This window comes from Mustela erminea, chromosome 1 (genome assembly GCF_009829155.1).
Source record: "Mustela erminea isolate mMusErm1 chromosome 1, mMusErm1.Pri, whole genome shotgun sequence".
Lineage (NCBI taxonomy): Eukaryota > Metazoa > Chordata > Mammalia > Carnivora > Mustelidae > Mustela > Mustela erminea.
Genome location: NC_045614.1, coordinates 172,050,723 through 172,105,273, shown reverse-complemented (window position 1 = coordinate 172,105,273; position 54,551 = coordinate 172,050,723). Strand labels below are relative to the sequence as shown.

At 37.5% G+C, this 54,551-nt stretch overlaps 1 protein-coding gene across 1 annotated transcript; it reads right to left on the bottom strand.

The window, feature by feature from the left end:
- Positions 1–8,260: 8,260 nt before the first annotated feature.
- Positions 8,261–41,042, bottom strand: TOMM70 (translocase of outer mitochondrial membrane 70). Its single transcript, XM_032350940.1, has 12 exons — positions 40,436–41,042; positions 29,560–29,733; positions 27,217–27,343; positions 25,518–25,627; positions 21,098–21,246; positions 19,145–19,352; positions 16,833–16,967; positions 15,794–15,901; positions 14,798–14,914; positions 11,623–11,720; positions 10,955–11,077; positions 8,261–8,711 (listed from the first exon to the last, which is right to left on the bottom strand). The coding sequence occupies exons 1-12, from the start codon at positions 40,760–40,762 to the stop codon at positions 8,558–8,560; spliced, it is 1,830 nt and encodes a 609-aa protein (XP_032206831.1). The 5' UTR covers positions 40,763–41,042; the 3' UTR covers positions 8,261–8,557.
- Between the last annotated feature and the right edge of the window lie 13,509 nt (positions 41,043–54,551).

The window sequence follows — 54,551 nt, the reverse complement described above, 5'->3', positions numbered from 1 at the left end:
AAAACATGTACAGATAGGTAGTCATTTCTTGGTGAGTCTCTAAGTTTCTGTCTTGTGAACAGAGGCATTGATAGCTTTTCTTCCAGAGTGTCCTTTCAAAAAAGTTTGTATAGTGAATGGTTTAGGAAGGTAGAGAATGTCTCTTTCTGGAGAATAGGACAGGTTTGTTCGTAAACCAGTGTAAGAAAAATGTTTCCCCCAAAGTCAGACATATTTGCTTGCAGTCAGCTCATTAAGATTCTTTCTTAAGCTCTGAGTTTTTCATCTGTGACACTATCCCACTGCCTGTGCAGCATCCATCTAGATTACTTCAGGTCATCTCCATAGTATTTGGGGTACAAGGGAAGCAAAGCAAACATGAAGCTCATGTTGCTTGCCATTCTTAAGTAATTAAGTCCATTGTCTCTGACCTAGGATCTCAAGTCTTTTGCCATCATTCGTGAAACTAATTTATAAGAATGGCAAATTGTTTGCAAGAATGGTAAAATCTTAGATCCTTCACAGTTCTTGATATAAAGCAGACATGCTGAAATAAAATTGGGTACAAGATGTTTAATGTAGCAGTTCATTTATAATTTCGATGATGGGGATATCTCTGCGGAGAACTCATCTGTTCTCTCTAGTCCCCTTTGCTTTAAACTTTCCATCCTCCAAAATGATGCCCAGGAGTACATTTTAGTCATGGTCTTCTTCCTCCACATTTGCTCCATGAGCTTTCTCTGCTGAGCCCTCCCATGGCCTCTAGGACAACCCTTGCACAGAGTCCTGTTTTCTTCTAGTGCCAACAAAAGAACTGGAAAAATTAAGCTGTCTGAGCTCTCAAAGGCAGTAGTCATGTTGTTCCTTAACCTATTCCCACTTTTAACTCCCTCCCTTCCTTTTGTTGGGGCTAGGCACCACGATTTCTGTCCCAGTGATCAGCAGGATCTTGAATGAACTCTAGCATGAAGACCATCTAGAATGGTCTAAGAATAATAGCTTTCAATGCCCCTCCCCAATAGAATTTGTGCACTGTCACCTTAAAATAAACCAGAACATAGTTATTTTCATATCACCTGTTTTTTTTTAATACTTTTTAAAATGTTTGGAAATAGTGTCTTCCTTTTGATGTTTCTTCTATGTACTGGCAGTGACATCTCAACTTTTTCTTTACTATTATATTAGTTTCAGATGTGCAATATAGTGATTCAACAGTTTTTTTAAAAAACTTATTTATTTATTTGACAGACAGAAATCACAAGCAGGCAGAGAGGCAGGCAGAGAGAGGAGGAAGCAGGCTTCCTGCTGGGCAGAGAGCCCGATGCGGGGCTTTATCCCAGGACCCCGAGATCATAACCTGAGCCGAAGGCAGAGGCTTAACCCACTAAGCCACCCAGGCATCCCGTGATTCAACAATTTTATACATTTGTCAGACCTCATCAAGCTAAGTGTAGTCTTAATCCCTTTTATTTCACTCATCCAATACCCAGCTCCCCTCTGGAAATCATTAATTTTTGTTTTGTTTTGTTTAACTCTTATCTCTTTTCCTTAAATTCCACATATGAGAAATCATGCTATTTGTGTTTCTAATTTCACGTAGGCTTGTATCCTCTAGGTCTATTCATATTGTTGCAAATAGCAAGATCTCATTTTTTATGGCTGAGTAATATTCCATTCTGTGGAATTACATATATACATGTACATACACATATATATACTGCATCTTTTTAAAAAAAATCTTTTAGTTTCAGTATCAGCATACAGTGTTACTTTCAGGTGTAAATATAGTGATTCAACAATTCTGTACATTATTCAGTGCTCATCATGGTAAGTGTACTCTTAATCCTCTTCATCTATTTTACCCATCTCTTCCCACCCCCCAGTTCCCACCTTCCCTTTGGTAACTATTTCTCTATAGTTAGGGTCAGCTTTTGGGTCTCTTTTTTCTTTGTTGTTTCTTAAATTCTTAATGAGTGCAACCTTACGGTATTTGTCCTTTTCTAACTTCTTTCATTTAGCATTATAGCCTCTAGATGTATCCATGTTGTTACAAAAGGTATGCTTTCATTTTTTATAGCTCAGTAATATTCCACTATATATATACACATTTTCTTTATTCATTTATCTTGAATAAATTATGCTTCCATAATTTGGCTATTATAAATAATGCTTCAATAAGCATAGAGATGTATATATTTTTTCAAATTAGTTTTTGTATTCTTTGGTAAATATCCAGGAGTGGAATTACTGGATCATATGGTAATTCTAATTTTTTGAGAAAACTCCATACTGTTTTCCACAGTGGCTACACCCAGTTTCCCAACAGGGCAGGATGACTTTTTCCCCCCAACATCTTTGCCAAAACTTTTTATTTCCTTTTTTTGATTTTAGCCATTCTGACAAGTACGAGGTGTGGTTTTGACTTGCATTTTCCTGATTAGTAAGGTTGAGCATCTTTTCACGAGTCTGTTGGCTATCTGTATGTTGTCTTTGGAAAAATGTCTGTTTGGGTCCTTTGAGTATTTTTATTATTTTTTTTTTAATTTTTTATTTTTTATAAACATATATTTTTATCCCCAGGGGTACAGGTCTGTGAATCGCCAGGTTTGCACACTTCACAGCACTCACCAAAGCACATACCCTCCCCTATGTCCATAATCCCACCCCTCTTCTCCCAACCCCCCTCCCCCCAGCAACCCTCAGTTTGTTTTGTGAGATTAAGAGTCACTTATGGTTTGTCTCCCTCCTAATTCCATCTTGTTTCATTTATTCTTCTCCTACCCACTTAAGCCCCCATGTTGCATCTCCACTTCCTCATATCAGGGAGATCATATGATAGTTGTCTTTCTCCGCTTGACTTATTTTGCTAAGCATGATACGCTCTAGTTCCATCCACGTTGTCGCAAATGGAAAGATTTCATTTCTTTTGATGGCTGCATAGTATTCCATTGTATATATATACCACATCTTCTTGATCCATTCATCTGTTGATGGACATCTAGGTTCTTTCCATAGTTTGGCTGTTGTGGACATTGCTGCTATAAACATTTGGGTGCACGTGCCCCTTCGGATCACTACGTTTGTATCTTTAGGGTAAATACCCAGTAGTGCAATTGCTGGGTCATAGGGCAGTTCTATTTTCAACATTTTGAGGAACCTCCATGCTGTTTTCCAGAGCGGTTGTACCAGCTTGCATTCCCACCAACAGTGTAGGAGGGTTCCCCTTTCTCCGCATCCTCGCCAGCATCTGTCATTTCCTGACTTGTTGATTTTAACCATTCTGACTGGTGTGAGGTGATATCTCATTGTGGTTTTGATTTGTATTTCCCTGATGCCGAGTGATATGGAGCACTTTTTCATGTGTCTGTTGACCATCTGGATGTCTTTGCAGAAATGTCTGTTCATGTCCTCTGCCCATTTCTTTTTTTTTTAAGATTTTATTTATTTGACAGAAATCACAAGTAGACGGAGAGGCAGTCAGAGAGAGAGAGAGAGAGGGAAACAGGCTCCCTGCTGAGCAGAGAGCCTGATGCGGGACTCGATCCCAGGACCCTGAGATCATGACCTGAGCCGAAGGCAGCGGCTTAACCCACTGAGCCACCCAGGCGCCCCATCCTCTGCCCATTTCTTGATTGGATTATTTGTTCTTTGGGTGTTGAGTTTGCTAAGTTCTTTATAGATTTTGGACACTAGTCCTTTATCTGATATGTCATTTGCAAATATCTTCTCCCATTCTGTCAGTTGTCTTTTGGTTTTATTAACTGTTTCCTCTGCTGTGCAAAAGCTTTTGATCTTGATAAAATCCCAATAGTTCATTTTTGCCCTTGCTTCCCTTGCCTTTGGCGATGTTCCTAGGAAGATGTTGCTGCAGTGAAAAAGCTTATTTTGATGTAGTCCCAATAGTTTAATTTTGCCTTGGTCTCCCTTGACTGAAGAGACAGATCTGGAAAAATGTGATAGCTGATGTCCAATAAATTACTGCCTGTTTTCTTCTGTGAGTTCTTTGGTTTCAGGTCTCATCTTTAATCCATTTTGAGTTTCTTTTTGTGTATGGTATTAGAAAGTGGCCTAGTTTCATTCTTTTGCATGTAGATGTCCAGTTTCCTCAGCACCATTTATTGAAGAGACTGTTTTTCCCATGTTGTATGCTCTTGACTCCATTGTAACTGAAATGGCTGTGTAAGGGTGAATTTGGTTCTGGTTTCTGGTTTCTAGTCTGTTCCATTGATCTATTTGACTTTTTGTGCCAGTACTGTCTTGTTTTAATGACTGCAGCTGTATAGTATAATTTGAAGTCTGGGATTGTGATACATCTCCAATTTTGTTATGATTGCTGTAGCTGTTCAGTCTTTTTGGGTTCTATACAAATTTTACAATTATTCTACTTTTGTGAAAAACGTTGGTATTTTGATAGGCATTGCATTTAATCTGTAGATTGCCCTGGGTAGTATGCACATTTTAACAAGATTGGTTCTTCCATTCCATGAGGATGGAATATTTGTGCCATTTTGTTTCCTTCATCGTTTTATAGTTTTCAGAGCAGATGTCTCTCACCTGCTTGGTTAAGGTTAATCCTATTTTATTCTCTTTGATCCAACTGTAAATGAGGTTGTTTTTTAATTTATCTTTCTGCTACTTAATTTAGTGTATACAACATTTCTGTATGTTGACTCTGTATCCCAGTTTTATCAAATTCATTTATCAGTTCTAGTCATTTTTCAGAGGAGTCTGGGTGGGGTTTTTTGTATATAGGATTGTGCCATCCACAAAAAGTCTAAATTTTACTTTTCAATTTGGATGTTTCTTCTTTTTCTTATTGCTGTGGCTAGGCCTCCTATAACGTGCTGGACACACAAGAGTGTTGAGTGGATATCCTTGTCTTGTTTATCTTAGAGGAAAAGCTATGAATTCTTCATCATTTGAGTATGTTAGCTGTAGTTTTTTTTTTCTTTTTTAAGATTTTATTTATTTGACAGAGAGTGATCACAAGTAGACAGGCAGGCAGAGAGAGAGAGAGGGAAGCAGGCTCCCCGCTGAGCAGAGAGCCCGATGCGGGCCTTGATCCCAGGACCCTGAGATCATGACCTGAGCCGAAGGCAGCGGCTTAACCCACTGAGCCACCCAGGCGCCCTGTAGTTTTTTTTTTCATAAATTGCTTTTATTATGTTGAGGTATGCTCCATCTAAACTTGTTGTTGAGAATTTTTGTCATGAATGGATGTTGTACTTTGTCACATACTTCTTCTGCATCTATTGAGATGATATCATTTTTATCTTTCCTCTTATTAATGTGATATATTGATTTGCAAATTTTGGGCCACCCTGTCTCCACAGAATAAATCCTGATTGGGGTGGATGATTTTTTAAAATGTATTATATGATTTGGTGTTAATATTTTGTTAAGGAATTTTGTATCTATATTCATCAGAAATATTGGCGTGTCAACTTTTGCCACATACGTGAAAAGCAGCCTTTTGGTCTGGTTGAGTATACCATGATCACTTTTACATCACAAATGCCCCAACACTGTAGCCTAGGTATACATTCATTGCCTAAATCACTTTTAGTCAAAATTTAAGAGCCCGGGAAGACATGCTGTATGTACTTTGAGATACTCAGAAGAATTCCTTTTTTTTTTTTTTTTTAAGATTTTATTTATTTGACACAGAGAGAGCACAAGCAGGCAGAGAGGCAGGCAGAGAGAAGGAAGCAGGCTCCCCGCTGAGCAGAGAGACTGATGCGGGGCTCAATCCCAGGACCCTGGGATCATGACCTGAGCCGAAGGCAAAGGCTTTAACCCTCTGAGCCACCCAGGTGCCTCATAACTTAAATAATTTTATACTCAAAAGTTTCCCGGTTTTGTTAACTATATGGTTTTCCTGCCTGTAAATAGCCTTAAGATGATGACAGCTGAGATATACCGGGACAGTTTAAACTACAATTTTGAGTTTCCAGAGGACTGGTATTCTATCTGAATTGTTTTAAAACCAAAACAGCTGCTTGTTGTTTTGAAACATAGCCTTTATTTAGACCTCAATTAATAAAGGGTAGATAACTTAAGGCATCCCTTCTGAAAGACTACAGAGTGGTTGCAAGCTGTGCTCAAAACTCAATGGTGAAAACAGTTTGAAGATCACTTTAGTCACAAGGCTCAGGTCTGGTTCACAAACTTCTGGGCTGCCATGCCAAGTATAGGTAGGAATAAAGGAAGCTGGCTCTGCTAGCTTTTTTTTTTTCCCCCCTGTGACATGTTGAGATTTTTAAAAAAATTAACATATAATTTATTATTTGCCCCAGGTTTATAGGTCTGTTGCACACTTCACAGCACTCACCACAGCACATACCCTCCCCAATGTCCATAACCCAGTCACCCTATCCCTCCCCTCCCAGCCCCCAGCAACCCTCAGTTTGTATCTCAAGTAAGAGTCTCTGATGGTTTGTCTCCCTCCCCATCTGCTAGCTCTCAGCAGCTCTCTTTGTTTCACCTAAGGAAAAATGTTCTCTAATCATACCAAAAACTTACTTTGCTTCATATACTAACACCTATTTTCAGTTAGTTTGAGCCCACAGAGAATGATTATGGTTTTATTCTATACTATGATAAATGAATAAACTACCTTTTATTTAAAGAACAGATAGAAAAGCTTGAATGTAATATTTATTTGGTGAATTTACATGTGAGGTCATTTACAAAAGAAAAGATACAGACAGATGTAGCTTTCAGTGCAGTTTCAAATATTTTTCAGAACGAGCAATAGTCCATGAGGATTTGGAATGATAGTATTGAATGGCACATGCTTCAGTTTCCTTCGTGTGTTTTTCTTCTACCCCACCCCAAAGGGTAGGAAGGGAGAACAGTTGAAGAAAATACCAGTGTTAATGTAAATACAGCCATGCAAATAAAAACTTTCAAGTCAGAGGTTATTCGGAGATGTAGAACATTTCTGTATCCAGGAGTTGTGATAGCTGGTACATAATTTAAGAACTAAAATACAGAGTTCTCAAACTCTTCTGTTATCCAAGCCATCTTAAATTATGTTAAATTGTCCCCACTAGGGGCCTCCAAACTCTGACTCTGGAAGGGGTAATTTTATAGTTTCTAAGAAGATAGCATTTATAGACAAAATCTTTTTGACTTCACTGGGATATAGTACCCTCTTACAGAGGGGTAAAATGCTCCTTTACTCCCAAAAATGTAAACTTTAATTAGATTTCATTTCCTGAAATGTTAACTGAAGGCGTGCTTGCTCTTTTACTATACTCAAACTTACCTAAATAAACCTCTTCCAACCCCAAATAATCTCAAAACAAGAGAGATCTTAAGAACACAACCTTTTTCCCACCAGAAAAATCCCGCATATAAACAAAAGGATGGTCTATAAGTGACAACTTGAAAAACAAACAAAACCCAAAGTGATTTCTAAGTAAAAAGGTAAAGTAAGAAAAAAAAAATCTGTCAGTATTCCTAAGTAAAGATCTGGACATGGGCAGTCAGGCCCTAGAGATCAAGGTTAGCTTAAACTGTAAAGCATTCCACACTTCCTCAGCACCTTTGAAAATACTGGTTTAATATTCTTTAAGGACATGTAGCCATAGTTAAAGCACTAAACTTATTACCTCAGGAATACTATGCTTCTGGCTCCATGACTTACATCCTTGTGGAACCTTTAATCACATTTTCTTCACTATAAATTTTAAGCTAATATACACTCTCACACATCACACTTCATCTTTATACACACAACCAACCTGAATTTTCTTTCAAAAATACACTATTAAATAGTGTACTTAATACAGAAAATAGCCACAGGCAGTTTACAAACCCATTCCTGTTTCAGCTTACCTCTTGTCTGGGTCACTCTCCTATTAATTTTCAGTCTTCCAGCATATATACCAGAGTATATTGCTTCTGTGTGATTTACTATTTGAAAGCCAGCTACTTTAAGAACAATGTGCATTATCCATTGGAGTTGCATGGGTTCAAAAGGATTAAGTTGCCACTGATTCTAACCTTTTGTAGAATCAGACATTGTGCATGCTGACAGTGGTTTAAACGGTCTGCTTTGCTGCCTTCAAAATAAAAATCCCCATTTAAGTTTTGTTTTCTAAAAGAAAAACTAAAAAGGATTAATTGAAACCAAAAGAAAACTATTTTACAGCACTTACTTTGTTAATTTAAAAACCAACATGCTGTAAAATACACACACACACACACACACACACACACACACAATCATCCAGAACATAACCCCCAACCTCCAAAAAAAAAAAAAAAAGTCACATCAACAAATCAAAGTTTTTATTTGCATGGCCAATTATCATCTGTACTCTTTGCAACTTTAATATCCCTTTAACATGTTCTAAGCTTTTGTTGTACAGGGAATAAAGCTGCAACACTGCAAACTTCCTTCCACAGCCACTCCCACAACACCTAAACATGAAACATGTAACAAATGACAATAGCACAAACAGAAATACTAAGTTCCACCATTCAACACAGTTCATGACAGTGTCTTTAGGGTTCAGTTGAAAAGGGAGTAAACTTCTAAAAAGAGGGTCATTCTCCTTTCCCCCTGATTTTATAACGTTGGTGGTTTTAATCCGTATTTCTTTGCAACTTCTGTCTGGGCATGGGCAGCATCACAGAGTGAGTACAGATGAGCCATCTCCATTTCTGATTTGGCCAGGTTAATAGCTTTGTTGAACATATCAATGGCTTTCTCCATGTTTCCTCTAAAAGAACAATTTTAAATGTTTCACATCCAACAAGCATTTCACAGAATACAATGAAGTTTCTGACCACCCAGTTTCATGATTCTAAAAAAATGGTTCTGTGTAAGAAACAAAATAGTGCCTAGCACATAGGAAGCAATGAATATCAGCTACTATTACAAATACTATGTACTTATATTATACCTTTTGTATTTATATTATACCTTTTGTAGTATTTGTTTACAGATAAGAACAGTGAGACTAGAGAAATTAACTTATTTGAAATTACGATTTTGTCTGGTTCCTAAATTCTATGTTTCTATACTATACAGGCTCCTTTAGAAAGCAGTGACGTAACTTCAGAGAACATTAATGGTATTCAGGGGCCTTCACTCTGTGAACTCCTCTTCTTTCCCCGCATCTTTTACCACCAGACTCCCACCTATGCACCTCCACTCCAGTTACACAGGATCCCCCCAGGCCCCTGGCTCTCCTACCTACACATAATACTGAGATGATTTACAGCATCTCTGCCTGACTCTAATCAAATCCTCACTGTTCTAAGGCCCAGTTCGAATACAATATCCTTATGAAAAATATCCTCCCCTTCCGTCCCGTCTTCCCATAGACATACTATCATTCTGTGCAAGTCAGATGAATACATATTCATATTCTTAACTACATCCTTAATAGGCACTTCTCAATTTTCCAGAACCCATTACAATGCCTGGTAATTAGTATCTGTTTTTTGAGTAAATGGATGAATATGCTTGGTCAAAAAAAATGTAATTTACCTCCTACAGTCTAGATGTGATTAGGCTTTACATACTTGCCAAGAATCAAGAACTATTTTAATTTGTCTTACCCATGTATATGTGAATATATGCTTTTAATCTTACAATAAATAAACTCTTAAGAAATACAACAGACTTCGGGAGTGACTGTAGTTAACCTCCTACCACAACATCTGCCTATATTAAAGACTTGTTTTTTAAAATAGAACTTTCAGAGTTCATGTTTGCTTATTAGGTAGACAGTAGACTGGCTAAATCCTAGTTTAATGGGCAATCTGATTCATTTATTTACATTCATTTACTTACCTGTAAGGTAGGATTTAGAATGGATTCCTTAAAGTATAATTAATATACCAAGAAAACCCATCAAAATGTGTATCAGGGGGTCTTAACCCAGGCTCTACAAATAACTCTATAGCCTTCCTCAAAAAAGATTAAGAACCAGTATCCCATCCTTTCCTAGTGCAAGAATATTCACGTTAACAAACTGGCAAATAAATAATATTTACATCTAATTTTCACAAATTTCACCAGCCTATATCTATTCTGCCCACTAAAAAGAGAGGACCCAGGAGGGGCTGAATGACAGGGAGTTAAGATAATCCCTGTCAATTCCTATGAGATCAGTTAATTTGATATTAGTGATATATAGGAGCTAATATCCTATCCATACTACTGGATCATTATGTAACCCTGTTAACCAGTTTGGGCGTCAGTTTCTACACTCTTTAGTTAAAATGAAGATCATACACTCCCTACCTTTATAAGGACTGGGATAAAGATCATCTGAAATAAAATTTGGAAAAACATCCAAGCAAGCTTCAGTACCTGGCCTAGAGTGGATACTCAAATGGACAGCAATGCCACTATTCAGGTGTATATGACACTAAATTCTATGGCATAAACAGCTGTCACCTGTTAATGGTGGTCCCCAAATGCAACGCTGGAAAAATATTTTCACAAAACAAGAAGTTATGAACAGTAAGAGTTGCAAAAAGTCTTATCTAGCTCCCTGATTTTTAAGAAAACTCATGGGCTCAGGGATGATGTATTAACATGTCCAGTTACTTGGCTGGTTGCTTATTTGAGGCAGGATCTAGATCTTCCTGTATTCTGGGAGGAACCCTTATGCTGCACTGCACTGCCTAAGCACACTCAGGTATTTTTTCCTCCAACAGAAATAATATAGGTGAAAAGAGGGAAGAACACGTAAGAGATATTAAAGAAAGATCAAATTTTCCTTTCTAATGCATATGCTTGACTTAACAAAACTTTTTAAGTGTAACTTTTACAGGAAAAGAATGAAAGAAGGCAAATCAAAGTTACATAGTTTAGAGGGACGCTTCCTTCAAAAGTCATGACATTAAGAATTTAATGGATATTGATAATAACCTATTTGTAATGAGAAGAATAAAGATAAATATCTATGGAGCTGACTTAAATTTCTTTACAACAAGGTACAGAAGTTACCTTTGCACTTCAATAGTTCCCATGGTTTCATATGCAAAATCACATTTATTGTCAATTTCAATAGCCTTGCTGATAAGCTCCAAACCTCTATCCAGATCTTGCTTCCACTGAAGCTGAAGTAAACTGCAAATGCAACAAGGCAGTCAGATGTATAGGAATATAAGCACGTGGCTCCATTTCTGCCTTCAATGAATTTACAAGGAAAAACAATCTAAAACAGTATATAATCAGCATTAATTTTTCCCCTCAATTTTATATTGGTTTTATAGTCCAAATTCCTTATTATAAAAAAAAGTGTCCAAAGGTCTAGACTCTTATTACTAACTTACCTTGCAAAGCTGCTTTACTTTTTCTACAGTTTTTTAAAATGATAAGTACATAAGTACTGGAAAAATTTATTTTGATATAGGTAACATTTGACAGGATGTTCAGAACTGAAATCTTTAGAGTGAAAACAGTGTATTTACCAACTGCTATGTAAGAATGAAACATAAAATTTTAAAAATTAACAATGAAGCATCTATATATAGCATTAAGAAATTTGTCAGTTAACTCACTGATACTATCAGTCCCCCCACTTCCCTTCTTAATGACCAGAAGATATCCATATTACATGCAGGATACACAGTTTCTTACAGAAACAAAGAGGTCTACAAAAACATACATACCCTTTATGAACATATGTTGTGGCATTATCTGGCTCCAAATCAATACATTTATCATACATATCATCAGCTTTACCAAACTGCTGTTGATCTGTTAATGCCTATGTGAGGAGATAACTTAAGTTATATTAAGGTAACCGTCAGCCAAAGCAATTAAAAGTATATTGTTCACTAATTAAAATTTACTTAACTTATCCATTCATTACCCACTTAAATGTTACATCTTTATTTAACAAAGCACTGTTGTAAATATGAACTCTTACCTGTTCTTTCTTTTTGTCAAGTGGGTATATACAACAGCAGATAATCTCGTACAGTGAATACCAGAGAAAGTCCCACTTTTAGTGCCAATTCCAGTTCTAATATCAGTTTCCCACAGGTACACTCAAGTCACTTATTCATAATTTAAGGACTTATTTTTAAAGACAGTCCTCAGTTGGAAGAATAAATTCAGTTATGTGGTAACTATTATCAGTCATTCCTTATGTTAATAAAAAGAGGTGCATGGGTGACTCAGTCATGAAGCACCTGCCTTTGGCTCAGGTCATGATTCCAGTGGCGTGGGAGAGCCCCATTTCCGGGCTCCCTGCTCAGTTGGGGAACCTGCCTCTCCTTTTTCAGCTTCCCTGTGCTTGTGTTCCCTTTCTTGCTATCTCTATCAGAAATAAATTAAATCTTTAAAAAACAAAAAGTTGCTAAAAGAAAAAAAAAAGCAGCTACAGTCAACTACTTTAGGGCAAATCCCATGGTAGAAATGAAACGCTTGCTTTTAGGGATACCAGTTCACACTGAACCTAACTTTGAGACTTGGCCTGCATCTAAGCTCAAACTTGAGAGTTAAAAAAAGGTTACATTATATCTAACTGTTTATATATAATGTAACATATATGTTATTTCATGAAGTAAAAATCACAAGGGGAAAGGACAGAAATTTTAGACTAGTAACATTAGTGCTGATAAGAAGATAGCTCAATAAGCCATAGCTATTCTGAAGGCAACATAGTGACAGGGAAAAATGCAATTAGAAAAGCTCCCAGGGCGCCTGCGTGGCTCAGTCATTAAGCGTCTGCCTTCGGCTCAGGTCATGATCCCAGAGTCCTGGAATCCAGTCCCGCATCAAGTTCCTTGCTCAGCAGGAAGCCAGCCTGCTTCTCCCTCTCACTCCCCTTACTTGTGTTCCCTCTCTGTCAAAAAAATAAAATCTTGGGGCGCCTGGATGGCTCAGTGGGTTAAGCCGCTGCTTTTGGCTCAGGTCATGATCTCAGGGTCCTGGGATCGAGCCCCGCATCGGGCTCTCTGCTCAGCGGGAAGCCTGCTTCCCTCTCTCTCTCTCTGCCTGCCTCTCCATCTACTTGTGATTTCTCTCTGTCAAGTGAATAAATAAAATCTTTAAAAAATAAATAAATAAAATAAATTAAAAAAGAAATAAAATCTTAAAAAAAATGCATATAAGAAATTAAAAACAACTTTCAGAAAGGTTTAGAGGTAGGAATCTATCACAGACGGTCATTTTTATTTTATTTTATTTTTTTTTTTAAAGATTTTATTTATTTATTTGACAGACAGAGATTACAAGTAGGCAGAGAGGCAAGCAGAGAGAGAGAGAGAGAGAGGGAAGCAGGCTTCCTGCGGAGCAGGGAGCCCGATGCGGGGCTCGATCCCAGGACCCTGAGATCATGACCCGAGCCGAAGGCAGCAGCCCAAACCACTGAGCCACCCAGGCACCCCATTATTTTATTTTTAATTAAAAAAATTTTTTAAAAGATTTTGTCAGAAAGAGAGAGTAGGAGTGGCAGGCAGAAGGAGAAGCAGGCTCCCCACAGAGCAAGAAGCCCAATGCAGGACTTGATCCCAGGACCCTGAGATTATGACCTGAACTGAAGGCAGATGCTTAACCAACTGAGCCACCCGGGTGTCCCATGGTCATTTTAAGATTTTATTTATTTATTTGACAGATCACAAGTAGGCAGAGAGGCAGGCAGAGAGAGAGGAGGAAGCAGGCTCCCCACTGAGCAGAGCCCAATGCGGGGCTCGATCCCAGGACTCTGAGATCATGACCTGAGCTGAAGGCAGAGGCTTTAACCCACTGAGCCACCCAGGCGCCCCTCCCATGGTCATTTTTAAACGTTTCCTATTTCTGTGATGTTTGGGGTAGCAGAAAAACACTTCTTTGGAATAAAAAAGTGTAAGAGAAGATATTACACAGCATACTGAGATATCTGGTTTATGAATATATCAAAAGCAACTTCCAACGTAAAGACTAAGAGAAAACATTCTGAGATGATTTACTTACAGAAGAAAGTCTAACTGCGGCTATAAGAAGCTAAACATTTTCATTCAAATGGATGACTTAAAATTAGTAAGTTTTCAAAGACTTCAGACTACAATTAAAAGGTGAAAATAACTTAAGTGTACATTCTCCTTTCCATACCTTCAATCTTAAAGCAATGAAAGGTTTCAGATTTGGCAAACTACAGAGGAATTAAAATGAGCTGTTCAGCCTATCTAGCCATTTAAAAGGACAGTGATCTAAATAAGAAGAAAAGCCTTTTCATCACATTCTTCCTACCAACTGCACAGAGTAAATTTTCCTCAGGTAATTAACTTTTGCTAATCCAATCCAAATGAACACTTGAGGGAAATACTCAACTTGAGCTTCCCCATGTTGAGTTTAGGGCCAGGGTTCTCAAACTGGAGTCACTCTAAGATGATTCAAGACTGTTTTGGAGCCAGGAGAATCATAACAGGAACAAAGCCATTCATGTTCACAGAGGCTGCAACCAGGGAAGAACTGTTTTCTAATTTCCATACTGAAATTCAGCATATAAATGCAGTTCTTTAAAAAGACTGGAAACTGGGAGCTCCGCTGGCTCATTCAGTGAAGCACACAACTCTTGAATTTTGGGTTTTGAGTTCGAGCCCCATGTTGGGTACAGAGATTACCTCAAAATGAAATCTTTAAGGGGCACCTGCATGGCTCAGATGGCTAAGCTTCACTCTTGACTTTAGCTCTGGGTTGTGAGATCAAGCCCTGAATCAGGCTCTTCTGGGCATACAGCCTGCTTGAGATGCTCTCCCCTGCCTTCTCCCTCTGCTCCTCCCCCACCTCTAAAAAATTAAATTTTGGAAACAAACAAAAAAAGCCAACTGAAAAAAAAATAGGAAAAATCACATTTACCTGAGCATATAGTGCATAGCCTTCAGCACACCTTGGAAATTTCTTTATGACCTCTTCGAAACCTTTCATAGCTGCTTGGATTTGTGAAGAATTGTTTCCCGTATATGCCTGGCGATACTGTTTAAAACAATCAAAACAGGCCTGTCAAATCAAGAACTCAAAAACGTGTGGAATTTAACATATTACGAAAGTCACACAAAATCACATAAATATTTCCAGAAAAGCAGGTGATTTGCTAACCTAATTTGCTGCATCTAAAAGGGTTCCAAGGAAATATCTCCGGAGCAGGGATCCATAGGCTATGTACAACTATGACTTCATTGCCATTATACAATTTCAAGATGTTCAATAATCTAGAAGAAGGCATACTAACTTGTAAGAAGTTAACTTTGCATATAAATGGGGGAGTTTTAAATCTAATATAATTTATTACACCTTACCAAAGTTACTATTAAGCTTCATCTAATAACATTTTTCATCCACAATTTAAATGTGCTTGTGACCAATTTCTTTAAAAAGTCTTTTAGGATTCAGGCTATAGGGTTAACTGGAATATCTCATTTCACTAAAAATGAACTTATTTTAGTTGATTTTCAGCTTTGTGTTTCTAAATATTAACAATGTGAGATAGAGAGCAGTTATTTGGTACGATTTAAGAGTATTTCCTCAAATGCTTTTGGTTTTTTTTTGTGCTAGCTTATGGAAAAACAAAAAACAAAAAACAAACAAACCAGGAAGAACAGTGCTGTTTAGGGGAGCATGAAATCAGGGAGAAACATCTTATCAAGATGAACTCAAATAAAACATCCAGAGGAATACAGGAGCAATACCTCAATTAGCAAATACACTTCTATTTCCCAAAACACATTTTTCCCTTGTAGTCATCCTCTGGGGGGAAAAAGAGATGATGGTTTTGTGGACAGTGAGATACTTTTTTTGTTAACAATGGGAAATAAAAATGATGTTTAGGAAAATACAATATAAAGTAGAACCTACCAATGCAAAACATTTCTGAGCTTGTGCCAGAGCTGACTCAGGTCTTAATCTAATACATTCATCAAAATCTGCGACTGCTTCTTCAACTTGATCAAGCAGTATTTTCAGCTAAGAAAAACAAAACACACACACACACACACAACAAATATACACAATGCAAAATAATAGGCACACCAGTTGAGTACGGTGTCTCTTAATCATGGTTTAGCATCATGCTATGCATGTAGTAGTTATTCAGTGTAGAATTACTTTCTAGAAACAGTGAACTAGAAAATCCTATCATTTATTTATAAAAAAGATTTTATTTATTTATCTGACAGAGAAGAGAGATGGTGAGAGAGGGAATACAAGCAGGGGGAGTGGGAGAGGGAGAAGCAGCCTTCCTGCTAAGCAGGAAACCCGATGTGGGGCTTGATCCCAGGACCCTGGGATCACGACCTGAGTCAAAGGCAGCTGCTTTTCTGTTATTATATGGATAGCCTATACATTCCACCCTAATACATTTCAAGAAACCATCCATGTTAAACAGGTAATAAAGCCATGTGTTTCCCAGGTGAGGCTGAAACTGAGAATGGTTTTCATTACTACATATCCTTACTAAAAATCAAATATGCATATTATAAAACTCCATTCAGAAGAGATTTTTTGGTACTATTGGTATAGTCCAGGACAAAATCTCCTTACAGCAAGAAGCCCACAGAAATTCCCTGTTGATTCTAGCATTAACTCAAATGTTCAGTAAATTTTTCAGTGTCACTGAAAACCTAAGAGCCAGAAATACCTGAAAACCAAACTTGAACTGGCAGGCCAATATCTGTAGGCTTCTCTCTCTCTCTCTCTTTTTTTAAATAAGCAAATACCAAAATTCAAAGGACAAATATTTAAGATAGGACTAAATAAATGCCAACCCAAACTATAACACTATACTTTGTTCACAGCAATCAGAAACGATACAAGGAAACTTGTGACAACATTCTCAAAAATGGTATCGTATTCCTCAATCCAAAGGTCAGAACTCCTGATAAGAAAATTAATTTACCTGTCCTCGGTGGTGATAAACATCTGCATTTTGAGGATCAATGTCAGCAGCCATGTTAAAATCCTGAGTAGACAGCAAAGGCTGCTGCTGTTGCATGTACATGCTGCCTCTTTTGATAAGAGCATTTGCTCGAAGCTACATAACCAAAATGAGAGGTTTGTCATTACTAGAATTTAGTCTTTTAAAAACAGCCTTTTTTGAAGTCTAATTCACACATCAAAAGCTCATCCTTTAAAAGCGTACAAGTGTCATTTTTAATATATTCACAGAGCTGTGTAGCCATCAGACTAATTCCAAACATTTCCATCACCCCCAAAAGAACCTCATACACATTAGCAGTCATTCCCCCCCATTTCCTTCCTAATCTTCAGCCCCTGGAAACCAATCTACTTCCTATTTCTACAGATTTGTATGTTCTGAACATTCACATAATAAATGGAATTGTACATTATGTGGCCTTTCTGTGTCTAGCTTCCTTCATTTAACATAAGGTTTTCAAGGTTCATCTATGTTATAGCGTGTGTCAATACGTCATTTTTCTCTATGGCTGAGTAATATTCCACTGTAAAGACAGACCACAATTTATCTGTTCATTGGCTGATGAACATCTGAGTTGCTTCCACCTTTTGGCTATTACGAATAATACTGCTATGAACATTTATGTACAAGTTTTTGTGTTGATATATATATTCATCTCACTTGGGTATATACTTTAGAGGGGGAACTGCTGGGTCATATGGTAACTCAATATATTTAAATTTCTGAGGCACTCCCAAACTGATTTCCAGAGGGACTTTACCATTTTACATTTCTACCAGCAATGTGTAAGAGTTCCAATTTTTCCATATCCTCACTAATACTCTTTTAACTGTCCATCTTTATGATTATAGCCATCTTGGTGGGTATAAAGTGATACCTCATTGCAATTTTGGTTTTCATTTCCCTATGGCAAGTGATCCTGAACAGCTTTTCATATTCTTATTGACCATTTATATATTCTTTGGAGAAAGTCTGTTCAGATCTTTGACCTATTTTTAAATTGGGTTCTACTGTTGAGTTCTGTATATATCCTGGATAAAAGCACCTTACTGGATATATGATTTGGGAATATCATCTCCCATTCTGTGGAGTATGTTTTCTCTTCGTTCATGGTGTCTTTTGAATTACAAATGTTTTTAGTTTTGATGATTTTTGTATTGTTCCTATATCTAAGGAATCATTTCCTAATCCAAGGTAAGGAAGATTTCCTCCTAAGTTTTCTTCCAAGAGTTTTATAGTTTGAACTCTTACATTTAGGTCTCTCATCCATTTTGAGTTAATTTTTGTACAGGGCATATGATAGTTATCATTACTACTTGCCATTAAAACAATTAAGTCATGGTCATGAAGGCAAAAAATAGGTTTCTTCTCCAAAAAAATGTTTTGAGACAAAGTAAATTTTCTTTCAATGAAACAAATAAGAATACCCCCATAATTATAACAAAACCAGAAGATATTTGTAATCACTAGGAAATAAAATGCAAAGTCATATTACTAAGGTATCTTCAACTTGAAAACCTCAATTTGAAAGGAACTTCTAACAAATACTTAGTTGTAATGCCTTTTGTTTATAAGAGGTTAAGATAGTTTATTAAATACTTAGGCCTTGAAAACAACTTTTACAATCCACAACATACATGAATGATTCATTTTGAGGTGAAAACAAACAACAGAGATGTTAACAAACTAGTAAGTGAATTTAGTTAACTGGTAGCTGAGCTCTGTCTTATTAAAACACTGAGTAGAAGGCTCATATAATTCAACAGATCCCCTTAAATCTTAATTATGAATATAATTATATACACATAAAAAGCTGTTCCAACCACACAACTATAGAAATTTTTGATCTACTTTAGTATATCTCTCTGTATCATATTTTTAGAACCCATTTTTAAATTCCTGTAACATAAAACCTTTCAGATTAAATGTGCTTTGTTAAATGCATTTTACAATCTTGTATGGCCTATAACATTAATATATCACCCTTACTCCTATCTAAATATAGTCTAATACAGTAGGCAGTGGTTATAAAAGGAAGCTGAGTTACCAGATGCCATAGAAAAAAGAAAAAAATTCCTTTTCTGGTTAAAGATAACTATCACTGATATTTACATTTCAGTTTCACTGTATCAAATCATCATTAGGTGTAGCTGCTTCCAAAATAAAAACAGCCTTTTGGGGAATGGCAACGTCAATGTGAAAAATTTAGCAGTACATGCTAAAGCCACGCTTTTTAGTTAATTCTTTTCACACACACACATTTTAAAAGGTACCTTCACATTAGCTTCTTTCAAACTGATGACTTTATCTAAATCTGGTTTGGCTGCATTGGCATTGCCAATAAGCAGGTAGAAGGTAGCTCGTAGTAATAATGCTTCTGCCATGTATTTGCCTTGAGCATCTATTTCTTTTGAGCATTCACTTATTATTTTATCATAGTTTTCTTCTTCCATATACTGTTTGGCCCTTAAATATCCAGAACTGGAAAAAAAAAATGAACATAGGAAATTATTTAATAAGAAAGGATCAAATGCTGAAACTTGCCACACTTAGCATTTCTAGAGTTAAGCAACTGCCCACAACCCCTTAGTCCAGTGTAGGACTGGAATGGGGCAGTGGGGAGAGGGATAACAGATCAGGCTTCCTGACAGGGACTGGGATTTTTCTTGATGTCTTGGGAAGTTTAAAAAAAGGGTTAACAGCAGAATGAATAGCAGAAACCTAGGGTTACCGCCTAGGCTTCAGCATTTATGTATGTTAAAAGATGAACTAATGACTGACTGATCTGCAACTTGCACAAGGATCTGGTCTTATTCACCTTCAAACATATGGCACACTGATGTCACTCAACAGTTATTTTATGACCAACAGAAAGACAAGAGAAATAAGAGATAATTAAGCTTAGGTCACAGAAGCCAAGCTAAGAGACATGACCCAATCTGTGCTTGGTAAAGAAAACTCTGTTGTGGAAAACGCACTGTAAAAGAGCAAGACGGGAGGCAGAGAATTATCTGAAGGGCTCTCATCCAGAAGCTGTGTTGTTTCACCTAAATAAACAGACCCAGAATGAAGAGATGGAAATATCAAAGAAGGAAATTTAAAGGAAGAGTCTTCTATTAAGTAGGACATTTAATAAACTACACACTTTCTTACTTTTTAAAATACATGATTATTCTTCTAACGTCATTATTCTTCTAAGATGATAACATTTATTGAGGATGCTTGTAGAAGGATTTTTTTTATTTTTAATGTGAAAAGGAAATTTATACTAACTAACCTCTATGGGGTCTTATAAATGTAAGGTTCCATAAGTTAAGAGTGTATTTTCTCATTTCATTTGTTATATACATCCTAAGTAGAGAAAACTGGCAAGCAATTTAAGCTTTATCAGTCAAAATCTTATAAGCTCTCTTAATTTATCTTAATTAATAATTACATTCTAATATTCCCCGCATTTTAACTTCATTGTAGTTTTTCTAGCAAGGACTATTCCCTAGCCTGAAGAGGAAATTATTGGCATTGCCTTAAACATTTACTTCTCAACTACAATTTTCTGAAAAGACTGTGTATCAACTAACTAAAGTTTGAATATCTTGGTACAATTATGCATAGTATCTTTCCTTAAAAGGTGGCCAACAATGGTTGAAAATTAGGAGACAAAAATCAAAAGCAATGTTTCCTCAAACTTTCCAATATGCTATAGATGTAGAACTCTGTTTTGCTACGGAACAATATTCCCATTTTTCTAGAACTCATTAAAAACTGCCATATTAGTAGTAATATTGTACCTTCTCTTAGAAAGGAGAGCCACAGCTTTACCACCAAAACACAATACTGATAAATATAAATGGACAAGCATACTGATAAATATAAATGGACAAGCAGACTATGTGACTTACATACCACATCACATCACTTGACCTCCAGTTGTAAACACAGCATCTTGTACTTTGGTTTCTATTCTCTATAGAAGCAAACCCAAGAAGCCCAAAGAATGGCTAGGCAAGCAGAAAACAAAGAAAAAACTCTGAAGGAAGTCACTCTTCAGGGCACTCCTAAGCTCCTCATAGTTTATAATATCCCCTGCACTAAAGCATCTGGATTCTGAGCTACATGACAATTTTCAAGTTAGTGCCCTTGTTCCAATACAGTCAACCACTTGACTCACTGGGGATCCTCTTGAGAATATCATGTAGGAATATAGATACAATGCTTGATATACTTACTTTTCTTTAACTTCTGAGGCCTCTCCTTCTTTGTCTTTATCTTCATCAGACTTCTCTCCTTTAAGCATGGGCTGAGAAATAATATCATCTGTGAAGGAACTGAAGTAAGATTTGATAAACTGTGGAGATGGCATCAGAGGCTCACGATTCTGAAATAAAATCATGTTTAAATATATTAAAATGAGAAAACACTGACCATAGAAGCAGGTACATTTGTGCAACACTGAAAATGACTGCTGTAAAAACTGGAATCTCATTCTCAGGTAACTGAAGAATATTAGGGTCCAAACCACAGGACAAGAGACAGTGGAATAGGAAAAGTTACCCATCCCAAGCAGATTTGAAACGATATCCCTCTGGGACTCTTGGGTGGTGCAGTTGGCTAGGCATTCAACTTTTGTTTTCGGCTCAGGTTATATAATCTCAGGGTCATGAGATCGAGCCCCATGTTAGGCTCTGAGTGGAGCGTGGAGTCTGCTTAAGACTATCTCTCCTTCTCCCTCTGCCCTACACACACACACACACACACACACAGACACACACACACACACATTCTCTCTCTCTCTCTCACACACAGTCTCAAATAAATAAATATATAATGACACTTCGTCTTTTGAAAGATGTAAAGTATCAAGAACCCCCTAGGACTACTCACTAAAAGTTAAAAAGGTGAAATGTGTAACACAGGAGGCACATAACTGTTGAGTTAAAAATTACCTCCTTCTAGTGCACCTGGCTGGCTCAGTCAGTAGAGTGTGCAACTCTTGGTCTTGGGTTATAAGTTTGAGTCCCATAGTGGGTGCAGAGATTGCTTAAAAATGAAATCTTAAAATGATCTCTCTCTGGGGGCACCTGGGTGGCTCAGTGGGTTGAGGCTCTGCCTTCGGCTCAGGTCATGATCCCAGGGTCCTGGGATCGAGCCCCACATCGGGCTTTCTGCTCTGCAGGTAGCCTGCTTCCTCCTCTCTCTCTGCCTGCCTCTCTGCCTACTTGTGATCTCTGTCAGATAAATAAAGAAAAAATCTTTAAAAAAAAAAAAAATGATCTCTCTCTGGTCTCTGTCCTAGAAGATCAGCATCTTTTTTTTTTTTTTTTTTTTAAAGATTTTATTTATTTATCGGGGTGGGGGGAGAGTGAGCACAGGCAGACAGAATGGCAGGCAGAGGCAGAGGGAGAAGCAGGCTCCCCGCTGAGCAAGGAGCCCGATGTGGGACTCGATCCCAGGACGCTGGGATGATGACCTGAGTCGAAGGCAGCTGCTTAACCTACTGAGCCACCCAGGCGTCCCAAGATCAGCATCTTAATTAACCATTCAAGACCACATCTTACACAGGTGCTGTTAAGTCTATTTACCACAGGCGCTGTCCTCCAATTGTGCTGTGTCTCCATTACAGTAAATGCCATCAAAAGTCTGAATGAAATCTCATTTCTATTTTTTTTAATTTCTCTTTAAGTTGATGGCTCATTTTTAAAAATTAACATACATTATTTGTTTCAGGGGTACAGGTCTGTGAATCATCAGTCTTAAACTAATTCATAGCACTCACCATAGCACATACCCTCCCCAGTGTCCACCAGCCAGTCACCCTGTCCCTACCCCGCAACCCCGTCTAGCAACCCTCAGTTTGTTTCATGAGATTAAGAGTCTCTTATGGTTTGTCTCCCTCCCCAGTCCCATCTTGTTTCATTTTTTCCTTGCTTCCCCCCAACGACCCTCCACCCTGCCTCTCAAATTCCTCATATCAGAGAGATCATATGATAATTGTCTTTCTCTGACTGACTTATTTTGCTTAGCATAATACCCTCTTGTTTCATCCAGGTTGTTGCAAAGGGCAAGATTTGGGTTTTCTGATGGCTGCATAGTATTCCATTATGTGTGTGTGTATATATATACACACACACACACCACATCTTCTTTATCCATTCATCTGTTAATGGACATCTAGGCTCTTTCCATAGTTTGGCTACTGTGGACATTGCTGCTATAAACATTTGGGTGCACGTGCCCCTTCAGATTTCTACATTTTATCTTTAGGGAAATTTCATTTCTTACTTAAATTACCACTTTTTGGCATGACAACCTGATTCATAATTACGGAAGCATTTCACTTCTTTTAGTCTGATTAGGATAAAGTTTTAAAGAGGGTAGAGAATAACATGGACATAAAACTCTTCTCACATCTTTTGGATCTTTTAGCTTAAGAATTCAACTCAAAGATTTTTAAATTGAAACGTGACATTTTAGATCATATGCGTAACAAATACCATTTCTGTTATTTTGGTAGATTTAATACTTTTATATTTGAAAGAGGAAAAAAAAGGGAATTTGGCTTTGTAAGTAAATGACCTAATCTAGGATAGATGAGATTGGGAGGGAAGAAAACACAGGAAATCTAAGGGAAAACCCATATTTTTGTGGAAGAGATTCAATTTCTTACTCTAGGATTATACAAGTTAATATTTTAAATCAAATGGTCACCCATCAGGTGAAAAGTATGCTTAACTTCAGTATTTCCCTAAAGACTGTGCATAGGAATATACAGGGGCAATCATTTGCCACTTTGAAAAGCAGTACTAAAGACTGAGTAAATCATTTATGTCTTTAGTTTACTATTTCAGTTTGGAAAAGGCACCTCCCTGCCTTCCACAGAGAATTACAAATTTAAAATGAAAACAATGTAAGCAATGGACTTAATAAGTATCAAAGAAACAAGATACAAATTCTAGCTTTGCTACTTATTAGCCATGTGACCTGGTATATGTCATTTTCAGTTTTCTCATCTCCAGATGGCAATAAAAATACTTGCCTTATTTATCTTACAGGGTTGTTGTAAAAATAAAAACAATAATGTAAAAAGTATTTTGTGGGGTGCTTGGGTGGCTCAGCGGGCTGGGCTTCTGCTTTCGGCTCAGGTTGTGATCCCAGGGTTCTGGGATCAAGAATCATGTTGAGCTCTCTGCTCAGCAGGGAGCTTGTGTCCCCCTCTTTCTGCCTGCCTCTTTGCCTGCTTGTGATCTCTTTGTCAAATAAATTTAAAAAAAAAATCTTAAAAAAAAAAAAAAGTAGTTTGTGATTTTGTGTCACAAAGGTGGCATACAAACAGATTAGAAAGTCTAAGTGGAGGGGCACCTGGCTGGCTCAAGCTGGAAAAGCATGTGACTCTTGATCTTGGGGTTGTGAATCTGAGCCTCATGTTGGGTGCAGAGATTACTTAACAAATAAAAACTTAAAAAAAAAAATTTTTTTTTTAAGTGGAAACTGATTTGGAAACTGTGTAAATGTGGGTTATCTTATATTTTCTTACCACCCTGAAGCCCAACCAGTACAATCACTCAACAATAGCATTATATAAATACACACAAGGAAAGTAGGCTCCTTTGAGGCTGGGAGACTATTACATGGTACTCACACAGTGTTTTGAGGAACCTGTTCTAAGAAATGATCAAAGAAAAAAAGGTTTCTAGAGGTTAAAGAGACTGAGAACGACTACACCACTACAGCTACATTCCTCCTGAAGATTCACAATATATCCTAGCACATGAAAGTTGCAGTGAAGAAACCGGTTTTAACTGTTTAACTCAGTGAATATTCAGGAGTGCAAAATTAAAAAAACCCAATATACAGCTTATTGAAGTCAATTTAAAAGTTTCCTTCAAGAAAAAAGGAACAACTTGCCTTAATATTACTGAAGTTTAGCAGAAAATCTCCAATGATATTTAGTGATGCTTGTGGTAGTCCCATGGCATTCTACTTATAAACCTCCATGACACTTCATTGTATCATGCCTTTCACATTTATTAATGGTCTCTCTCACTAAATTGTAATTCTATAAGGGCAAGGACAATAGCTACCCACCCTCCTAAAATTGCTTTGTTCAATAAATATTTCTTGAATTAAGTCATCTGTTACAGATTGCCTAAAACCAGTGCCAATTTACATATTATACCTTTAAAAACTTTATTGATATAGGCAGGAGTTGGCAAATTTTTCCTCTAAAAGATGAGATAATAAGTATTTTAGGCTTTGCAGGCCATACAGTCTCTGTCACAACTACTCTACTCTGCTGTTAAAGCTTAAAAGCAGCCAAACACAATGTCGGAGTGCTGTTTCCCAGTTAAAACATTACTTATACAAACAGGGGGCAGACTGGATGTGGCCCACAGGCCTTCTTTGGTGACCCCTAATATGGATGAATTCTTTCAGTATCCTCCAGATATATACCATATTGGATATAGCCTACATTTAACATTCTTATTTTGAAAAGATAAGCCACAAAAGCCTGAGATTACAGGAAAAGAAATACAATCCAGATCTAATTTCAGATCTAATTTCATTATTATCACATCCAAGTTTAAGCAGTGTAAATTAAAAATGACCCTTCATAATATATGTTCCCTCTATTGACCATCTCAGACTTACCTTGTATTTTTCTTTGGCTTTCTCTTTTCCAAGAAGTTTAAGAACTTTATCAGCTAACAGCATGCTTTGTTGATTTTGGAACCCTTCTAGTATACATACAGCAGTGACATCTAGAAATGATGGAAAAAATGAAAGTATAAAAATATTGCAAAGATGATCAGCAGCATCAAATGGGCACCACGTTACCAGAAAAAGCCAAACCAAATTGATAGCCTGATATAGCTATCAATTTCATTTCCAATAAATTGATTCTGTTCAATACTTTAGTTTTATATACTCTATAATCAAACTCAAAGCTCATAAATTCATTTCACTTCTCTGGTTATTTGCTTTCCTCACCTGTGAAATCCAAGGGACTATACTGCATGGTTTGTGATGTTTCTCACCACTCTCACATTCTACATAGTAAATAAACAAGGAATCCAGGAAGATTCTCTTCTGGCCAGTACCTAAAGGCCAAATCAATGAAATGTGGCTCTCTCATGTCTGATTCTTTTTATAGGCCTCAGAGTTATTCCTTGTGTCCAAAGCCATCTGGCCAAGAGTTCTCAATTAAATCTGCTGCAAAATACCATTTTTATCTGGTTATGCCACAGCTCAAGTTAAAGTTGTTTCAAAGTTAAAAGATCAGTGTTTCTTAAAACTCTCACCCTTTCAAAATACTCACACACTGGCTGTTGCCACTCTTTCTGAACTCAGTTTCTTAAACTTCCAAATCCTCTAAACAAGTCAATCTGCTGTATGTCCCCCGATAACCTGGCTAAGGCCAATGCCAGTGTCTTTTTCCCATCCTCTTCTTTTATCTAAAATCCACTTCACCACCTTCCTACCAATTATTAACTGTTAGTAACTTCAAGGCCTGGCTGAAAACTCAGAATTCTCTTTTCCAAAGCAACTGTCCTTCCACCCACCACCAAAGTACATGACACCACAAAACCTAACTTCTAAAACGTTCTTTAAACAACCCTCACTTGGTAATCCAGACTTCACAATTAAATGGCTTTTTCCTTTTAAATAATGTTATTAAAAAATAGTTTTGGCAAAATCTGATTACTGATGCTTTTAAAGTAGTTTAAACTTGCAGAAATCACTTCGGTTAAGCTCCATGTCACCTACAAAAATGTACTTTAAAAGCCAGTGGCCTATATACTCTAACTGAAGTTTTGGAAGCAAATATGGGCAATTAGAGGCCGCAGAATATTTACAGCATTTACTGAGAATGGAAATTCATCTGATGCTTTGTACCAACTACATACTTTCCAATTGGGTATAAAATCATGTTTGAAAATACCAAGAGCAAAAACCAAATGTTTATTTTAAGGATTCATCTCAAAAAGTATTTCACATTTATATAGGATAATCACCAAAAATATGTAGAATCTTAGCAACACTATCACTTACTAAAACCTATTTTCTTATTTCTTATTCATGGAATTACACTGAGGCTCATTATTTGCCCAGTTAAAAATGTATGGGATGTAAACTCCAAATCTTAATACTAATTTAATTCCATAATTGAGAACAAATACTCAAGCACCAGCAATCTCAATTTAAACTAGAAAACAAATTCTCAGTTGGGGAAGAATCTAACTTTTAAATCCAAGTGATTTCTCTACTCACAAGCAGAGTTTCATATAAATTTATCAATGACTACAAAACCTTTAGTAATTTTCATATGTAAACACAAAAATACCCTCACCTTCTAAACATTCCTTCTTATTGTCTAGCTTCTCGTGGGCTTTTGCACGTCTAAAGAGAGCTTTCACATATTTGGGATTAAGTTCAACAGCCTTTGTACAATCCTGTGCCACCTCTTTCCATTTTTGCTGTAATTGAAAGTATTAAAAAAAGTCACACTAAAGGAAGCACTGTTCAAGAGAAATCAGTTTTGGAAACTTAACAGGCTGAGTATTAAGAGTCCTAGAACACACAAAAATATTCCCAATACATAAAAAGAGTTAATATCCACAATATATTACAACAGCTCATATAAATACCTGTAATAAAGAAAAGCAACCTGGTTTTCAAAAACAGGCATAAAACCTACTTAGGCCATCTTTCTACCACCAAATCTACAAACCTACCTGCATCTTTGTGCTTATTATCTCCTTCCCTGCTGTTAAAAAAGTGAGGAAGTGCCCCTCTTCATCAAAGGCCACCTCTCCACTTGTGATCCATATTGTCCCCACTCATGGACTTCACCCTGTTCACTACTTCTCCTTTGCATCTATATAATCTCTAATGAAGCATTCCCATGAGCATAAAAACACTCACTCTAGTATTTTCCATCTTTTAAAAATCCTCCTTTGATTGTGTAATTCCCTACAGCTACTACCCCACTTCTCAGCTCCTCTATATTGCCAAACCTCCAAAGAACAGCCTTTCTACTTGATTTCTGCCTACCTCAATCGGTGCTCCTTCTCAATGTCCTTTGTTAAATTCTCCCCCTCCCCTGAGCTCTACAAGTGGAACATTCACGGCCTCATCTCTCCTCTCTCTCCTAGTTGATTATATCTATTGTCCTGGCATTATATAAAATCTAAATTTAGATGGTTCTCTTCAGACCAAACCACTCTCCTTAAAATAGACATTTCTTAATTCAACTTCTACTTAGCTGTCTAACTCCTTCCGCATTCTACCATTATTAACATTCCTGCTTTTCATTATCCTTCACGACCAATACAACAACAGCAAGTCGTTGGTCTCAGCTTTCTTTCATGTTTTACCTCAGCTACTACAACAGCAACCTTACTTGGTCTCCCTGTCTCCACTCTTGTCTCCCTATAATATATTCTTGACATAATACTGAAAGCAATTTTAGAGGATGTTTCTGCCCTACTTAATATCCTTAAGTATTTCCCTTTACACTCAGAATCAAATCCAATCTCCTTACCTTTGCAAGGCTTTGTCTCATCTGCCCTCTGCTACCTCTCCAACTGGATCTCTCTATACACCAGATCCCTTACAATTCTTTAATCACATCAAACTCCTTCCTGCCTCAGAGCAATTACACATACGGTTTCCTCTACTTCTAACACTGTCTTCTCTACTGTTTTATGTTCCAACCCCATCTCCACTCATTCCTCTATTAAAGATCAGGTTAATTCTTTAAAGCATTTATGAAAATGTTGTTTAGCAGTTTGCTGTTTAGCAAAACTTGAGCTCCATGCATAAGTGTTTGCTCTTATAAACCCAGCTTGTACCGCCATAACCTTCCGTACAGGAGACGGTCCATAAAATTTGGTTGAACAAATAAATGTGCAGAATACAATTGCCCAATAACCACAGAAAAGGATAGTCAACTTTAGCAACGTCTTAAGAAGTGTAAATTAAAACAAGAATTTTTCTCCTACCAGAATGGCAAATATTATCAAGACTGAGAATATAAGTTGGTGAGAATGACAGAAAACAAGCATGTTCATATATTATTGTTGGGAGTAGGTACTGATGTTCTTTTTTTATATTTCCATTTCTAGAATTTTATCCTCCCAAAAATATGCAAAAAATACTTGTAAGAATAGTTACTCAAACTCTGAATGCAATAGGTAAAATAGGAAACAATCCAAATGTTCATCAATAGGAAGATGTTCTCAGTACACAACTATACAACAGCTACTATATACAGCATTTCAGAAAGAATGACAAATCTGCATGTGCTAAGAAAAACTGCACAAGATATAGTGGCAACTGAAAGAATATTTTACAATAATACATGGTCTCCCCCAACCCCACATATGGAGAGAAAAAGTTGAAATGATAGCCTCAAATTATTGAGAAGGTTGGGGTCACCAGAAACTATAGCTTCCTGTATCATCTAGTTTTATAAAGTCTGATATATATAACTTTGGGTTATATTTGTAACCAGCAAAATTAAAATCTATTCTTAAAAAAGCTATGTAATTAAAGGATATGAAAACAAAAAGCCTGTAATTTCAAAACAATTGAAATTGTTCAGAAAACTGATTAGATTTGGCTGGTATTAAATGAAACACTATGCAAATAAAGCAAGCAAAAAGAAGGAAAAAACCCCTAAGATACATACCAACTGTTCAAAGGCAGCAGCTCTGTTCTGATAAAATGTGGAAAGGTCAGCGTTCTTCTCTATAGGGCACAAGCTGATCGCCTCAGTATAGCACTGAATAGCTTGTTCATATTTTCCTGCTTTAAAATATTTGTTGCCTTTGTTCTTGGCTGCTTGGGCTCTATCAAGAGAGTTCTAAAATGAGAGGAAATAACACTTACCAATACACAGGAATACATTCAGATCAGTGATTAAAACAGGGATAAACTGACAGAAGAAAAATGGGGAGGTAGAGTGGCTGTTTACAGTGTACACTGCTTCATGTAAGTATCTTCATGGGATAAAGTCTCAGTACTAGGATTGCTAAACCAACGGTTTATGTACTATTTTTCATATTACAAGTTTTTATTTTATTTAAATTTTAGTTAGTTAACATACAGTGCTATCGGTTTTTGCAGTATAATTCAGTGATTCAACACTTACATAAACACTCAGTGCTCATCACAAGTGCCCTCCTTAATACCCATCACGCATTTAGTCCATCACCCCGCCCCGCCAAGGTTCCTCCATCAACCCTCCGTTTGTTCTTTATCGTTAAGAGTCTCTTCTGGCTTGTTTCCCTCTCTCCTTTCTTTCTTTTTCCCCTCCCCATTTGTTCATCTGTGTTCTTTCTTACATTCCACAAGGTTTATGTATTTTTAATTTCAAAAAAATTGCCATAGTACTTTAAATGTAAAGATCTACTTTCCTGCCATTCCTGTCAAGCAAGAGTTGGGATAGCTTATTTTTACCAGTCTAATGGATTCTCAGTAAGGGATGACTTTACTGGTTAGGACACATTTCACAATGTCTGGAGACATTTTTAATTGTCACAACTGCAGGAGGCAGGGGTGAATAGCTGCTATTATTAACCTGGTGGGTAGACACCAGGGATAATGCTAAACATTCTGTGATGGCACAGGACAGCCCCCCAACACAAAGAATTTTCAGATCCAAATGTCATTAGTGCCAAGTTCATTGGAAAACTATGATATAAATATTCCAATATTTTGATTTGCATTTTCCTCATTATTAATGAATCTGAAAATCTTTTCGTGTTTATTGACCATATTTATGACCATACTGACCATGACCATTTCTTATTCTGAAAACCATTTATTTATTCATGTGTGTTGCTATTTTTCTTTTAAGCTTACTGTCAACTGTGTAGAACAGATAATAGAAACACTTTGCTATCTTCATTACAACTGTTATCCCAAATCTTTGTTTATCAGCAAATTTTTGGTACTCCCATCTTTGCCTTAGAATCTTTCTGGGGGACCCAAATCAAATACTTCATTCATATACAATATGGGAGAGTTGTTAGTTAGCACTGAGGACAGCTGTGAATACCTCAGTCAACACTTGGGAAGCATTCTGGAGACAATTCCAGTTATCTAGTTTCTAGCTACTAAGTCCAAGAGCTTTGTGGCACATCTTTCCCCAAAACTTTATTGTTTGTCAGCATCATCCAACTTTAACAAATATGTGATTATGGAAGAACCTATAGGTCTTCAACAGGTAAGCACTGACAAAAATAAAAGCAAAAGTAACTGCTCTTATAAATAACTTACTAGGAATTATGCTCTTTTTCTCCTTACTCTTGCTTCATTTTTCTTTGTGGCTTTCCCCTCATTTACCTTTTGTTTCCCTTCTCCTTTAGTCTGAGAACAACTATAGTTACTTTTTAGTAGCATCCAAAGATTTCTTAGAAACTGCATTCATCTAAGTTCAGATATATTAATACATATTTTAAAAGTAGGCTCCACACCCAACATGGGGATTAAATTCATGACCCCTGAGATCAAGAGCTACATGCTTTACTGACTGAGCCAGTCAGGCACCTCCTAAGTTCAGAATATTAAACAGTTAGTTTAAGCTGGCTAGTGTCAATAAGGAACATATTTTAAAACTAGGATGTAGGAGGATGAAAAGAACCAAATAAGCCACAAATTAATTAAAAGATGAATATAAAATCTTCCATTTGTCAAAAGCCTTAATCATCCTCCAAAAACTTTGACAGTAAAAATCCTTGGCAGAAAATATCCATAGTAGACAACCAGGAATCTCTTATGTGACCGTGGACTACAGGAGGACAACTATCACGGTGATTGCTAGAAAACTGCATTTGAAGCAACCTCAACAGAACTCCCACTCCACTGAGACGCAGAAGTCAGACTGGAGTAGGGCTCAGTCATCTGGAAGGAGCAAGGATCAACTACACCCAAGAGACAAGTGACAGGCATACCTGGGCTGTCTTCCAAGAAAGCTGTCTTCCAAGAGACCACACTACTGAGTACTGCAAACATGAGAGAGAGGCTCCCAACTCAAATAGAAACTAGTATTTGAGAAAAGCAGGATAAACAAAGCAAACAAATTTTAGTATCAGGAATAAGAGACTATCACAGTCATTTTAAAAAAGAGGCTGCTTTTTGGGTGCCTAGGTGGCTCAGTCAGTTATGTGTCTGACTCTTGACTTTGGCTTAGGTCATGATCTCAGGATAGTGAGATCAAGCCCCAAGTTGGGCTCTGTCCTGGGTGTGGAGCCTGCTTAAGATTTTCTTTCTCCCTTGCCCTCTAAAAATTGGAAAACAGAGGCTACCTTTCCAGAGCACTAATTAGATATCCTAAAAATTTAAAAAGGATTATTGCAATCACCTCAATAGATTGTCTGGGACTGCATATTAGAATGGGCATAACTGAGGAGCAAATTAACAAGTAAAAGGTAAAGCAAAGGTATCTGCCAGAATGCAATGAAAACAGAGGACATGGAGGTGAAAAGTTTGGAGGAAAAGTTAAATGACATGGAGTATAAATTCAGATGTTCCAACATCTATCTATCTGGAGTTTAGAAAGGGAGGCACAGAACAGTGTGTTTAAGGAAATACTAGAAAAGTTCCTGGAGCTGAAATGACACATTTTCAGACACATCACAGTGAAATCTCCCAATGACAGCCTGAAAGTTTTTAGATTGAAAAAACAGACTACCCACAAAGGAAAAAGACCAAACTAGTATTAGAATGTCATAAACATGAGGTACTAAAAAACACAATGAAGTAACAACTTAAAGTTCTGAAGAAAGATTATCCTCAATTTACAATCTTATACCTAGCCAAACTAGCTTTTAAGGTTGAACACAAGAACAGAAATAGAGGTGGTACAATTTCCTTACCACTAAAAATGAACCCCAAAGTGGGACAAATTACCAATACAAATAGGAAGGTGGGGATAAAGAAACAAAAAGGCAGCTTACATATAGCAGGATCATTAAATATGTTAATAATAACAATAATGTGAAAAGGTTAAATCTCCGTAATAGAAAACTATGCTGCCCATTCATGACCTAAAACAAAGTGACAGGTCAAAAAGAATGTCAAAAAGGTTATGAAGGCGGGGCGCCTGGGTGGCTCAGTGGATTAAGCCGCTGCCTTCGGCTCAGGTCATGATCTCAGTGTCCTGGGATCGAGCCCCGCATCGGGCTCTTTGCTCAGCAGGGAGCCTGCTTCTCTCTCTCTCTCTGTCTGACTCTCTGCTTACTTGCGATCTCTCTCTCTCTGTCAAATAAATAAATAAAATCTTTAAAAAAAAAAGGTTATGAAGGCAAACACTAAGAAACAGAAGGGAGTATCAGACAAATAACTATTAAAAAGTCTCAGATGGAACACAGGACAGTTATATTGATAAAAGGCACAATCTGCCAAGAACACATCATAATTATAAATCTTTCTGTGCCTAATAAAACTTCAAAATAATGAAACTCAGTTACTTTTGATATTATATATCAAGAAAAACATTCTTCCAATTCCTGGCAAAAAGTTTACAATGTTTCTAAGTCATTTAGAACATGGTTAATACATATCCTTAAACACTAGGGACTGTTTATGTAGAAAATAATGCGGCATATTAAAAACACGTGAGAAGTATATTTGACTACAGTCCTACTGAAGATTTATTTAGTATTTTAAAGAAAGATTTGCAGATTAGATAAAAAACATTTTCTGGAGAGTTAATGACCTTGTTTCATTAGCATAAATAGCAATGAACTCTTTCCCGTCTACTAGAAGTTTAAGGTAAATACTACCATACAGAATACCAGAAAAAGCAGTCATAGCAAGGACTGACAAAAGACAGAAAAATGAGTACACAAGGCTTCCTTCTTCTTCTTAGGATAGACACTTCTTACTTTTATTCAGCATATTCTAAATCAACTTAAAACCAATCAAGTGAATCTTTCACTTAGCTATTTTCCTCCACTTAATCAAATTTTATAATGGCTCCTTTTAAAATTACTAAAAATTCTTCTACTCCAGGGTGCTTGGATGGCTCAGTCATTACAGCATGTGACTCCTGATCTTGGGGTTCTGAGTTCAAGCCCCATAGTGGGGGTAGAGATTACTTTAAAAAAAAAAGAAAAGAAAAAAAGATTCTTTAAATCCTAAGGCCAAGATCAGACTGATTTATTTCCCTTCTTTATTATACTGTTAAAAACAAAACAAAACGAAAACCCCACTGACAACCCCCCAAAACAACAAAACTCCACAAAAACAAACAAAACCCAATCCCCATAATGATCTGAATGACACTGTGGGAAAGGATCAAATTACATAGGCAAATCACTAAGTTGCAAATTATCCTCCACTGCTCCTCCATTGCCACCCCAGAAAGCAACCAAACTATATTTTTGGAAAGATTATCTTGGTTAACATCCATATTACCCTAAGCTCACTGCCTGCCCCATTACTTTCTGTCCAACTATTTCCCTTCGTTGATAAAAATGCAGAGAAAGAATGGAATTACAACAGGGACAGTACAGAAAAACTAATTATTTCAGCCTGCTGGTAAAATTTAGGACAAAAAGCTGGGTAACATAATGTCAACCTTCTCCTATGTCAGGAACTAGGCCCTATTTTCGTAAGCTTTGAGGTGAAAACCAGGCAGAATTGAAAATATATGCACCAGACAAAAAGCTTATATTAGAAAACACACAACTAATAATTCTTTTTGAGGTATTTTAATTATATCCTACAGGAACCCTTTGTACTACTTTTCAGTCACTTCCCACCCTCTGCCACCAGTCTACATTCTCGAGTTACAATAGTAACTTTCAGAATTAAAGACTGAAGTGAGGAAATAAGCCCAAAGACAATTAATTTTGAAAGCATATTTTTATAAATGAGAAATGAAGATATGCAGATCTAAAACATAATGGGAACATCTCGAAATGCTAGTATCTTTCATATGGTCTATTTGCATATCTAAAAGCTACTAGGGAGATTTAAAAGACTATAAAGCCATTTACCTTACTGGAAATCACTTTTGCTTTGGATGTTAAACCTTAAAAAGGTTCTAACATTCCATAATATTTTACACTAAAACTCTGTGAAAATGCACCTCTCTGCATTTATTACTAATTATTTTCTAATTGATCTGAAAAAATTTTATTTATTTACTTGTCAAAGAGAGTATAAGCAGGGGGAGCAATGGGCAGAGGGAGAAGCAGATTTCCCGCTGAGCAAGGAGCCCTATGCAGGACTCGATCCCAAGACCCTGAGATCATGACCTGAGCCGAAGGCAGGTGCTTCACCGACTGAGCCCCACAGGCACCCTGAAAATTCTTTTAACAAGTAAATTGTATCATGTCATTCCTTGCTCAAAACCCTCCAATAACTTTCCACTACTATTACCTACATAAGGACTCTTAAATTTTACTTCAGCCATATAATCAATTTCCATAAATGGGCATAAATTCAAACTCTGTGAATACTGGTAAGAATACAGATGGATTATGAAAAAGATATTTGCATCTGCCCAGTATGTCACATAAAGTATAATTTACAATAGTCTACTAGAAAACTTTGTTTTTTTCCAACCACACTTTAAATTTCATCTCTTCGTATTAACTGCCCAGCAGAGTCAACTCCGTGACTTGGTGAGATTCTGCTAAATGAATTCAACAAATATTTGGCACCAAATCTTGTAAGGAATCCTGAAGTCAATGCATTAAGCCAAAATTACTTTTGAAGAATCTTTAACAAAGTACTCCACTGGGGATGCCAGGTAGGTGCTATTACTATCCTCATTTTACATATAAACCAACTGAAGGCTGGAAAGACTAATTTGCCTAAGGGAGGATTCAAATTCAAGCAATCTGACTCCAGGTTGCCTAAACTTTACTTCTGTACTACATGGATCATCATCCATGTTTTATCAAGAATATCATTAGAATCACACCCAGAATTGCTTTCTGGAACTAAATCAAAGACAACAGATTCAGATATCCTATCTTGCTCGGTACTGACTCTAGGGCAAAAGGTCTTTATATGAAAAGACAAAGAGAGAATCATCAGCAAAATTAGACCTTTTTCTTTAATCCAAGTTATTATAACTGAATTCATTTTAGTTAAAAGCACATTTGACAGAACTCCACTATACAACAACCAACAGCATAGTCTTTATTCTGAAGAAATACCAGGGGCAGTTTAAGAAACAAACAAGGAGACTGGCAGCTTCTCTACAAAAATTACTACTGATTAAAAAAACTGAAATCCCAATTCACATCACGAAAATGTACATTAGGTGATTAGTATACTGTGTAATAACCAGAAAATTATTAGGCCCAAAGAGCAACTGCATATATATGTATACATACATACATCTAAACTATGTGGGTAAGACACAAGAATTAAAAACAAATAACTCAGGTAATAAATCTAAAAGGAAACAATGAGAAAAGTAGTATGTATATCTCCTCTCTTCTACAAACACTGCTAGAACTTGTCAAATGGGAGGCAAAACCTAGGAATCTGCCTCACACCTTTTGCAGAGACATATCTGTTCTGGAAAACAATTAATATTTAAAGACAAAAGCGACAGATATTTAAGTATAATACCAGTAAATTTAGTGGAATACAAACTTAGAAAAAAAAATCAAGGTTTGACAGTCAGTGAAGGTTACTTTACACACACAAGGAATTCAGGAGACCTAAAAGAGTCCTTTAAAACAAGTCCTGCAATGGTAAGATTGACTACATTACAGAAAGATTTCAATGATACACATTTGGCAATAAGAACTCAGTATAAATTTTTAGCACGTATTTATAAAATCACTGTATGTGATGATCACATATAGTCACTGTGAAAGGAAATGAACTGGAATCTGTGTATAAGAAAATAAAATGGGTATCCTCATAATTACACATTTATATCCAGTTAAAATATACTTTTGACACTTTAGTTTGATAGTGTTTTTTTCCAATGGTTTCATTCCCTTAAATTTACCAAATTCCAAGAGCATATTTTAAAATTTGAGTTTCAGCTTAAAAGAAGTAGCAATCAATGGTGGAAAACTTAGAGCATGAGCAACGGTCTTTTAAAATACTCTATCAACCAACTGTTACTTTTATATGAATAAAAGCTAGTATAACAAGAAAATACCTGAAATAATAATAAAGTTCTTTCCCATATTATATTTTAAAAATCTACAACCAAGCCCACCTACTAAATCACAGTACAGAGCACTTTACCTAAGAACCCACTTGTAAGAACACAGTTTCTGCAGGATTATGGCTGTAGTTGATCCAAAATCACGTGATTTATAAAAAGAATGCCTAAATAAGGTTTAAGACTGTTATAGCAACTTCTAGGATTGACTGGTAGAATAAAAATGAAAAGCTGGAGTTCTGAAAAAAATACTCAACTTGTGGAATTATGTGTGTGTACACACACACACACACACATACACACACGCATGCACACCTGCAAACAATGAAGCTTCACTGGTAGATTTACTCAACCTCTGCTTTCTACCAAGCCTTGTATTAGGTTCTGAGAAGACAAAAGTGAGAAAGAGCCAGTCCTAGCCTTCACATATTCCATAGAATATGTGAAGCAACTCTAGTACAATGTGGTAAGTGCTATGGAAGGGAACAGTTCAGACTGTTATGTAATCACATAGTGGTATGCCCAGGTAAAGGGTTTCAGAAAAGATTAAAATACCTACATGTTATTTGAAGGATGAGAAGGTAGGTGTATTGGGCAGTGTTCACAGAATATCCAAAGGTGAAAAACATGAGGAAGTGTCAGGGTCCTGGGATTAAGCCCCATATCGGGTTCCCTGGGCAGCAGGAAGCCTGCTTCTCCCTCTCCCACTCCCACTTCCCCTGTCTGCATTCCATCTCTCACTGTGTCTCTGTCAAATAAATAAAATCTTAAAAAAAAAAAAAAGGAGATAAAGTTGAAGAGGTAAGCAGGATCAAGATTATGGAGGGTCCTAAATGATGACGGGTTTGAGCTTTGTTATGGGGAATAACAGAACACCACTTAATGATTTTAAGCATGGGCTGTCAAATTCTGGCAGTGACAAAAAGGATTTAGAAGACAATAAGAAGAGCAGTTATTCAGTTGAGAAGTAATGGCAGTGAAAATGTAGTAGTCAGACTTAAGAATTTTCTAGATATTTTCCTGGACTGGATGTGGAAAACATGCAGGGAGCAGAAAGTTAAGATGATATCCAAGTCTCCGGCTTGGGAAACTAGTTAGATGAGGAACACTGATAAGAGATACTCTCAGGAAAAACAGGGGAGTCTGGATGTGAAATATCTGTGAAGTAATGAAGTGAAAATTCCCCTTAAATTTGGGTCTCTTGAGAGGTCTGGGCTATAGACAAGAAATTAGGGAGCTATCAGTATATGAGATAAATAAAACTCCCACACAGCAAGCAAGCATCTAGTGAGGGCGTGGAAGGTTAAGAATAATTATGATAGAATATGAAGATCAAGAAAAGGAGGAGGCAGAGAAAAGAACCTGGAAAGGACACCGAGAACAATCAGCAAGGGAGGTATCAAGAAATTTTTTAAAAAGCAAAGATAACCAGAATATACTATGTCAGAAGCCACAGGAAAAGTTATGAAAATTAGGAGAAGACAATGTGAAACATCACCAAGGATCAAGTGAGATAAAGACTGAAAGGTGTTCATTGTAGTTAGTTATATAGGAATGTCATTGATCATCCTGATTTTTAAAAAATAACTAGAAGCTTGTTTAAGGGGAGAGAATTACTTTACTTCAAAAAAATGACTGAAACAGAGGTTACTCAGTCTGTGACCCCCTAATTAAAATGTTTAACTACATTTCTCCCTTCCCATTCTAGAGTGCTTAGATTAGTGGTTCTTAACCATTTCATGTGGGTAACTCCTGTGTAACATTAAAAAAACCTGAATACCAGAATATATATTTTATCATCAGATTTAAAAAAAAGATAAAAAAGTTACTATACTCAATGAAGTTTTAAAGAAATGCACATTTCAAAAGAATCCCAAAAAGAAATGCCTAAGACATCTACATCTGTCTGTGTAGCCAGAATATCATTACTTTGTGTGTATGTCACAAAGTTTCATGTATAAAAATTATTTTTATGTTTAGTGATATAGCACTAAAAGCTTTTGTGTTTCTCATTCATTCACTATGCTTCTGTGATTAAAATTAAACTAACAAATGAAATAGGAAATGATCAGAGAATTTCAGACATATGAAAATGACACACACAAGTGGGAATTCAAAGAATCTCCCGATTAACACTCTCATTAGCAGCACTCAGAGGCAACAATTTTTAGGGCTGGCAAAGTCATGAGACCTAAAATATTGTAATCTTCTTACAGAATGCGGATGACACTAGACCAGAGAGATAAAATAACTTCCCCAAGGTAACTATGCTAGAGAGTCCACAACAAAGTGCACATCTCCTAGTTCTCAGAGTCCATGGGATCTTCCAGCATACCATACCGCATCTTTTCTACATTTTAAAAAAAAAAAAAAAAAAGGCGGCAATGTTTTACTCTCCCACTACAAAGACTATCTGGCCCTCTCACAGCCTAGCAAAAGCCTAACATATAGTGGACATTAAACTATGGTAGTTCACTCCCACATCAAAACTTTAAGTTTGTTTGACTATTTAGTAAAATCATGTCTTTAACCTGAATAATACAACATGGAAATGACTTGCAAATGTATTTGGGAGCTATTTGACCAAAGGTTTCTCTGAACTCTGATTTACTCTGAACTATCACTGTACAATCCCAGAGGCAAATAAAATCTTCCACCCCACCCCATCCCAGTATTGTTAAATGCAGCCAGGCTTATTCCCCACAGCTGTCAGATACCAAAAGGATTTAACAGTCGGTAACAAAACCATGCAAAGCAGTTCGCCAAATACTCTGCTTGGCCTAACATCAAAGAATCTTTATCACGCACGTCAGGCTTGAACATGTAAATTTTCAGGTAAAATTAAAAAATGAACTTAACATGCTTCTACCAAAAAAGTTTAAGAATTCGCTCCCACAGATTTAAAGAAAAAAAAAAAAAGGCTACTCAACACCATTTCACTCTGCCAACCAACAGTCACTGTATTTACCTATCCCCTACCCTGAGAGACTTCATAAAACAGGGGTGGCTCATTATTAAAAGGTTATTACGGACCAAGTTCTAGGCCTTGGAAACCACAATTCCTATCAACCACAATGTATTAATCGTAAATGGAATCTGGCTTCCTTCACTAGTTCAATACAATCTTCATATTTGCAAAAGTCCCCCGTACCCAAAACGCCAGTGATAAATGCTGTGTCACGAGAAAAAAGACAAGTATTTTTTTTTTAAACCAAAAGGATTCTATCAAAGAAGAACACTAACTTGTGCCCTCGGGCTATCCCAATCCCTACAAAGGCAGCCAGAAATGCGCTTCCCCAAACCCCTGTGCTGCCAGGCAGCTTTCGTCGGATGGGAAGCCCCCTGACCCGCACAACTGGTCAAGGAAAGCCTTCACCCGCTGGGTTCCACCTCCACAGCCCAGGGCTGTTTCTCTCACCATTTCCAGGTGAGCACCGGTGCCCTCGGGATGTCCGCTGCCCGGGGCCGGACTGGCCCTGCCCTCTGGGGTCTTCCGTTCGCTGTTACGCTTTAAACCGCCGGCATCACCTCGGCCCCCAGCCTCCCGGCGTCGCCTCTGCCGGCTCCACAGGTACATGGCACCTGCGCCCAGCAGCAGGGGCGCCCCGACTGCTAGCGCCAGCTGCCATCGCGGTAGGCCCCCAGTGCCAGGGCCCGCAGTCGCGCCGCCGCCGCCCACCCCACTCCCGGAGCTAGGCGCAGCCGCCGCGACCACCGCCGCCTCCACAGGCTTAGAGGCGGCCATGACGAGTGTCCTCCGCCGCCGCCTCCCTGCTGGTCGCCGGCGCCTCAGTCACCAGCTAGCGTGCGAAGGAACACCAGAGGGAGGACAGGAAAGCCGTGGGCTAGCGAGCACGCTAGGCAGCGAGAGCGGACGACAGAAAAGGGCCAGAGGTCACCGGAAGCCTAGGGCATGCCGGGCCAGACCCGGCCGTCCCTTTCCTCCCTTCTCAACTATTGGGGGGAGGAGGGGCGGAGTGAAGAGAAGAGGGGAAATTACTTCCGGGTCAGGGAGAAACAGGGCGGGAGGGGGCGTCGTTAGTGGCCCTTTCTATTCCCTTTCGGGGCGCTGCTGTTTGTGAGACTAGCTTCTAGGATCTTGGGCTTCCGGTGGTAGCCACTGTCGTTCCCTCCGCCTTCAGAGGGACCTCTTATCTGGGGAAGCGGAGGAGGGACGCACATTGGGTGGATCTACGGTGCGCAGGCGAGCGGTGCGGAGTCTGCAGCGATCCCAAGAACGGGCGGGAGTAGCGGAAGAGTTGTGAATGTTATTGGTTGGCAGGAATGGTGGGCGGGGCGTAGCCCGAGTAGCCCAGTTTATTGGTGGAATTTGGGCTTCGTTCCCCATTACCGCCACGTAGGCGCTTCTCAGACCTTTGGGGCCGGTAGTTTGGTTATGAAGTCCTGGAAACCAACGGATTAAAAGGACCGTTAAAGGTGTGTGAAGGAAGAACTCAGCTAGAGCTAGTCCGTTGTATCATCGATTTCCTTATTTCTATCGTGGCCGGACTGTAGTATGGAGGAATTTGAGATTGCTGGGGGCAACGGCAGATGGTAGAAATCAGACAGCGTGGAAACGGGCAAATCTAAGTTGGCTTCCGCCAAAACGGCTTGAACAGAGTCCCCGCGGTTCACCGTCTGCACCAGTTACGAAAGCGATGACGTCTGTGTGTTGTTAATGAAGTTCTTGAACTGCGTGGGTAGAAATGCGAAGACCCAGAGTTCCCATCTGCTTGCAGCTTTCCTGTACATATTTGTGCCTTGTGCTGGATTTCTCCTGACATCCCAGCCCACGTCTCGATCCCTGGAACACCCGCGCCCTCCGCAGTGCTCTGATCCCGCCCACCGCCTTGCGAGTTTTGCATTAGCTGTCTTCAGCCTTCTTACTTCATTCCCAAAACGAAATTTCAATTCATAGCTGTCATATATCGAGTAGCTTTGTCAAGTCCTTTCCCCATGCTCTGCACCAGACGTCTTAAAATACAAGAATTTCCCTTGCAAGGAATTGTTCGGATTTCATAGTATTTTCAGTAAGAAAAGACTAGTATTAATAGAGAATGAATCCAGAGCTATGGCTGCGCTTATCAAGTATACTGGTCTGCAGCCCCTTATATTAAAAATTTACAAAGGTTCATTTTGCTTTTGGGCGCAACAGGATTTTCATCATCACAGTAGAACTACATAATGACTGAAAGATAGTTTATTTTAAATAGTTTATTAAAAATAGTTTGTTTAAAATAAAAATTTATTTATTTAAAATAGACATTAAATTAGAATGGCCCAATTCGAAGGTTTCGGTATCGTTGCTTTTTTTCTGCTTCATGTAGGTTCCTATTAGTAAACTGCTTTCAGGTAATAGGGTTCCGCAGACTCAAAAGGTGAGCTAAAAATAATAGCAACAGAACTGAGTTGATCAAATAGGGATTGTTGCAGGCAATCGTCTTTTCTTCCTTCCTGATTCCCAGCCCTCAGAGGAAAGTCTTCTGGCCCTTAATGCAATTTCTCCCTTGCTGTTTTAGAATAGAGTTAGGATATTTCTTTACTGCAGTTTCCATTTTTCTGCAGCCTCAGGGGATTGTAGAATGCTAGTAAATACTATTGGTAGGAACTAAGTCATTTGAAGTTTTAAAAAAAACTTATCAGAATAGATAACGTTGTTATGGTTGCAATCCAAAAGTTACAAAGGGTTTACTGTGAAAAGTCACTGTATCCCTAGCTACCCAGTTCCCCTCTCCAAAGGTGATCAGTGTTAGAATTTTTTGAAACACTTTAATTAATATTTATCTAAAAGGCTGCTTTTATTGGTTTTAAGATTGGCATCAGTAAATGAATTTGTTCTTGTTACTTTTGTGATTTGTTGAACATAACATTTTCATTCCCTAGCCTATTTATCTCTTTTCTCCCATTTTTTCCATCATTTCCTTATTGATTATAGTGTAGAACTGAGTAAGAATGTCATTAGTTCTATGACCTTGCTGACCTAAGGCATAAATTTCTGAGCTGTGAAATAGTGAAAACATTCCTCTCACACCTATATGTGAAAGATTTAATTAGATAACATTTAATTTCTTTTTAGTATATTGTTTGTTACAAAATAGCTTACGTTCATTACTTAGTTTTCTGTTTTTCTTAAATTTAAAGGAGAGAAGTAAAATTATCTCTAAGAAAATTGAAGTTTTGTATGTGTGAGCATAAACATTTTGTTTTTCCTGCTAGATTAACGGAATTCAATAGATTTCTTCACCTCTTCTGTGGTCTATCTTGGAAGTCAGTTGAAATGAGGTAGAACATAATGGACTGGTATGCAAGAGATCTGAGTTCTTATTCTAGATTTTAATACTAACAAGCCATGTGTGTGACTGTGGGCACCAATGTGACCAGTGGATTAGATGATTTCTAAGTCTCCTCCTACCTATGAAATTGTATGATTCTAGCCCCTCAATTGTTTGCTACATGAAAGCCTTTCTTGTTGGTAGTGTTGGTAGATAGCTGCTTGATTGGTGCTCAAGGCTTCCAGTGAGTCCGTAAACATACTAAGCACATACATACACAGTTTGATCCCTTTCAATTTTTCCTTAGGTTTCCACTCTGTTTTTCTTCACTGCAAAATACTGAGAAGAATTGTTTATGCCTGTTATCTATACTTATCATCCATTTAATCCAAAATCTCTTATAATCTGGTTTCTAATTTTGTTACTAGTCTGAAAGTACTTTAAAGGTCACTTAATTCATTGTTTTTGACTTTTATTTGATTTTACTGAAGCATTTGGTATCATTGGTCTTTCCCTTCTTAATACATGGTTTTCCCTGGCTTTCAGGAGACTAAGTTCTCCTGGTTCTTCTACTCATTGAGCAATTTCCAGATAAATGCTGTCCAATAGTACTTTCTGTGATGTTGGAAGTGTTTTTTTAAGCTGTGATATCCAATATGATTTGTTATCTGTTGATGTCCAATAGCCATGTGTAGCTATTGAGCACTTGGAGATACATCTAGTGTGACTAAATATTTTGTTTTCATTTTAATAGACTTAAATTACTTTGTGTGAGTAATGATTAGCATATTAGACAGCACAGCTCCAGATTTTCCTCAAGTATAGTAATCTGAAAGAATTTGTGTTCTTTGTCTGCAATCTCTCCATTAGTAACCAAAGTAGGTCTCATTGCTTCAGGTACCATTTCTCTGAAATACTAAGTATTTCTTAGTATGATGTATCTGTTCACCTCCTAGCCCTATAATTTCCTACTATTTTCTGAGCAGCTTTGCCTGGATGCCCCATTTTAAAGAATATAACTCATCATCTTCCCTCCTCAGTCTTTCCCTTTGTAAATCCCCTTTTTCTCACAATGTCACTGTTACCTTCCTAGCTTACACTTTTGTGTAAGTGTAAAAGTGTAAGTGAAAGCTTACACTTTTTGGACCTTTCTCTTTTACAACTATACTTACCTAGCACAAGTGAATGTACCAATATATGCATATGTAAACACAAAATCCTCTGTGAAGTCTTACTGATTCACTTGTAATATATATATTTTTCCTTTTCATGCCCCCTGCCACCTCCCCGTTCAAATACATGAAAACACTTAGAAGTGTGTCTGGCATAGAATAGATGCTGAATAAATAGTTGTTTCTTCTCTTTTTTCTTTTCTCTATTTTCTTTATCTTTTCTGAATGCTGTATCAGCTTCCCAGCTTCCAGTACCTTTCTTCTATGTGTCATTCTACACTTAGATACTAGATTACTCTTCCCAATGCATAATCCCAGTTTCATTCTTGAGCTCAAAAACTGTTAGACCCTCGCCACTTCCTATGAAGTTAAATGTCTGGCCATCCCCTCCTTCTATACACTTCTTCTATTTCTATGGTCCACATTGATAGCACTTGGCAGTGTTTAAAATTATTTAGGGGACCCGTCACAGGATATAAACTCTATGCAGACAGAAACTTTGTTTGTCTTACACTCCCAGAGCCCAGAAGATAGTCCTTGTAATAGTTAATTTCATGTGTTGACTAGGCCACATGTGCCCAGATATTTGGTCAAAAATTGTTCTGCGTGTGTCTGTGAGCCTGTTTTTTCGATGAGATGAACATTTGAATCAATAGACTGAGTAAAGCCCAAATCAGTTGAAGGCTTGAAAAGAATAAAAAGGCCCACTTTCCCTCAGTAAAAGCGATGTTCCACAGCTTGACTACCTTGAGCTGGATCATTGGTTTTTTCATGCCTTTGGAATTGTACTAAAGCATTGGCTCTTGGGTCTTGTTTGAGCTTGCCAGCTTTCAGACTGGAATTTGCACCATCAGCTCTCTCAGTTCTCTCTCAACTGCAGATCTTGGGACTTCTCAACCTCTATAATTGCATTAGTCCATTCCTTTATAGTAAATCTTATAAATATGTATGTCTAGTAGTTTCTGGTTTTGCCTCTCTGGAGCATGCTAAGTAATACAGATTTTAGTACTAGGAGTGGAGTGCTGCTAACTAGAAGATACCTAAAAATGTGGAAGTGGCTTTGGGCTTGTGATAGGTAGAGGCTGAAAGAGTTTTGAGTTGTGTGCTAGAAAAAGCTGATATTTTCATGAAGGAACTGTTGGTAGACAGGATATTAAAGGCAATTCTGTTGAGGGCTCAAAAAGAAAATGAGAGATGGAGACAAAGCTTTCATTTTCTTACATAAATATATAATCATGAACAGAATGTTGGTAAAAATATGGATATTAAAGGCTATTTCAGTGAAATCTCAGAGGAAATGAGGAAAGGGCTATTGGAAACTGGAGGAAAGTGATTTTTCTTATAAAGTACCAAAGAACTCGGCTGCATTTTGTCCTAGTATCTTGTAGAAGGTAGAACTTATGAGTGATGAAATTGGATATTTAAGAGATTTCTAAGCAAAGTATTGAAAGTTCTTCCCATTGCTTATAGTAGAATGGAAGAGGAGGCAGATGAGTTAAAGATGGAACTGTTAGGTGAAAAGGAATGAAAACTTGGAGATTGGAAAATTCTTAATCTGTCCATATTGCAAAAAACAAGAAGGCTTGTTCCCAAGAGAACACTAATGGTATAGCTGAACAACGATTTGATAGATCTTGATGGAACTCATGGGCTTCATCAGCCATCTCAGCAGAGGCCAGAAATAGAGATAGGATGATACCAGAAGAAGAAACACTGCCAGCTGGGACTAAAGAGAACAACAACAAAAAAAATGCAATGGCACTGACTGTATTAAATTTTGAACTTGTTTGGGACCCCTTACCCCTTCTTTCATATTTTTCCCTTTTGGAATGGAAATGTCTATAATTAAGTCGGTCACATCATTGTATTTTAGAAGCAAATAACATGTTTGATTTCGTAGGTTCACAGCTGGACAGGAATTTTCCTTCAGGATATATCATATCTCAAGTCTCACCCATTCTTGGTTTATATATTGAAATGAGACTTTGGACTTTAGATTTTAGAGTAGGTGCTGGAATGAGTTAAGACTTTGGGGGCTGCTGGGATGAAATGAACTTGTTTTACGTGTAAGGGCATGAATTTGGGGGAGACTGGGGTGTCACTCACTGGACCAAAATCTGTATTAGCCTCTTAGGGCTGCTATAGCCAAATACCACAGACTGTGTGGCTTGAACAATGAAAATTTATTTCTCACAGTTCTGGAAGCTGGGTAGTCCAAGATCAAAGTTTTAGTCAATGTGGTTTCTAGTGAGAGCTCTATTCCTGGCTTGCAGATGGCTGCCTTGTGTCCTCACATGATTTCTCTCCCATTGTGTCTCTGTCTCTGTCTATCTCTCTTTTTGTGATAACCAGGGGAGAGAGAGAGAGAGCGCTCATGCACACAAGCTCTTTAGTGCGTCTTCTTTGAAAGGCACTAATCCCATGGGACCAGGGTCCCACCCTCATGATCTAATTTAACCCTAATTACCTCCCAAAGGCTCTATCTCCAGACAACATCATATTAGGAGCTAGGAATTCAACCTAAGAATTTGGTATTTGTGGGGGCGACGCAAACATTCAGTCCAAAGCATATAGTAAGCACACAATAGATATTGTTTTTAAGTAATTGATATTGAAGGGTATCAAAGATGGAAAAAATGACATATAGGATGAGATAGCTAGAATCATCATTTACTTAAAACTGAGTGTCCACTATATTGTGACCTTTCCTTTAAACCCCCCAAATACTTCTCTGGAACTTTCTTAAAACATAGCCCTTTTTACCTTGGTTTACAGAATTATACTTGACCTGCCTCATCTGTTAGACCATAAGCATCCCAAGTCAGAAGCTATGTCCAATACTTATCCTTTTACCTTTTATGGTGCCTAACATAGTGTCTCTAGTAAAGCTATATGTCAGAGCAAAGGGCTGTTTTTTCTTTCTGCATTGGGCCTATACAACAGTATAAATATTTTCCTCACAACTCCCACATTGCCGTAATTACTTGTTATCATGTGCCACCCATACTCAGTTCTGAGTCCTTGAGCGGTGAGAATCATGTTCTAGTCGTCTTTGTGCTCCCGTATCTATTGCAAGGCTGGGCACACAATAATTGTTAACTTATTTATCCATGCAACATAATACCTGAAATGTGGTCAGTGCTGAGTAAAGAGTTGATGAAGTGTTTATTGACCAATTCCCTGACTGCTACTTCATTTCCATTCCTGTTGCCAATATTGAACAATCTGGTGCCACCATTGCTGTCCAACACCTACATCAGCTAAGAAACCAACTCGAGTGCTGCCACTGCTGCCACTGCCAGGAATAGTCTGCTTCCATTACCACCATTATCCTATCTACTGGTTTCCAGTCCCAAGCATGCTGTAGTTAGTTACCCCCTGCACCACTGCAGCTTCTTCCCCATTCCATTGGGGTCTGATTGGTTTGTCCTTCATACCCCACTTACGATATATAGTCTGTGCTTCCTCTCAGGCCTCATGCTGATAATTTTGCCCCAGTTTTTCTCCTGATGGTTTCTGCCTTGTTCAACTTCCGTCAAAGCATTAGTTGAGTGGGTGGTGCTTCTTTGTTTCTCAGGGGAAATGTCACTTGATGATTCAGTCAAGTGGCTGTTCTTTTTGCTGTCAGAAGGAGCCTCTGCATTTATCTTCAGGGAACAATCTACAGTCAACCTAGCTCCTTCTCCTTAGCTGTGACTGATGGCGCATATGTATACTTTAGGCACTCACTTTCCACCTTTCTGCCCACTCAAAGATTTGTAAGATCTATCTCATCAATCCTTATCAACTTAGCTCATTACCACCCACAAGAGTTTATGTCATTTGCAAATGTAGAAATGTTGCCTTGCTTATACTTCTAAAGATATCACATATAGATTATGTGCATTGTGCCCCACACAAGGATGCTGGAGCAAGTGGGGGCTGAGATCCAACCTGTACTTTACTCCTCACAGTCTGGTATCAGGCTATGTCTGCCTAGAGAAAGGTGTTCCATCATCTGAATTGCATGAAGATACTGGTCCATCACTAAATGATGGGCCTGCAGTGGAGTAGCTACCAATAAAGAGTGCCAGTGACTAATTCATTCCTATTGGACTAGGAGTGTTGGTTATGCAGACTTGATCTTAGCATTGATCTAGCACTGAACCTGAAGTCCTCTAGGCTATTCTCCCCTATCTTTACCTTCTGTTGTTTTTCTGAATCAGTGAAAACTAGCCTCAAATCCAACAATGAGGAGGAGACTTAATTTTGTTAAATTATGTAAAAAAGTAAAACCATAAAAAATAGTTTTTGTGCCTAGGTTCCTGTTATTTATTGCTGCTTAACAAACTATCCCAATGACAGTGGCTCAAAGCAACTTAGTGGCTTAAAACAGCTATTTTATTACATCTTAAAGGTTTATTGCTCAGGAATTTTCCCAGGCTTGATTGACTCCTGTCTTGGAGTTTATTCTTCTGGCAAATGGACTGGTCTGGAGAGTTCAAGACAGCTTCACTCAGGGTCTCACACCTTGGTGCAAAGGGCTTGAAGACTAGTCTGATTTGAGACTATACAGGGGGACCACTTCTTGCGGCCTTTCCAGCATGGCAATCAGGGCAGTCAGACTCATGTGACAGCTAAGGGTTCCTAGAGTGTCCCAGGAGCCCTAAGCAGAAGCTGCATAACTTTCTAAAACATCGCTCTGACACCTTCTATGGCCCAGGTATGTTATTAAGGCCAGAGCAGATTCATGGGGAGGCGAATTAGACTCCAACTCTCAATGGGAGAAGTAGCAAAAAAGTTGCAGTTCTTTTTAATCTACCACCATCTTCCGCTAAGATTTAACCAGTGTCACAGTCTTGCCCTATTTGCCTATGACACAGTTAGAAAAACATTTTTATTATAGAACTTTGATAAAGATAATCTGGAAATCTAAATAAATAATCATACCTAATAGTGAAATGTTAGTACTTTTCTCTTTAAAGCCAAGAACCAGTCAGGCATTCTGGGTTCTGTTATATAGTACTGAAGGTGTTACCTAAAATAAGACAAAAAAGGAAATAAAGGGAGATTGGAAAGAAGGAAGTAACTTTTCATTATTTATAGATAATATAGTTGTCTCCATAGAAAATTTTTTAAAAGCATAATATACTAGAACTAATAATTTAGCAATGCTGCTGGATAAAAGATTAATGCTATTCTCAAATTGGTCCCTTATGTTTTCCAAAGTATTGGCTATTTTGTGGTTCTCCTGTTCTCAGGTCTGGCAGTTGCTTTGTTGTTTTCTTTTCCTCCTTTATGAACAACTATCCCAGGTCTTAGCTGTTGGAAGTTTGTCCCCACACTCTCCACTTGGGAGTAAAGTACATCTTGTCACCAGTGTTTGCTGTAGAGTTGTCCATGGATATTTTCCTCTACAATTGCTCTATTGGTTTTTATGTGGGGATTCAGAGAGGTTGAAAATCTATGCTATCCTCATTATTGTCTTCCCAGAATACCTCTAGATCAACAGCACTTTAATCTTGTAGCTACTCGTTTAGAGAAGTTTCTTTTTCTTGCTACTAGACATTTTTCTTTTTACCTTTATTATGAAATAATTATAGTTTCACAGGAAGTTGCAAATAAATGCACATGGGGGTCTCATACCTTTCACACCACTTTTCACATATTGACAATTATAGGACAATATTAAAACCAGGAAATTGAAATTGATACAATCCACAAAATTTATTCAGCTTTCATCAGCTATGCACGCACTTGTTATATGTGGGAGTTACAGTTCTGCACAGTTTTAACATGTGTCATGTAACTACCACTGCAATAAAAATGTAGAACTATTCCATCATCCCAACTCCCTCATGTTGAACTTTTATAGCCCAAACCCTCGGCTCCCAATCCTTAACCCTTGGCAATCACTAATCTGTTCTTCATCGCTGTGACTGTTATTTCACGTATGCTATATAAATAAAATTATATAGTATGTATTCTTTTGAGACTAAACTTTTTCACTCAGCATAGTTCTCTTAAAAGCAATCTAAATTGTTGTGTATATCAAATCTGCACATTCATATGTAGGTTTTTGCATGAACATAGGTTTTAATTTCTCTAAGATAAATACCCAAGAGTGCCATTGCTGGATCATATAATAGTTGCATTTTTAGTTTTAAAATAAAGTGGTAAACTATTTTCCAAAGTGTCTGTACCATTTTTTAAAAAGATTTTATTTATTTGACAGACAGAGATCATAAGTAGTCAGAGAGGCAGACAGAGAGAGAGAGAGAGAGAGAGAGAGAGAGAGAGAGGAGAAAGCAGGCTCTCTGCTGAGCAGAGATCCTGATGTGGGACTTGATCCCAGGACCCTGGGATCATGACCTGAGCCGAAGGCAGAGGCTTTAACCCACCCAGCCACTCAGGTGCCCCTGGCTATACCATTTTTATGTCCCATCAGCACCATAATAAGAAGGATTTAACTTCTCTGCTTCTTCTCCAACATTTGGTGTTGACACTATTTTAAAATTTTTTTATCCACTCTGATAGGTATTTATAGTGATAACTGCTTTTGGTTTTAATTTTCATTGACCTGAGGGGTAATGATGTTGACACCTTTCCATGTGCTTATTTGGTGTCTATTTTTTTCAATGTAATGTCTTAAATGTCTTTTGCTCATTTCCTAATTGGGTTCTTTGTTCTTTTAGTGTCAAATTTTGAAAGCTATTTATATGTTCTAGAAACTAGTTGGATATGTTGGCAAACGCAAATATTTTCTCCTAGTCTTCCCCTTGTCTTTTCATTTTCTTCACAGGGTCATTTAAAGGGCAAAAGATTTTAAAATGATGAGATTTAGTTAATCCATTTTTCCCTTTATGAATTACACATCTAGTGTGAAATCTAAGAACTCTTTGCTTTGTTCCTTTAAAAAATTTTTTTTAAAAGATTTTATTTTTAAGTAATCTCACTTCTATACCCAGTATGGGGCTTGAACTCACAACCCTGGGATTAAGAATCACAGTCTCCACCAAATGAGCCAGCTAGGCACCCCTTTGCCAAGTTCTTGATCTCAAACATTTTCTCCATTTTTTCCCTAAAAGTTTTATAGCTTCATAATTTATGTTTGAGTTTGTGATCCACTGTGAGTTAGTTTTTGGTATTGGGTATGAGACGTAGGTCAAGATTCATTTTTTTACTTTTTTTTTTTTTTAAACATGGTGAATACAGATGCACATGCCCTGCTGGATGGCTGCTGTAAGATTCACTTTTTAAAACTGTGAATGTCTAATTGTTCCAGCACCATTTGTTGAATAGGTTTTTCCTTACTCAACTTTCCTTACTTGAATTGCTTTTGCACTTTTTCAAAATTTAGTTTAGATGTCTGTGTCTGTATCTTTTCCTGGATTCTCTATTCTGGTCCATTGCTCTATGTGTATTTCTATCAACACTACACTGTCTCTATTATTGTAGCTATACAGGAAGCCTTAACATTGTATAGCATGGTTCTCCCAATTTACTCCTTATTTTCAGAATTGTTTTAACTATTTCATGTCCTTTGAATTTCTATCAATTTTAGAATAAGCTTTTCCATGTCTGCAAACACCTGGATAGGAATTTGTATTAAACCTAGAGTTCAGTATGGGGAGAATTGACATCTTTGCTTCATGACTTACTCATGAATAAGCCTTTCCATTTCTTTAGTCTTCTTTGATTTCTTTCATCAGCTTTTTGTCATTTTCAGAATACAGATTCTGTACATGTTTTCTTAGATTTGTATCTAAGTATTTCACTTTCTTTAGGGGGCAATTATAAATGGTATTGTGATTTAAATTTTGATTTCCACATATTCATTTTTAGTATGTAGAAATGCAGTTAAGTTTTCTTTGTATTGAACCTGTATCTTGGGACATTACTGAAACTCACTTAAAGGTTCTGAGAGTGGTTTTGTAAATCCCTTTGGGTTTTATCTAGATACAATCATTATCTGCAAATAGAGACAATTTTATTTCTTTCTTTAAAATGTGTATGCCTTCCCTCACACCCCTCCCATTTTCTTCCCTTATTGCACTGGCTAGAACTTCTAGCACTGTGTTGAATCAGAGTGGTAAGAATGGACCTTCTTGCCTTTTTCCTGATCTCATCGGGAAAGCTTTCTGCCTTTCACCATTAGGTATGACATACAGGAGTCATTTTAAAATAACATCTTTTCATGATTACAAAAGTGCTACCTGATCACTTACAGAATGTAGAGAAAAATAGAAAGAACAAAAAGAAATGATCTGAAATCCCATGATTCATAGTTGATATTTGAGATCATGCTAGTATAAACTATCTATTAGGGTTCTCCAGAGAAATAAAATCAATAGGGTCTGTGTGTGTGTGTGTGTGTGTGTGTGTGTGTGTGTGTGTGTTGGTGTGTGTCATATAGAAAGAGAGAGGGCGAGATTTATTTTAAGGAATTGATTCACGTGATTATGGAGGCTGATAAGTCCAAAATCTACAGGGCGAGTCAGGAAGCTGGAGACCCAGGGGAAGCAATATTGCACTTGAAGTCCAAAGGCAGTCTGTTAGTAGAATTCTCTTGCTTGGGGTAGGTCAATCTTATTTTCTATTCAAACTATTTAGTTAAATGAGGCCCACCCACATTATAGAGGGCAATCTGCTTTACTCAAAATCCACCAATTGAAATACAAATCTCATCCAGAAATCTTGCCATTTGTGACAACATGGGTAGACCTAGAGGGTATTATGCTGAGTGAAATAAGTCAGACTGAGAAAGACAAATACCACATGATTTCACTTATATGTGGAATCTACCAAATAAATGAATAAGCAAACAAAAAGCAGAATCAGACTTACAGGAAAAGATGCCAAACTGACGGTTGCCAAAGGGATAAGCCAAATGGATGAGGGGGAGTGGGAGATACAGGCTTCCAATTATGAAATGAACAAGTCATGGGAATAAGAAGTATAATATAGGGAATACAGTCAATGATATTGTAAGAACATCGTATGGTGACAGATGGTAGCTACACTTGTAGTGAGCATAGCATAACATATAGAGATGTTAAATCACTATGTTGGACACCTGAAACTAATATACCATTATGGGTCAACTAGACTCAAATGAAAAAATTTTTTTAAATTTGACTTGCCACAAATAAATAACAATTTATATTTAAATAATTTGTAAATCTCATTCACAAATGCTCTCATGGAAATCCAGAATAATGTTTGACTAAATAGCAAGGCACCATGGCCCAGTCAAGTTGACAAATAAAATTAACTATCACGGTGTATTATATTTTGATTTTGTCACCAAGGATTTTATTTTGAGAAGTTTCCTGTGTCATTAAATCCCTTGATATTTTTTATGATTGCATAGAATTCTGTTGTATGAAGATGCCTTAATTTATTAGCATGGTCTCCAATTGTGCTTTTAAGATGTTTCCACATTTCTATTTTATTTTATTAAAATATTTTATTTATTTATTTATTTATTTATTTATTTGGGAGAGAGTGTGTGTACATGGTAAGGAGGGGCAGAGAGAGAGGGAGAGGGACAAGCAGACTCCAGACTCTGTGCTGAGCATAGGGTAGATGGGGGCCTTGATCCCACAATCCGAAGATCATGACCTGAGTCGAAACCAAGAGTGGAGCACCTAACTGAACCACCCAGGCACCCCACATTTTTGCTATTTGTAATAATGTTATGATGAACAAATTTCCTCTGCATACCTCTGATTATATACTTACAATACCAAGAAGAGAAATTTCTGGGCCAAGGAACATGAATATTTAAAACAAATCTTCTTAATAAACTCACTGTATTTCTTTGAGAAAGACCACATTTATACTAAGAGCGTATGGCATTTGGTCCTCAGAACAGATCGTTCTGGAGCTTTGTTAAAGTTTTTATTTATAACAGTGTGAAAATTACCCATTGTTTATTTATTTATTTATTTTAAGGATAATTTCTTTGAGAGAGAGAAGGGGAGGAAAGAGGGGAGGGACAGAGGGAGAGGGAGAGAAAGAATCTTAAGCAGGCTCCCTGCTGAGTGACGAGCTGCACCTGGGTGGGGGACACATGGGGCGCAGGGGTGGTTAATCTCACAACCCTGAG

Bases quoted from the DNA above. Each gene is read 5' to 3' on its own strand.
- TOMM70 (XM_032350940.1), bottom strand. From the start codon at position 40,762: ATGGCCGCCTCTAAGCCTGTGGAGGCGGCGGTGGTCGCGGCGGCTGCG. The intron at 29,734-40,435 runs GTGAGAGAAACA...CTCTCATTTTAG, and splicing joins CCGGTGCTCACCTGGAAATG to AACTCTCTTGATAGAGCCCA. The intron at 16,968-19,144 runs GTACCTTTTAAA...TTGGTTATGTAG, and splicing joins TGAAAGAAGCTAATGTGAAG to CTTCGAGCAAATGCTCTTAT.